At 35.9% G+C, this 59,590-nt stretch overlaps 5 protein-coding genes and 1 pseudogene across 5 annotated transcripts; 4 read left to right on the forward strand and 2 right to left on the reverse strand.

Moving 5' to 3' along the window:
* The first annotated feature begins 9,245 nt into the window (after window positions 1-9,245).
* Window positions 9,246-10,268, forward strand: LOC126708070 (uncharacterized). Its single transcript, XM_050407892.1, has 2 exons — window positions 9,246-9,406; window positions 9,533-10,268. The coding sequence occupies exons 1-2, from the start codon at window positions 9,246-9,248 to the stop codon at window positions 10,266-10,268; spliced, it is 897 nt and encodes a 298-aa protein (XP_050263849.1).
* A 234-nt stretch (window positions 10,269-10,502) lies between these two features.
* Window positions 10,503-15,015, forward strand: LOC126708071 (uncharacterized). Its single transcript, XM_050407893.1, has 8 exons — window positions 10,503-10,895; window positions 10,941-11,021; window positions 11,080-11,355; window positions 11,476-11,535; window positions 11,863-12,598; window positions 12,710-13,404; window positions 13,519-14,447; window positions 14,568-15,015. The coding sequence occupies exons 1-8, from the start codon at window positions 10,503-10,505 to the stop codon at window positions 15,013-15,015; spliced, it is 3,618 nt and encodes a 1,205-aa protein (XP_050263850.1).
* A 4,068-nt stretch (window positions 15,016-19,083) lies between these two features.
* LOC126710037 (MDIS1-interacting receptor like kinase 2-like) lies at window positions 19,084-21,526 on the reverse strand (annotated as a pseudogene).
* A 9,224-nt stretch (window positions 21,527-30,750) lies between these two features.
* On the forward strand, window positions 30,751-34,949 carry LOC126708072 (uncharacterized). The gene is made up of 3 exons (XM_050407894.1): window positions 30,751-31,897; window positions 33,763-33,875; window positions 34,878-34,949. Exons 1-3 carry the CDS (start codon window positions 30,751-30,753, stop codon window positions 34,947-34,949), a joined length of 1,332 nt encoding a protein of 443 aa, XP_050263851.1.
* Window positions 34,950-45,644: 10,695 nt separating this feature from the next.
* Window positions 45,645-49,995, forward strand: LOC126708073 (aldehyde dehydrogenase 1-like). Its single transcript, XM_050407895.1, has 6 exons — window positions 45,645-46,007; window positions 46,337-46,426; window positions 49,180-49,303; window positions 49,385-49,466; window positions 49,594-49,729; window positions 49,834-49,995. The coding sequence occupies exons 1-6, from the start codon at window positions 45,645-45,647 to the stop codon at window positions 49,993-49,995; spliced, it is 957 nt and encodes a 318-aa protein (XP_050263852.1).
* Window positions 49,996-51,570: 1,575 nt separating this feature from the next.
* On the reverse strand, window positions 51,571-56,162 carry LOC126708074 (probable leucine-rich repeat receptor-like protein kinase At1g35710). Its single transcript, XM_050407896.1, has 3 exons — window positions 55,479-56,162; window positions 53,027-55,406; window positions 51,571-51,938 (listed from the first exon to the last, which is right to left on the reverse strand). Exons 1-3 carry the CDS (start codon window positions 56,160-56,162, stop codon window positions 51,571-51,573), a joined length of 3,432 nt encoding a protein of 1,143 aa, XP_050263853.1.
* Window positions 56,163-59,590: the final 3,428 nt, after the last annotated feature.

Here is a 59,590-nt window from a genome sequence, read left to right on the forward strand (position 1 = left end):
GTTAGAGATATATTAGCCCATTAGTATAGGCCAAAGTCTAATTCTACTTTGTGTGCAAATCAAGTTTCCTACTTGTACTAGAAGTCTATTAGTCTAGGGTTTAGTTTACTATATATACACATGTTATGATTCATTGTAACACAGGATTTGTATTACACTATAATATATTATTGATGTAGCCCTTTAGGGTTTCCTCTGTGGATGTAGGCCGTTAGGCTGAACCACGTAACTTTCGTGTGTTATTATGTTTTATACTTTATGCTTTCGCTTCCGCATCCATACTAGCATATTCAACATAGTGTATCAATGCTAATATTTAACAGTTACACTCAACTTCAACCTGATATATGTTTAGTTTCGTAACTGTTCAAGACTCCCAAGACTACTGTGAATAGCTTTTTATCTAATAAAAATGATATTAGTTTAGTGGTTATAGACTTTAGAGAGATGTAATTGGTTTCTGGGTGGTTGAAGAATTTGGCTAAAAGCGCATGGAATTTATATAGGAAATGAAATCTTATGCTATGTGTCTCCTCCCGTGAAAACTGAAAACCTTTGGAATCTCTCTAAAACTTGCCCTTTCTTAGGGGTTGGAAAATTTCCAAAACTTGCCCTTCTTAGGGGTTTGACCCAAAACTTGCCCTTCTTAGGGGTTGGAAAATTTCCAAAACTTGCCCTTCTTAGGGGTTGGAAATTTTCCAAAACTTGCCCTTCTTAGGGGGTTGGAAATTTTCCAAAACTTGCCCTTCTTAGGGGTTTGACCCAAAACTTGCCCTTCTTAGGGGTTTGAAAATTGGGTACGTCATGGCACTATACTCACACCTTTCAAAATCTTTTTAAACCTTTCCCTTCCCATGGGTTGAGACTTCATTATGTCTATAAAGAAGGCCGCGGGCCTCACAATCCTTTTTTTTTTTTTTTTTATTTTATTAAATTAAAATAATAAAAAAATCGCATTAATTCAAACAAGGACGTTAGGTATAAAACATAATTTGTAATTTATTCTGAGATCTGTTTAATAAGTGATATTTGAATAAGTTGTACATTTAAAAATGTTTTTTTTTTTCAAAGAATTCAACTAAAAATATTTGGCTCCATTTATTTCAATGAAGAATCTTATGTAAAAATAGTTTTTTGTATTACTTATATTTTGGTAGTATCAAAGAAAAAAGGATGAGTTAAAAAAAAAAAAAAAGTATCTTTTAATAAAAAAAAAAGCCTTCATTCATCTCCTAATCCATCTTTTCTTTCAGCTACAAAACCGTTGGAAGTATCAATTCGAGTAATAAGTTGTTCTCCAAAAACTTCAGTTTGAATGGGACTTACGGTGATTTTGCAAATGGATAACGAGCCATCCATAGAAAGTAACCCAAGCCACTCTATCCTCCAAAAGTTCAATTTAGTGAGTGAGTTGTTTTAACATTTCCCTTCTCTGTAATGATCGTCCGATTGAATGCAAATGGCTAAAACTTGTTTTTTTGATGGCTAAACCCTTTTTTTTTTATAGGGCAAATGACTAATTACTAGTACTACCAAAAGAATTGTTGGAGAGTCAATTGAACACATCACGAAATGATAATTATCTGAACAGTTTAACTTTAAAGTCTTCGTAATGTTAAGACTTCGGAAAATTACTTGAGCACATCTCACTTAGGGCTGTCCAGATTGATCCGGTAACCCGATCCACCCGAAGAACCGAACAGACCCGACCCGAATCCGGCCGACCCGACTGCTCCAATGGGTCGGTGGTGGGTCTTCACCACCAGAAACCGATTCCGGCGGGTCGGTTTCGGTTTTCCTCCTCAAAAACCCGAAAAACCCGAGTCGACCGAAAGATTTCCAGATTCCGGCAAAAATTTCCAGATCCCAGCCAAAATTTCTAGAATCCGACGAAGAAACCCAGATTCTGGCGATATTTCCCTTAGATCCAGTGAGATTTTGATCGGATCTGGAGAAATCTCATCCAATCCGGTGAGATTTTTGCCGGATCTAAGGGAAATCTCGCCGGAATCTGGAAAACTATCGCTGGAATTTGCGTTTATTCATCGGATCTGTGTTTTTTCACCGTTTTCTCGCTGTCTTCTCAGATCTATGACTTTGACCGACCCGCCCGACACCTGTTGATGGTCTGAACCATCCAACCCGATTACTCCGGCGGGTCGGCGGTGGGTGTATTTTTTTCTCACCCGATTCCAACGGGTCGGTTTCGAGTTGGGCACAAACCCGACCTTGACCGACTCGTGGACAGCCCTAATCTCACTTTAGTCTTTAGCAACCAGCGGAATAATATATTATATGAATTCTTTGCAGTTCGTACTCGCAGTGGTTGAGCTTGACATCGGTCTTCCTCTAGCAAGCAGGATATTTAATAATGAGTCATTATTAATGACAAATAAATAAATACCAATAAACAGAAAAGAAAATGTTATTATTTTTCATTGCAAGTGTTTAGTTGGAAAGATTAAAAAAAAAAAAAAAGTAAATAGATGGTAAAAAAAAGTATTATTATTAAGTTTTAGAAAAGTACAAAAAATAATGTGAGGAAATAAAATAATTTTGTTAGAAGAAATAAAATTTTTATTATATTTACTATTATAATAGATATACAAATACAAATTAATAAATTTTTAGTTTATTCATTAATATGTTTTCTAATATTTATTTAAAAATTCAAGCTCATAATTCAGCAATTCATTTTAAATAAAATTATATTATTATCTCAAATAAATTAATCAACCATTTATGTAATTTAAATTATGTCAAGTTATTTGTATAAAAAAAAAAAAATTCAACTATATATAGTCTATCAAATTATCGAAAAATGAGATTTTTTTTTTTAATTTTTATTTTTTGCGTTGTTTTTTGAGAAATAAACACATATACACAAGGGAGATGGAAAAAAGTTCTAATTAACACAAAAACATACCACAACTCTACTCAAAAGCCATGGTAACTTTTAAGAGACGATGGGGCAAGTTATTTTTTGCTTGTTAAGGTGCAGAAACAAGCTAATAAGAGAAAAGAAAAGGTAAATAGGAATGCGAAACTTAAAGATTTTTTTTTTTTTTTTTTGAGATAAACTTACAAGACTTTTAATTTTTAATTAATCATTAGAGGTAAAAGTATTACTAATTTCTTCCCATTTTTCCCGTCAAGTAAATTAAGTAGGCCTTGTCTTGGCCCAGTCTCCTTTCTTGAGTCAAGCTGGACAAAAAACTCTATCTACTCACTTTTCTAATACGGACTTCCATCCTCCCGCTTTCCGTCAAACAAAAAGCAAAGTTAGGGTAAATGGCATTTTCTCCTTCACAATTTTATATTGGGTGATTGAAACTACCGGTTAAAATCTTGTTAGGTATTATAGTTCATTATCCACCAACTTAAAAAATTGCTTATGTTCAAGGTATGTTGATTCCTATTAAAAAAGAGAGAGAGAGAGAGAAGGTATGTTGATTAAATGAAGAGTGATGTTAAGGATGCTATAAATTTCATTACATAAATCTTATAAATTGATTTCTATCTTTTTGTTTTTCAAAAAAGTAATTGATATTTATATTGATTCTAAAAAAAAAAAAAAAATCTTATAAATTGATGTATCACCGTTCACATACATTATATTTAGGGGTTTGTAATGTAAATTAATGGAATGGATTGAATAGAAAATAATATAAAGGAATTAAATAATTATAATGGAAAGTAACATTATTTAGGAGTTTTTTTCTTTTTCTTTTCTCCTTCTAAGTAACATTATTTAGTAGTTGAATGGAACTAAATGAAAGTTAATTATTGTACAATAATATTACTATTATGTCCCCTTTTTCATTTTTTTTAAATAAAAATTGTGGTATAAGCATTTTAAAAATGAATCAAAAGAATATTTTTTTAAAACAAATTCATTCTAGATCCCTTGTATTTTCTCTCCCAAACAAGCTGGTAAAGGTAAATCACATATGGGTTCTTGTATGGATAAAATTTAGGTGTCTAGTGACAATGAATTTTAAATGTTTAGTGACATTGAATTTAATTGTCTTTAGAAAGAAAAAAAATAACACTATTTTATTGTATTAATCAATGCAATTAGATGTTTGACTTTAATTGGAAAACATGTAGTACATATAAGATACTGTACTTAAATTTTACCCTTCTTCTATATGGTCACATCTCAAACAAGCTTGTTACAAAAATCTGATAACATTTTCACAACAATTTAAGGTGTTAGTCTACCATAAGTCAAAAGAAAAAAAAAAAAAAAAAAAAAAATTATACCTAGGCCCACAATAACTCAAAACAAGATTGTTGTGAAAATATTGTGATATTTTGTTCTATCCATAAATTTCTCTACAAATATTTATTTATTAATTGTTCAAGTGACACCAATTATTACATTAATTTTTTTGGCACAAGTTTGTACGTTTTTGTATTAAAATTTGTAATTGTTTTAGCATTTTCTTTATTAAAAAAAAAAAAAAAAGACTTCTAGGCAAGTATAATTAAATGGATTAATTATTCAATATTTTTAAAATACAACGATATGGTACTATTCCCTCACATAAATTGTAGGTTCTACTAACTAAGCTCATACTCTCTCCAAAATAAAACTAAACTCATACTCGGATCCATCATTTATATGAAATATAGGAGCTAGCACGAAATCACTATATTCCAGGAACACTAGTATCCAAATGTATAATAATTTTAATATGATTTTGAGCTATAATAATTTCTATTTAATTTTTTTTAAGTAGTTAATATTCTAGAAAATGTTTAATTTCTGTGCAGATTTGCAGAAAATTCTAAGAAAAGCACATTTTATTTATTTATTTTATGTGTTGTGCTATGGCTGGAAAACGTTGAAGGCGTGATTATCACATCATATTCATGCATGTCCAACCAAGGAGAGAGATACTCTAAGTCAATGTACTTAAGTTAGGCCCTTTTGAATATACACTATTGTAAGTTTATTTAAAACTTTCTCCCTTCTCCCCATATGTGTGTGTTAAAAATACTTAGTATTCTCAAAAAAAAAAAAAAAAAGTAAGGTATTTTTAATAAATTTAGATATCAATTAAATAATATTTTATACTTTTCTATTTTATAAAATTCATTCTTCTTATTTTTTAGATGAAAACTTACTAATTAAGTTTTTGTATTCAAATTTTTCTAACACTTCCTTTTTCAATTGATAATATGATTATCCCCTTAATATTTTTGTGACAGTTGAATTTAGGTAGGGTTTTAGGAAGTTCAATTTAGAAAAACTTCTTCCACAAAAGTAATAGTTTTGTTAATAAAATTCTTACATGATTTTGGGGAAAAATCTAGTATTTTTATATAATTTACCATATCAATTGATTTGTAAATTTATTTTCAAACTTTTAATCCGTAAAATAAATCTAAACCATAAACTTCAATAAAAAAAAATATCTACAATAATAAATTATAATATGTGTCAATAAAATAAACTTTGAAGTATAGAACAATAAAGTCCAATTCATTAAAGTTGCTATATGTTGTAAATTTGTAATTTCACTTAACAATATAGAATCGCTCAGTACCCTTATTCTTTACAAGTATAAGGATATGTAGATTTACATATAATAAAATTAACAACAGAACACACACAAAAACTTGTTTAATTTAAATGTGGCCCATAAAATAAGTTTAGAAGTAAGAGAGGATGTAAGTGATTTAAATCCTATCATGCAAATATAGGGTTTTTATTTATTCATGTAGATTTTGGATTTCATGCATCTTATCGTATACTCATACATCTTTGGAAATTAAACATGTTTTAATTTCTTCTGCATCATATAAAATATGAAGAGCCAAAAAGATTTTTTGTTTAGTTTGATTAATTCATTCAAATAATTTAGATCTAGGGTGGGATTTTGATAGCGCATCTTTGAGTCAAGGATTTTCATGCATCACATAATACGTCAAGGATTTTCATACATCACCATGGTATATTTCCGAAGATCTTGTTGTTGGAGACTTTTAGGCTTGACAACTTATGCCACTTTCAAGCCCAAAAAAAAAAAAAAAAACCTTATGCCACTTTCCCCAATTTGATGACAGTTCACCATACAAGTTATTGTCACTCAGATGAATATAGTTCAAGTTTGGATAAAATTTAAATTCTTCAGTTATATTTCCTGTTAGTTGGTTTCCATAAAATAAAATCTAAATTCTTCACTTATATTTCCTGTTAGTTGGTTTCCATCAAACCTAACTTTGACTAGGCTAGTGCAGTTTTTCAAGCCTTTTGGGATAGGACCTGTAAAATGGTTATTTATGGCCCCCATATATTCAAGTGATCCAGCTTGGCATATATGTTGAGGTAAATGGCCAATAAAATTGTTATAGCCTAGTTGCTGACTTATGAAATTGGTAAGATTGTTTATTTCAAGTGGAAGGGAACTGGTTAGTTTGTTCATCAACAAGATTAATTCGGTGACGGTGAGCTTGGTTAAATTTCAAATAGAGGTTGAAATTGATCCCGAAAGTTGGTTGTCAGATAGATCAAGCATAGACAAGCTAGCCATCATTCCTATGGAAGAAGGGATTAATTGCACCACATAGATTATTAGATGCTAACTGAACAGTACTGAGATGTTTAAGCAATCCTAATACCTCTGGGAGGGAACCATTTAGTTTGTTCATCATCAAACTTAAATAGGTGAGTTTGGTCAAGTTTCCAATAGTGATTGGAATTGATCCAGAAACTTTGTTTTCGGTAAAAATGAGCCTAGACAAGTTGGCCATCTGTCCAATAATGGTTGGAATTGATCTAGAAAGTTTGTTTTCGTATAGCAAAAGTTCGGCCAAGTTGGACATATTTCCTATGGAAGCAGAGATGGGACCTGAGAGATTATTTTCAAAATTATTTTCATCTAAATCAAGGGAAACTACTAACTAGAGCCCTCAACGTTCCCATTTCGTAAGGGATGGAACCATTTAGAAGATTACCAGAAAACAGAAGGCTTTGAAGACTTGTCTGCAGGGCCGGCCCTAGGCCTAGGCCGTTTGGGCCATGGCCTAAGGCCGCCTAACATAGAGAGGCTCCAAATTAAATGGGGGCAGTAAGTTTTTTTTTTTTTTTTAATTAAAAAAAGAGTCAGTTATTTGCATTTTTTTTTTTATATCACATATATGTTTCATAAATTGATATGTCATTGATCATCACAAATAATTCAATACTCATTTATTCTTTTATTGAAATGTCACATTATTAGTATATAAGTTTTTTTATAATAAAATTAGTAGCAATTTTAGCATCTTGTCCGCACAAAAAAAATTTATAAATTAATAGAAATACAACACAATTACCAATTCACCATTAAGTGAATGAAAAATGCTAAAACTAATACAAATTTTATAACAAAAAACTTATAAACCGATATGGTAGGAATATAATTGGTGTCACTCAAACAATATAATAAATGATTGTTTTAAATAACTTTTTTTTTATTGGTGACACGTCAGTTTATAAAACCTACATAGTAAATATCATTAGCTCACTTTGGGTGAATTAATCTTATTAATCTATAAGAATTAATAATAGATTTGAAATATAAAAAATATAATATAAAAAACTAAATATTATTTAAGTGATATTTAGATATAAAAAGGCCCTTTAAAATTTTCGCCTTAGACCTCAAACTATCTTACGCCGTTTGTAAGTAGTCCTATTTCAGGTGGAATTCTTGGTGATCATCGGGTAAAACAATGATAGAAGAGTTTAGAAAGGTTAATGGTTGAAGTAGCAGTTCCAAAAAGATTATTGTAAGTCAAGTTGTGATGGGTGAGTTTGGAAATGTTACAAATCTAGTGGGGAATAGTTCCATAAAGCGATTTATGTGATAGATCAATAGTAAGGAGCTTGGGAAAGGATGAGAAACTTAAAGCGTACCTCTCAAACCAAGACTCGAAAGGTTTAGATGGGTAGACTTCCCAACTCATCACAAGTTCCAACCCAATTGCATGGTCGGCCTCCTCCGCCCCATGAAAATAGGAGAGATTGGCTTTCAACTTGAAATCTAACTCTTCTATCTCACTTTTTCTGTTCTACTCTATACTCCATTAATAAAAGCTTCTCACATGTCTGACCTTCTTCATTAATTAATAATTTTATTCTTTTCTTATTTTATTAACTAAAATAAAAAACTACATTGTTTTGTCCATATAAGAGAAAAACATAAATATTTAACAATTTTTTTCTTTTTTCCTTTTCTCTAGTAGTCAACGTCAAGCATTTCTTTTTTACATTAATCAAGCATAGTAGGGAAATTCATTTCTCAAAATCACATTAGCTAATTAAGCAAACCTCTCCAAAACCCATTTCCTTTGAGAGATATATATTTTCGTTTTATGGGAAGATCAACGTTTTCAATAATAGCCAATAAAAAACATTACAGCTCCCCAACTTTGAAGAGAAAAATCTATAGCCGTTTAAGTAGTGATTGATTTGTTTCTAAGAAAAGAAATCAGTCCAATTAGGTCCATTTTGGTCTACATTGGTTTATTCGATCCATTTTGGTTTGCTTCAGTCCATTTACGTCTAATTCGGTACACTTTGCTCTACTTCGATTCATTTTGGTCCATTCAGTCTATTTGGTCCATTTTGCCTTTCAGTTATTGAGCAGAAGCCAAATCCGTTGGAACTTTTTACTTTTTTGGAATAGATCCAGTCAATCCTCTTGAAATACCCCTTGCCTTGCACTTCTCCTCAACATTGAACCTAGCAAACCCAAGATCATTGTCTAAGGCTTCAGTTGGGGCAGCAAACTATTCTACTAGCGATGTTGCTACCCAACGATGACTATTTAAACGGTTAATTTGGGTTCACCCTTGCGAATCATAGGTTTTGGAGTTTAATCGGGAAGACAACACCATAATTTTACACCTTTAAGAAACACGCATATTTTTGGCCTACATATTGTTATTATTAGGGTTTAGGCCCATTAAAGTTTAAAAATAATTGTAATGGGATGAGTGACATACTGACATCATTGATTTGAGCTGTGGAAAACAGAAAATAATTGGGAAACAGAAAATAATTGGGAAAGAAAAAATAAATCCTTCTTTCCCATTTTTTTTAGTGGATGTGGATAGAAATGACAGAGAGGAAATCGAACAAGCATGACTGACCCCCTCGCTCTCTCTCGTGAAGAACAAGCTGAGCTTACGCACAGCAATAAGAAAGTAAAAACGTCAATCACACAGATTATGGTGAAGGACAGTACGCAATGCCACTGTCTCCTAATCATAGTTTTAGTCCTTGGAACTGGGCTACTTCCTTCAAAGATAAACTTATGGGGGAGATTCCTGGTGCCTTTTCTCAGGCCTTTAAGCTTGTGGATAATATGGAGGATGAGTCAGACTCAGAGGAAGGAGAGGTGGAAGCTTTGTGAGAAGGGCTTGCTACGGTGAGTTTCTCTAAGGAGTTTAAACGGCAAATCCGAAAGCCATGGGGTTGTGCATTCATAGTAAAGGTTTTTGGCCGCTCAGTGGGATTTACCTTTCTCCATAATAGACTGTTGTCACTTTGGAAACCAGTTGGAAGGTTGGAATGTGTCGACTTGGGTCATGGATTTTTCCTTACCCGATTCTCTTTGAGAGAAGATTATGATGCTATTCTCAAGAAAGGGCCTTGGTTCATCGGCGAGCATTTTCTTTCCATAAGACCCTGGGAGCTTGATTTTCGACCGGCGACGGCAAATGTTTCATCCATAGCTGTATGGATTAGGCTCAATGAGTTGCCAATTGAATATTACAATGAGGAGGCCCTAGTGCAGATTGGAAAATCCATTGGTACTGTGTTGAGAATTGACACACATACTGCGTCGGAAACCCGTGGAAGGTTTACGAGACTGTGTGTGCAAATTGATGTTACTAAGCCGCTCGTGACAGGTATTTCTATTGGGAAGTTTGAACAATCGGTTTCGTATGAAGGGATTCATAGGCTTTGTTTTGACTGTGGAAGAGTTGGACATCAAAAGGAAATCTGTCCTTTTACCATCCGGCGAGATATTCCTCCACAGGCGTCGGAGATGGAGGCTGAAGTCGACGTGGCAGCGAGCTCATGCAGAGTGCATGTTGCTGACGTGGGGAAAGATAAAGGAGGCCCCACAGGGAACGTGTTGGCTGCAGGGCATGAGGAGGAGTCTGCAGGGGCGTATGGTCCTTGGGTGGTTGTTACTCGCAAAAAAACAAAAAATCTCAGAAGTAGTGGAACGCATCCTCCCCAGGGATTTGTACCATCCCGCTAGGTGCAGGGGACGGTTGGGTTTGTGCCTAGGACTGCTGATGGGCCAGTAGCTGAGCTTAGCAAGGAAGGCTTGAGGGAGGCTAAGAGGAAGCACCCAGCGCGCAAGGTGATAAACGGGGCCCAGCTAAGTAATGTCTTGCAGGGCCTTAGGAATGTGTCAAACCACCAAGCCCAACACGCATTAGCAGATGGCCCATTCTAGACTGGGTTTAAGTCAGCCGACCCTCTTAAAGGAATGGATATAGGGGCTCCAAAGACTATTAGTAAAGTCTCTGTGAAAGGAAAAAAGGATTTTGTCCGGGCTAGGTTGCACAAAGCTCGGTCTACAGGCGCTGTTGATGGAGCTTCTTCGTCAGTCAGCTTGTTCGAAATTCTGCCACGAGAAGAAATCCCTGTGTTTAGCGCTGATGATGATCGGCATCAAGGAGCGCCTTCAGATTTTCTTTTCTCCGCCAAGGTGCAATCGGAGATGGATGCTGATTTTCAACAGTGTGGTCATGGAGTTGCGCATGGAGAGCCAAGTGAAATCACGTCTGGCTGTGGCTTGTCTCAATCGGTGGGTAGAGGTGGCTTGGAGATGGTTCAGGATGTGGATGTGAATGTCTGCAAGGATAGGAGAGGCAGCTCGGTGCGAGACATAAGCTCGGCGTGAAATGGGTCTCTCGGTGTGCAGGCTTGTGATGAAGGTGCTAAGAACAGGGCAGATGAGGGGATGGAAGATGCAGGTTGGATGGAGCTTGAGGGTGGAGGCGAGGCAAATGCCGCCTTTTAACGCTTGCCGGTTTTTTCCTGATCATTCTGTCATTATGAAGGTGTTAATTTGGAATTGCAGAGGGGCTTTGAAGCCCAATTTTCAAGATCATATTAGAGAATTTTTTCGCAGTCACAATCCAGCGATTCTAGTTGTGATGGAGACTCACATTGGTGGGATGAGAGCTAGGGAGATAACCGATAGGCTTCCGTTTGAGAATGCTATCCATACGGACACTATTGGTCTTGCTGGGGGCTTGTGGATGTTGTGGAATTCGGAAAGGGTGGATGTCACTCACTTGGCAAGTACAGAGCAAGAGATTCATGCTATTGTAAAGGTACCGAATTCTGACTCTAATTGGTTGCTCTCTGCTATTTATGCTAGTCCTAGGAGTGCTGAATGGGAAATTTTATGGAATAATTTAAATAAGACTGCTGATTTACATGATATGCCTTAGGTTATTGCGGGAGATTTCAATGAGCCGCTTACTGGGGAGGATAAGTTTGGTGGTAGGCCAGTGAGTGTGAGCAGATCCTTACTTTTTAAAGACTGTTTAGATAAGTGTAACATGATTGATATTGGGTTTACGGGGGCTCGCTTTACCTAGACTAATAAAAGACCTCTTCAAACTCTCATCCAAGAATGGATAGATAGGTTTTTTGTGAATCCTAGATGGTGCTTATTATTTCCTAACGCGAAAGTTACACACCTTACTCGATGCCACTCAGACCATTGCCCTGTTTTGCTTGATATGCAGCCAAAACCTTTTGTAGGGAGGAAGAGGCCTTTTAGGTTTCAATCTTGTTGGCTGTCTGACCCCTCTTTTCCAAGGGTTGTTTCTTAGGCGTGGCATCCAAATGCTTCGTTGTTGGAGGCAGTAAAGGTTTTCATTGAAGATGCAGCTAAGTGGAATAGATTGAACTTTGGAAATATTTTTGATAAAAAGAAAAGCATTATGTCTAGGTTAAATGGCATCCAGAAGGTTGTGTCGGTTAGGCCTTCAAATTTTCTCCTTAACTTAGAGAGTGAATTGCAAAGGAAGCTTGAAGTGGTGCTTACGCAAGAGGAGGAATTTTGGGCCTTGAAGTCTCGAGTGAATTGGATGATTCAGGGAGATCGAAATACAGCTTTTTATCATGTTTCGACCCTGGTGAGAAGGAAAAGAAATCAGATACTAGCCATAAAAGACCTTACTGGGGAATGGATTCATGAGGAGATGGGAGTTAGGGAGTTTATCAGAAGGGGTTTTGAGGGAGTGTATACCTCATCGCATTTGAGTAGCTCTCGGATTAACCCTCTAGTTTCTCATTGGCAAGCCAAGTTATCAGAGGAGGAGAAGATGAGTATTAGTGGGGCTGCTTCGGAGGAGGAGATTAAATCGGCCCTTTGGTCGCTCAAGCCTTTCAAAGCTCCTGGTCCAGATGGCCTCCATGCCGGCTTCTTCCAAAGATTTTGGCTGGTTGTGGGTAAATCGGTTTTGGAGGAAGTTGGGAGAATCTTTTCGAAAAGGAAAATTCCGGATTTCTTGAATAGGACCCACATTACCCTCATCCCTAAGATTCAAGGTCCTGAAACGTTGGGTAATTATCGTCCTATTAGTTTGTGTAACACTGTTTATAAGGTTGTCACAAAGATTATTGTTTCAAGGCTTAGACCCTTTTTGGATAAGCTCATCTCCCCTCTCTAATCAGCTTTCGTTTCGGGAAGGAAAAGTGTTGACAATGTTATCATTGTTCAAGAGATCATCCATTCTCTTAGCAAAAAGAGAGGTAATGTGGGGTATATGGCTTTGAAGATTGATTTGGAAAAGGCTTATGATAAACTTGAATGGAGTTTCATTAGAGATATGATGATTAGAGCTAATTTCGCAGAGGATCTAGTGGAGCTGATTATGAGCTGTGTATCTACTGTTTCAACAGAAATAATGGTCAATGGGGAAGCTTTGGAGCCAATATACCCGTCAAGGGGGATTAGGCAAGGCGACCCTCTTTCTCCGTACCTTTTCATCCTTTGTATGGAGTTTCTTGGTCAACTCATTCAAGAAAAATGCCATGCCAAGCTTTGGCAGCCGGTTAAGGTGTCCCAAAGTGGCCCGGCCTTTTCTCACATGTTCTTTGCGGATGACTTAGTTCTTTTTGCTAGAGCTGATGCAATCAATTGCTCCACAATTAGAGATGTGTTGGATTCTTTTTGCAAGATCTCGAGTCAAATTGTGAGTGAAGCCAAATCTAGAGTATTTTTCTCGCCAAACGTGGGTAGGGATAGCAGGGAATCTTTTTGTGATATTCTTGGGTTCCACTCTACTCCATCCCTTGGGAAATATCTTGGTTTTCCAATTAGACACACGGGATCTTCTTCTCAAGACTTCAATTACATTCTTGATAGGGTAAAGAACAAACTAGTGGGATGGAAAGCTAATTTGCTTTCTTTAGCTGGCCGTACGGTGCTCATCCAAGCTTCCTCTTCTGCCATTCCAGCTCATGTTATGTAGTGTGCTTAGTTGTCGGCTAGAGTTCTTGATGGTATTGATCGGGTAAACCGGAATTTTCTTTGGGGTCCATCAGAAGCCGCTAAGAAAGTCCATTGGGTTGGCTGGCATAAAGTTGTTATTGCCAAGGAGGAAGAGGGTCTTGGGCTGCAGGCTTCAAAAGGTAGAAACAAGGCCCTTCTTGCCAAGTTAAATTGGCATTTTCACACGGAAAAGGATGCTTTGTGGTCCCAAGTGTTAAGGCAGAAATATTGCAGCAGTAGAAGAGTGAATGCTCGAAATGGGAATAGGCTTCCAAGCTCTCCGATTTGGAGAGCGATGAGGAGAGGAATGGGCACTTTTGAGAAAGGTGCTATGTGGACGATTGGGAGAGATAGCAATCTAAACTTTTGGTTGGATTGCTGGATGGTTCAAGGGCCTTTGCGTAAACTGATTCAAGGTTCTTTAACCCAAGAGGCCAGTCATCTTAGAGTGAGAGACGTGTTGACAGATGCAAGGTGGCAATGGGGGCTGATTCCTTTTAAGCTTCCCTATGACTTGAAGGCTTTGATCCAGGCTGTTCCGTTTTCAACTATGACTAGGGGAAGTGATAAGTTGGCTTGGGCAAGCAACCCGAGGGGTTCTTTTGATCTAAAGAGTGCTTACTCTATGTCTTTGGCGGATGATAATAATCCTTGGCTCAAATTGGGGTGGGTTTGGAAGCTAGAAACTCTCCCTAGAATCAAATCTTTCATATGGCGTTGTGCCCATAATAGTATAGGGGTGAAAGGGTGTTTGGTGAGAAGGGGTATGGGGGAAGATGATATTTGTCCCATTTGTCGAGTGGATTCCGAGTCTATTCTGCATGCTATTAGGGACTGTGCAAGGGTTAAGGATGTGTGGATTCAGCTGGGCGTTGGGTGGCAAAACCGAGAGTTTTGGAATGAAGATATGCAGGATTGGTTAAGCTCCAATGGGAAGGATAACAGTAGCCGTGGGGGACTTCAATGGAGGATTTTATTTCCTATTGCTGTGTGATGCATCTAGAAGTGTAGAAATCAGTGTGTTTTCAACGGGAAAAGCTATAATCCAAGACTTGCTGCTTGCATTCGTGATCAAGCCTTTGAGTTTCTGTATTATGCTGTTCCGCCTAGACAAGTTGTGTGCAATGTGATTAAGAGGATTCGTTGGGAGAGGCCTCCAATTGGTTGGAAGAAACTTAACACTGATGGCTCTAGTTTGGGAAGCAATGGTCAAGCTGGTTGTGGTGGCACCGTGAGAGATGAGCATGGGAGGTGGCTAGCTGGTTTCTCTAAGTTTATCGGTTCAGCAAGCGCCTTTGTAGCTGAAATGTGGGGTCTTAGAGATGGTTTAGTGCTGTGCAGCAACCTTAATATCCAATGCCTTTTAGTTGAAGTTGATTCCAGTGCTCTTGTTCTTGCCTTGCTTAATCCCAAGTATGATAACTTGGTAGTTTCTCCTTTATTGGATGATTGCAGACATCTTTTGAGCTGTTTCCTTCAGGTTTAGATTAATCATTGTTTCCGACAAGCAAATCGTTGTGCTGACGTTATGGCTAGAATGGGTTCAGCCCAGTGTTTAGATTTTTCTGTTTTTCACAGTCCGCCTGTGGACGTTTTGGAAGCCTTTGAGGCTGATTTGAATGGTTTGTGTTTTGACAGGTCTTGTCCTGTTCGTGCTGTAGCTCCTTAGTTTTGTTTCTTGAATCGTCTTTTATACCAAAAAAAAAAAAAAAAAAAAAGACAGAGAGGAAATCTGGATTGTGAGCTCAAATTGCTACCCAGAAGATCCTGGGTTGATGAGGGATAAATATCTATTACGGTAGGCTACATATTGGAATTGTGAGATCGAGTTATGGAATCGGGTCAGTTTAGGCCACGGGTACAAAGCCAAGTCCTCCCTCACTCCTGAGCACAATGGAGGTGATGTGGCATGAACAGCCAAGGTCTTGACATGGCAGATGGCATGTTAGTTGACATGGCAATGATATGACACTACTATGAACAAGGCATTGTCAAAGGTTTTGTGTTGACGTGGTTGCTAATTAACATGGTAATCAGGCTAATGTGGCCTTATCAAGCAACGACATGTGAAAATCAATGTTGGTTGGTTGTATGGGAATGGGAGTGCTTAAAGACGACTAGCCTTATCAAGTAATGACACGAGAAAATCGGTGTTGGTGTATGTGAGTGCGTAAAGGTGAGTGACCAGTGCCACGATTCATGTGGAAAAATGCTATGATCACAAAAATTTATATAAATTTTGTCACAATTTGTTGTGTAAATTTTTATTGTCCTAATATTGTTTGTGCTTGTGAGCAAATGTAACGTGCCGATGGCATGTTAAGGCACATGATTTGACTTGCAAAAAGTTGTGGTAGTAGATGAGAGTGCATGAACCCTCGAATTGTGGTGTTGTTTAGATAGACCGACCAATTTGATGTTGTAAAACTGAGTTTGGTGATCATTTAGGACAAAAAAAAAATGATTGGTAGTGGTGTGTGAAGGGCTAGGACGAATCCATCCACCAAGGACATGTGGGGATGGTTTTAAAGAGCATTTGTTGTGTTGCTTAGGTAGAGAAAAACACCAAGAAGATTCTTAAGGGGTGTTTGGTTGTGTTGTTTAAACAACAGTTTTCGTTGTTAATTTAAATAACACAATATATATTTTTATAACACTTTTTCACCCATACGTATTTCCACAATACTTAAACAACGTTATTAGGACAACATTACCAAACTGTGGATTTAATAGCAAGAAAATAAAGGAGAAAGAAAAAAAAGTTATGAACAAAGTTTAATTATAAAATTGGTTGTAGCCTTAGGCTACAGTTTACTCAATAAAATAAAAATGACTACATATTTTGCAAATTTAACTGTTGAATTGCATATTCTTTACTCTCTTAATACACATGTCAAATTTTTTGTAAATCAGATATTATTTACTATATGATCTATAAATTTATATTTTATGAATAATTTTAAATTATAAAAAACTTGCAATTTAAACAGTTTATTGATGATATAGTTATTGATATTAATTTTCTAGAAATTTTGCAAGCATGATGGTTATAAGAAAAAGATGTAATCCAATGGTAAATTTGTCAAAATTTACCTCAAATAAAAAGATATTGAGTAAGGTTGTAGCTAAACTTTGTCTAAAAGTTATTGAATATAAAACCTCTATATTCAGTATGTATTGTTTGTACACAAGACATGAGCATATATACCAGGCACAAAGAGAATTACAATGGAAATTGTGAGCTAGAAGCTTCCTTTGTCTTAATCGAAATATTTTGGTCCCTACATTTTGGGATGACAGTCAATTTTGTCTCTATATTTTGGTGGCAGTCATCAGTCAATTTAGTCTCCATTATTTTTAACTCATAGTCAATTTGGTCCTTACCGTTAACTCATTAGTAGAAAATGACCATGTGACTAACGGATTACATAATTAGCACACTTGAGCTGATGTGGCTAATAAAAAAATCAACTACTATTTAAAAAAGCCAAGTCAGCATTTTAGCATTTGAATTAAAAACTTGAAAACAAAAAAAATTAATTTCTCAATTCTAAAAGGAAAAACAAAATGATTTAAAAAAAAATAAAAAATGAAACACTCTAGAACCGTGGAAGTTGGATCACTTTAGATCTACTTTAGAATTTGTATTTTGTACCTTTATATCTATTTATCTCTAGAACTATTTAGAGATCAGGTGCCTTTATAATTTACTTTAGAATTTGTAACTTTTTCATTTGTTATCATGTTTGATATCACGAAGGAAATGTAGGAGGTAGACGGAGAGATAAAAAAGTGGAGATTTGCAATGAAAGCTCGAGTCCCTGAGATCACAATCTGGCAATGATGAACCTCAAGAGTAAATCAGCGTGGATCTCAGGCATAATTGTAGCAGCTCGGTCTTATCTGCATAAGCTTCTCCTCAAGCACATCAAATCCACGACTACCATTAAATATTTACTGTTTCTTTCTAAATCTTTTTCTTTGGGATTCTATTTATGTGTGTAAATTATATTTTTCCATTTTGTGTTTTGAGTTTGGGAGATTCAAAAATTTTGTAGATCTGAGAAAAAAAAAGGGCTTGGTTTGACAACGGTGGCCCATGGCTAGGGTACCATCAACTATGTATAGATTTTGTAGTTTTCTCAGCAAAATTTTGAAGATCTATGTTTATTGTTGTGTTTGGTTTCCTAGAAAATGACATCTTCGTTGTTGTTAATGGTTTATATCCAGATTTGGTCCTTCGACCTTCTTGTGAATTTCTCTTTAATTTGCCAATACCATTCACTTAAGCAACTGTTTGGTTTCCAAGTCAAGGTGGTGGTGCTAGATCATTGGTGTAGGAAGAGAACAATGGTTTTAAACGTGTTTGACAGCCAAAAAAACTAAAAGAAAAAAAAATATAAGTTAACTTAATTTTTTTTATTAATTTTTTCTTTATAATTTTCTGATGTGGATCTGTTATTAAGCTGATGTGGCTTTTTAAAATAGTAATTAAAAATTTATTTTATTACTTTATTAGCCATGTTAGTTTCCATCAACCACATATGTATTTTCTATTAGTGAGTTAATGGTAAAGATCAAATTAACTACAAGTTGAAAATAAGAGGGACTAAATTGACTGCTACTAAATTAGTAAAATGTAGGCACTAAATTAACTGTTACTAAAATGTAGGGAGTAAATTGATTGAGACCCCATAATGTAAGGACTCAAATAGTATTTTTGCTATGGTCTTAAATTAAAGTAAGTTGATATACCTGATTAAGGAATAATTTAAGGTTTTTTTTTTTTTTTTTGAGAAAAAGGAAATAATTTAAGGTTGAATATATGTACATTAAATATAATAGATATGTAATAAATACAGTAGATATAATAACAAAAGAGTAATGTTATAGACACAAATTATTTTACAATATTTTTACAAACTAATGATGTGGCATTAGTAATTTTCAAAGAGTAATGCTACAAATACAAACTATTTTACAACATTTTTACAAATTGCAGATGTGACAAATTCTTATTAGTTGTAATATGAGCCCATTATCAATATCACATTTTTATTTACAATAACTATTTGGAAAGTGCTAAAGTCACATCAACAATTTATGAAAATATTGTAAAATAGTTTGTATCTATAGCATTACTCTTTTCTAAATAATTGTTGGTAAATAAAAATGTGATATTAGTGATGGGTCCAAATTAAAACTAAGAAGAATTTGCCACATCAATAATTTGTAAAAATATTGTAAAATAGTTTGTGGTTTTAGCATTACTCATAACAAAATTGATAAAACTAAAGAAAAATCAAAGGAGTTCACAAAAATTGTTGGTTAGGAAATCTTTGAAAATGTCGTATATTTGTTCTTCACTTCATCAGAAATCATGCGGCTTATATCTGCACCCTTATAGCGGCTCTCAAGCACCATAAATATTGACTACATATACTTGACAAGCGTAAAAAGAAATACCCTTTCTGATTTTTTATTGATGGAATTCTCAACTTTGCATTTTGATGTATACTATATTGTATTTAGAATCTTGCCAATTAGACACAATACAACAAAGCAAAGTACAGAGGAGAAAAGTAAAAGTGAAAAAGAAAAAAAAGAGGAGTCACAATTCATAATGCATAAACAAGAAGGTGAACATGAAGAAAACAAACAATTAGACAGTCGGGCCTCTGACATCAACTACTTCTCCTAAAGTGATCATTTGTAATGGCTTTGCGAGATGTGGTTTACGAGTTGACAGGTCTTGAGAAATTTGTTTCATTGTTGGACGAGATTTTGGAATGGTCTGTAAGCAAGCAATCACAATCTTTGCAATGGAGAGCACATCACTTGCAACTTTGTTGGTAGGGAGTGAAAGGCGTTGGTCCAACACATCGTTCAATGGCATATGAGTTGTGAATGTTGATGAGGATGGGAGTGATGATGATAGAGATGAAATGAGATCTCTAGGATGCTTTCCCATGATTATTTCTAATGCCAACACTCCAAAGCTATAAACATTGCACTTCTCAATAATTTCCATTGTGTATGCAAGTTCTGTTAGAAAAAAGAGATCAAGGTCATGGTGACATGATTATAGGAGATGAAGTTAGAACACTACTAGAAGTTGGTCCATGCCAAAAGCAAAGTATGAAAATTTGTGTTACGAATATATTAATGTTGACACTAGTATCTTATATTTTAAGTACTGCTCTTCGTTTGTTTATTATTTGTTCAATTCATTGGAGTTGGACAAACGATTATTCCTATTTACAATCTATAATTTTATGAACCGACTAAAAAAAAAGACAAAGTTTAGTTACAAAATTGATTGTAGCTTAAGGTAAGAACCTTATTTAATAAAATAAATATTATTACATATTTTAAAATTTTAACTTTTGAATTACGTGTTCTTTACGCTTTTAATATATATGTCAAATTTTGTGTTAATTGAATATTATTTACTATATAATCTATAAGCTTATATTTAATCCAAAATTTTAAACTACAAAAACTTGCAATTTGAATAATTTATTGATAACATAGCTATTAATATTTAATTTTCTAAAAATTTTGCTAGCCTAGAGAAAATAAGAAGAAGATATAATCCAATGATGCATTTGTCAAAATTCACCTTTAATAAAAAAATATTGAGTAAGGTTTTAGTCATATGTTACAACTAATTTTGTAGCTAAACTTTATTTAAAAAAAAAAAAAATTAACAAACTAGTTTGCTTTTGAATTTTATTTATAGAATCAAAGTTATTGCACTAAAATAAACTTTAAAACTGACCTTTTATATATATAAAAAGAAGAGAACCTTTTTTTTTGGGAGAGAATTTAAACACTAACTTGTCTGTTTGTGAGGGTGCCATTTAATATCTTCAACGTGAAACCTAAAGTGTAATTAGTTTCATGCTCTATGAACAAAATAAAAAGGAATGTGATATGATTTCTATTTCTAGATGTTTTTCTTGGTCAAGCTCGGAGAATTATTAATGGTATAAAATTAGACTTCTCCCCCTAATGGCTTTAACCATCGATCCTTAAAACTGACCCAACTTGGGATTTAACCATTTCTAGATGTTTTTGTTAAGTTTTCGGGTTGAATAGTTGTTAGTTAAAAGGGGTTTAAGGTTTTGGAAGGGAGGCAACTACAAAAATTATATATAAAATAAGTAAAAGCCCGGCCCCCTTGGCCCCCCACTTGGGTCCCTCCCTATATCTAGGCGATTTGGTTGCAAAAAAATTTGAAGAACATAGACTCAGACATGTGATTACCTGGTTACTTTCGATCATCCTCAAAGTACCAAAACTTCTATTCTTTTGGTTTTAATAATTTTTTTTTTTGCAGCCCAAAAAAAAAAAAAAAAAAAAAAAACACTACTACTACTAACGACTAAAAATTGTTACTTAATTACATAGACTATAGATTAAAAATAAAAATAGAAACTTACCTGAGGCCATGTACCCCATGGTGCTAGCAAGTGAAGTTCAATTGGATGAATCAGGCTTCCAAAGTCTTGCAGTGCCAAAGTCAAAAATGTGAGCCACACATTCGAGATCTAGTAACACATTCTAGCTTGATATATCTCGATGGATTATAGGAAGCGAGTAATCATGGTGCATGTAAGATAAAGCATTCGCCACATCTTTGACAACATTACCCCTCTTGATCCAGTCAAATGCTTTTGCTTTTTCCTCATTGTTTAATAAATGTACCAAGCTTCCTCCTTCCAAATATTCATAAATCAGAAGTAAGTGCCGGGGATGTGAACAAGAACCGTAAAGCTTCACAATGTTACGATGTCTTATTTCTGTTAAGGCATGAATCTCACTTATGAAGGTTTTTGATTGGATTTCTTGCCATTGGGTAATGGATGAAGTTTCTTCACAGCAACAACTTGACTTGTTGGCAACTCAGCTTTGTACACACTTCCATATCCTCCGCCAATGCAATATTTGGAATCGAATTCCTCTGTAGCTTCAATGATGTTCTCATATACCATTTTCCCATCAAAGCTCCATATTGCAAAAACATCGTCATTTTGTATTTCTCTCGGCTTGGCTTCTGTATTCCTCACTCTTTGGCAACTAATACGTAGAATTCCAACAATAATAAATATCAGAAATATACTGGCCAAAACAGGAATTAGAATTTTTAATACAAATTTTTTGCCCCTTTTACCCAAAGGATTTTGAATCGGTTTCGGGCAAGCCTTAAAACTAGTGGCATTACCACACAAGCCTTTATTATTTCGAAATGCTTCATCTGAAGCCTCACGAAAGGCTTTTTGGTTGGGAATAGGACCCTCTAACTCATTGTAGGATATATCAATGGATGTTAAGCTGGAAATATCATCAAAAGTGGATGGGATAGAACCAGAGAGATTATTGTGACTGATATGGTTTATTTTTTCCGATTTTTGCGCTCCTAGTGATGAAATGCTCTCATAAGTCGTAGGCATTCACATATTAGGATGTCACTTTCCAACAAGATTGAAAGAAAAATGAACCTAAAAAATATTAGTTACATAGTATTAATAAAAATAAAATAAAATAAAATAAACATTCATATACTTATTAAAAAAAATTTAATATAAACGTAAACTTTAATTTATTTTTTCATACTTGGTTTAATTTACTCAATAATATTTTTTTGAAATTGTAAGATGATTTTTTTTCATTCCCAATTTATCAATCATTTTTTTTTTTTTTATTACCAATGTTCTTGAATAAATCTTTCTCAATGTATATGACTAAGCAAATCAATTGAGAAAATAAAACACTTATCCAAAAAAAAAAAAATTTGAGAAAATAAAACAATGTAAAAGTGTAAGCACCAAGGCCGGCTCAAGGCCTAAGCCCAAGGCCCCACTTGTCCCCCTAAAGGGGTCTTAAGTCCCTCTATTGCATAAGCTAAAGACCCCAAAATTGTATAAAAATATCTTGAAATTGTAAAATGATAATGATTTTTTTAAAAAAAAAAAAAAAAAAAAGATAGATGTTGCATTTTTCTCCCAAGAAGGCTCTCAAAATATTGACCCAATAGAAATTTATTAAACATAATCTATATATATATATATATATAATATCAGAAGCTGAGAGAAAATGAGTTCCTAGAATTAAGGAGGTAATGACAAATAGAAAAAGTTTCTACTTAAAATTCAGACATATGTCACTTTAAAAAGCGATACATTATATTGTTTTCAAAATATTAACACCGTCTGGCTGTAATTTTTTATATTAACAAAAAAAAAAAAAAAACCTGTTAAAAGAAAAAAAAATGTAGAAATTTTAAAATATCTGCCGATCTCTTCAGACTACTTAACATTTTCTCTTTCTTAAAAAAAAAAAAAAAACTGCCAATATTGCGATACAGTGAAAGGGAAAAAGGGGAAAAACCTACTCTCTTCACATCAGTCTTCTTAACTTTTTTTCTCTCTAAAAAAAACCCTAGCCATACTACGATAGAGGCGATCTCTTCACATCAAACTCCGCTAGGAGAAAAGAAAAAAAAAAAAACTTGCGCCACACTGGAGATTCGATTGATCATCGCTATCCCCTTTTGAGTTTTCCATGTACGTTCTTCTCTCTCTCCCTCTCCCTCTACTTCTCTCTATGATTTTTTGTTGTTTTGATTCGGTTTTGAAACTTCTCTGTGATTTCGGGATAAGTTTCCCCTGTTTCTGTCAATTTACGGAATATTCTAGACTTGTTTTGTGATTAAAACCCTATCGATCTCCTCTTCAGACTCTGCGAACCAGTGGATATTTGTACGGCTGGCCACTGCCATACCTTCCCGGACTTAGACCATCACAATCGGCATCTGTCAAAGCTAAATACGATCGAACGCCCCATAGGTTTTGAGATACAGAGTTAGAGATCGGCGCTATTCTGACGAAAGGTACGCATCATTTCTGTGTGTTCATTCTACCTTTTTTGAGTGCTTTGTTGTGAAAATTGGACGAAATATACGCATCAATTCTCTGTGTTCATTTTTCCCCTTTTGGTGCTTTGTTGTGAGAATTGAAAGTTCAAGTTTCTGCAGGAATTTTCCTGCATAACTTCGTTTAAGAACTATTGTTCGATAAATCTGTGTGCTGTGATTGATGTATGTGATATATTAATTCAAGTTTCAGATACTGTGGCTTGCCATATATATAATTTTATATAGGTACAAACTTGATTCGTAAAACCTAAGGTGTTTGGGTTATAATTGATTTTGTTTTGGGGATTTGGTGTGAGATTCAATTCTGATGTATATTTGTGTTGTTGGTTAGATTGGATTGTAAGACTTTGAAATCTGAAAGTGTAATGTATTTTTGTTGTTGTAACTTTATGGTTGTTGGTAGGTGAATTTTCATTTATAAAACAATGAATGTAATTACTATTAAATTGACAGAAATTGTTTGTAATTCATTTAGTAGATCATGTTTGGTTGGAGCACACCTCTTTTTCTTTGAGTTTCATACTGTAGAATACTTACAAAGTTTGTATGTGCAGCAGCCAATGTGGCATGACCACAAAATTGAAGCTGCAAAGGGGTATCAAACATTTGATTAAAATTAAAATTGTTTGTTCAATGTTGTTCAAGATTATATTTCCTAAGAACTGAATCTGTTTTCACCAAAATGTATAAATATTGTCTAAATTTGTTGGATTCTTTTTCATATGCAAAGTTTATGGTTCTTTGTTTTGATGTATTAATGTTTTTGTTTCCTAATTGTTTAATTGCACATTTGTTAGTAGAATAGTGACTATATTTATCTGTAAGCTCATGGAATTAATTTAAAGCACTAAATACATACTAAAATTTAGAAGTTGGCAATTACAATTTACCTTAGGCTATTGGCTGTTTCTGTTATTTTGAATGGGTGTAAATATATACTAAGTTTACTTATTCATAAAAGTCACTGGTCATATGACATTGAACTATTATGTTTTATTTACAAAATATAGTGTAAATTTTGCTTTAAGTTTTACTGTTTGATGTGCTTTAAATATTTATTTATATATATCCTTGGCTAATGGAAGCCAAATTCTTTACCATCATCATATTGGAAATAGGCAATAGATTATTAAAAAGTAAAATAATCTTTCATATTTTTTGCAACTCAAACCATATTACAATGTTTGCGTCCGCTTCTTTTATAGTCTCTCTTCATCTTTCTTTGTTGCGGTTCTTAAAAACTTTTTTAGAAGAACCTTTTAATTTTAAAAAAGTATCATGCAAACGTTTTTTTTTTTTTTTTTTTTTTTTTTTTTAAATTCTTGGTTCCATCTGAATGACCAAAGAACAACAATATTTTGTGTCCTTATATTGATTCACTAATTCATTTATTCTTTAAATAATTTTTTACATTAGTCCATGAATCTTAATTATTATGTTTGCTCGGCTTTGCAATTAATTTTGGCTTATTTGTTTTTGTGAAATTTTACTATTCAGTGTAGCTCAATGATTACGTTATGTTGGTTTTGAAGGATTTGAATTTCTATTTGTGATGATTATGTAATCATTAATTTCAGTTCTTATTTCACATCTTCATCGCTATTTTTTGTTATTTGAATTTGAATTAAAATCCGGACATTTATTCTCTTTCTTTCAATGTTTTGGCCTGAATTTATAATCTTTAATTATTTACTGTTATTAGGGACAATCTAAGTCATTAGATGAAGTATATGATAGCTTTCTTAGAAGATTTTTGTTGTTGGCCTGTAATAATTTTCCCTAAGGGAATATTTGCCTATATATATATATATATACATACATACATACACATAATATTTAACAATGCTTTTACTTGATTCTTTTTTAGAATAGCATTTTGTTATTTCCTATTGGTTTTTCTTTTATATTTGGTTGTTAGAGCCATTTCTTGGGTTCTTCTTTTACAGATTTACGCAGTTCTCTACCAGATACGATGGTTTGGTATTTTGCAAGAAGAGATACCGAATCATATTGAAAGGTTTAGGTTAGCCTGACTTTCCTTTTGTCTCTCTCTTTTTTTTGGGTTACGTTTTTTTCATTTGATGTCTTCGGGTTTGAATTAGTTTTTTCCCTGCACAATATAGTCAGAATTGTTTTTGAAGTATTTGGTTTCAATTAAATTTTTTTTCTTCAGTAAATTGACCTGTAAAAGTATTGCCTATCTTATTTTTCTTAAAGTTTGGAACTTCACTTTTTAATTCCTTTGTACCTTTTCCTTTGTCTTGGTATTTTAAAAGTTTATATGTTTTCATTATAGATAAAAGTCTATGTTACAAAAAAAATATAACGAAAGCAGTTGATGAAGAAGAAATTAGTAAGCATGTATTTATATATATTTTTTGTGTCTTAGTAAATGGGTAACATTTGGTCAACGGGATTTGGACCTGAATTTAACTTGGTAGCTGTTCCTAATTGATAAACTCTCTTTTGAGTCCAGATTGTTTGATTAAAATTCCCGAAGGATCAAAATAAATTTTTGTTACTTGCCAAAACTTGCAAATCATCCAATCCTATTTCTTAAGATATGTGGATCAGTTTTTGGGTATTTTACTATTCAGTGTAGCTCAATGATTACATTATGTTGGTTTAGAAGGATTTGAATTTCTATTTGTGATGATTATGTAATCATTAATTTCAGTTCTTATTTCACATCCTCAACGCTATTTTTTGTTATTTGAAATTGAATTAAAATCCGGACATTTATTCTCTTTCATTCAATGTTTTGGCCTCAAGTTATAATATTTAATTATTTACACATAATATTTAACAATGCTTTTACTTGGTTCTTATTTAGAATAGCATTTTGTTATTTCCTATTGGCTTTTCTTTTATATATGGTTGTTAGAGCCATTTCTTGGGTTCTTCGTTTATCTCACTTTTCTTTTCTGATTGTCTTTACGTTTTGTAAGATGGATGGTTTAAGAACTGAATGTTTGAGGAGTAAAATTATTTTGTAATTTTTAGTAAGTAAAATTTTTTACTTTTAATGTTAATTACTGAGTTTTTAATGTAAATTTTATTGTTATTTCCTTATTGATATATGTCTTTAATTTACTAGAATGCTTATAAGTCTTTGTTTCTTTTAATTTTTGTACTGCTCAGACTATTACACTCAGTTTATTTGGAGGCTTTTTTAAATGTTGTTGTTAGCTTTATTTATTTTGTTTACCTATTTATTTTTATTGTGTGTATCTTAGTGTTTTGGATTGAGTACTTATAGATGCTTTAGTTTTATTTATTTATCTTATGAATAGAAGATTACATAATAGTGAGTGAAAAGTTTCATGAATTCCATTTATATAAAATACAAGAGGAAGGAATATTTGATTAAATAAAGGATTTGTAATATATTTCATTTAAATAAACCTGCCCTGTTTTCTGAAATTTAAATAATTATAAATAATTTTGTTGCAGCTCATTTCTGGCTTTAAAAAAAAATGGAAAATGCAAAACAAGCGCGATTAAAAAGACGGATGCTAATGATTGAAAGGCGATCCAGCAGAAAATGGAATGAAAGGAAAAATAGATTACAAAATAAGCTTACCCAGGTGAGGAAATCTAGGAAAATGGTCATTGCTGAAAAGAGGAAAAAAAACAAGAAGGATAGAACAACATTAACTCATGATTGCTCTATGTTGCATTCACCTGGTACAAATATGGATTTTTATGCATCAAGAGGTTCGTTTCTCTTTCTGCCACATTCTATTTATAAATTCTTTAAAACATTGCTTCATAAAAATTTGAAAATAATACTTTCAATTCACTTTTGATTATTAGATATTGATGTTGACATGGATCATTCCTATGAAGAAACTAGATTGAACATAAGTACAGATGATACTTTGGTAGAAGATGGATTCAATAATTATGATATACCTCATGAAATCCAAGAATCAGAAAATGAAAGTGATTGTGAAGAAATTCCAAGTAAATGCTTAACTTAAATTTAAAAGGAAAAAAATATTGATATTCATTTTTTTTTTACTTTATTATTGTTGTTCTTATATTTTAAAATTCATATAGGAAAATTTACTGAACCTTGGAATTTTGGCTCGCCTTCTTATTTATGCGTGCATTGCGGATCAATTTTATGGTATGAAGAGAGAACAGTCAAATCTAAGAGGCCTAGGAACCCAAAATTCTCTCTATGTTGTATGGAGGGTAAGGTTAAGTTACCTTTGCTTAGGAAAGCACCTCCTCTTATTGATGAGCTTTTAGATCCTCTTGGTAGTGAACGATCTAAAACGTTCAGAACTCTAATCAGAACTTATAATGCAATGTTCGCAATGACATCTATGGGTGGTAAAATAGATAGTAGAATCAATGATGGAAGACACCCTTACATTTTTAAACTTAATGGCCAAAACCATCATAGAATTGGAACTCTTCTTCCTAATGATGGTCAGGATCCAAAATTTGCACAATTATATTTCTACGATACTGAAAATGAAGTTCAACATAGAATGAACGTCTTTAGCAATGGTCAAATTAATAGTGACCTTGATCCATCTATTGTTGAAGCATTGGTCTAAATGTTTGATGAATCAAATACTTTGGTGAAGATATTTCGGATGTCTAGAGACCGTTTCATTAATACTGATGTTCACCATTTAAGATTACGCCTTATTGGCTCTCGAACTACAGATGGAAGAGAATATAACCTGCCTACATGTTTAGAGATTGCAGCAATTGTCGTTGGTGATATTGGTGTTGAAAATGCACATCGCGATATTATTGTTGAGTTAAAAGAAGGAGGGTTACAACGTATTAATGTGTTGCATCCTTCATACATGGCATTACAATATCCCCTTTTGTTCCCATATGGTGAGGATGGTTTTAGACTCGGCATTTTGTATAGTAATGTAGATGGAATCAGAACTGATACAACTAATTCTATTACAATGAGAGAATACTATGCATATAGATTGCAAGAACGTGAACATGAGGGACATACATTGATATATGGTAGTAGATTGTTTCAACAATTTGATGTAGATGCCTACACATGTATAGAAGAAATCCGGCTTATGTGGGTAAAAGAGAACCAAGACAAATTAAGGATAGAATTGTATAAAGGACTGAAAGATGCAGTTATGAGAGGGGATACCACCCCTGCATCTTCAGGCAAAAGATTTGTTCTACCTTCAAGTTTCACTGGAAGTCCAAGGTATATGATTGAAAACTATCAAGATGCAATGGTGATCTGTAGATGGGCAGGTTATCCGGACCTTTTTATTACCTTCACCTGCAACACAAAATGGCCAGAAATTGATCTTTTCCTATCTAGGAAAACTGGACAGAAAGTAGAAGATTGGCCTGATGTGGTTGCAAGATTGTTCAAGATAAAGCTTGATCAACTCTTAAATGATTTAAAGCATGACCAACACTTTGGGAAAGTAATTGCAGGTATTTTAAACTTTATATTTTAAATATTTTCCCCTTCTTTTTTACTTGGCTTAATAATTAATCTAAACAAATGTAACTAACTTACTGTTTTGTGCCAGTTGTGTACACAGTTGAATATCAAAAAAGAGGGTTACCGCATGCGCACATTCTACTTTTTCTACATCATGATGACAAGCATCCTACAGCAGCAGAAATTGATAGAATAATTTCAGCAGAAATTCCAGATTTCAATGAAGAACCTTTACTTTATGAAGCTGTCAAACAATATATGTTCCATGGTCCTTGCGGCTCTATTAATTAAAGGGCAAGCTTTATGATTGAAAACAGATGTACAAAGCACTTCCCTAAAAAATTTTGTTCGCAAACAACTGTTGATGAAGATGGTTTCCCAATATATAGAAGAAGGAATAATGGAAGATTCGTTGAAAGAAATGAGGTCAAACTTGATAATCGATTTATAGTTCCACACAATCTTGATTTATTGGTGAAATTTCAAGCACACATAAATGTCGAGTGGTGTAATCGTTCAAGATCTATAAAGTATTTATTTAAATATATAACAAAAGGACCTGATCGTGCAACTTTGATTCTTGAAGAAAATTTACGTATTGATTCTTCTACTGGAATGCTACATATGACAGATACTGATGAAGTGAAGACATATTTAAATTGTAGATATGTGTCTGCCATAGAGGCATGTTGGAGGATATTTGAATTTGCAATTCACCATCGAGAGCCTGCTGTTCAAAGACTCAGTTTTCACAATGAGGACGAACAACCAGTTGTTTTTGAAGATATTGATTATTTAAATAATGTTGTGGACAAGCCAGATATCGGAAAAAGCAAATTTACAGAGTGGATGAAAGCGAATGCATTGTATGAAGAAGTAAGGGAATTGAATTATTATGAATTTCCTACTAAATGGGTTTGGCATAGAAAAGACAAAGAATGGAAATTGAGAAAATCTGGAAGATGTATTGGGCGTATATATTATGCTCATCTTGCAAGTGGAGAACGGTTTTGTTTGCGGATGCTACTCAATGTTATTAAAGGAGCTAGATCATTCAAGGAAATACGAACTATAAATAATGTTGTATATCCAACTTTCAGATCAACATGTTATGCACTTGGTTTGCTTGATGATGATAAAGAGTGGCACGAAGCTTTGAATCATGCATCGTACTGGGCTTCAGGAAAACAACTACGAGAACTTTTTGTCACAATGTTGATTTTTTGTGAGGTTGCAGATCCATATAAATTATGGATTTCAAATTGGCAGTTGTTATCTGAGGACATTCTGCATCGTCAAAGAATAGTTTTACGATATGATAACCTACATCTTGATGACTCACAATTACAGAACTACGCACTATGTGAAATTGAACAGATTTTGGTAAAGAGTGGTAGGTCTTTGCATGAATTTGAGTCAATACCATATCCAAATACATTACTTCTCAGACAAAGTAACAATAGAGTATTACAAGAAGAATTGGATTATGATAGAAACTCTTTGGCAGCAAAACATATTAAACTTTTTCCTGTTCTTAATACTGATCAAAGAAAGGTATATGATGAAGTAATTTATTCTGTTTCAGAGAATAAAGTGGCTTCTTTTTTGTTTATGGACATGGAGCAATTGGAAAGACTTACCTTTGGAAAACCATTATATGCCGATTGCGCTCAGAAGGGAAGATAGTCATTGCAATTGCAACATCTGGAATTGCTGCATTATTGTTGCCTGGAGGGAGAACAGCTCATTAAAGATTTCAAATACCAATAAATGTAACAGATAGTTCAACTTGCGGTATTAAACAAGGTTCACAAATTGCAGAACTTATGACAAAAGCAAGTCTTATAATTTGGGATGAAGCTCCTATGGCACACCGAAATTGTTTTGAAGCTGTTGATCGGTCATTAAAAGATATATTACGTTTTTCTAACCCAAATAGTGAGGAAACACCTTTTGGAGGAAAAACTATTGTTTTTGGTGGTGATTTCAGACAAATATTACCAGTGGTATCAAAAGCACGAAGAGTACAAATAGTTGAAGCATCAATTAATAAGTCATCATTATGGAACAGTTGCAAAGTTTTCATTTTGACAATAAATATGAGGTTGAAACAAAACCCAGGTGATACTACAGCAAGGGAATTTGCTGAATGGATGATGAAAATTGGGGATGGTGAACTTAGTAATAGTGAAGGTGAAGCATTGATTGAAATACCGCATGATTTACTAATTCAGCCTGCTGCTCATCCTTTCGATGATATTGTAAAAGCTACCTATCCTGATTTCGATACAAAATTCAATGATTCTAAGTATTTAGAAGAGAGAGCAATTTTAGCTCCAACGAATGAAGTGGTAGAAGACATAAATGATTACATGATTGATCTTATTAATGTTGATGAAGAGACATATCTTAGTGCAGATTCATTATATAAAGCTTCAAGCAATATTCTAGACCAAGATGTCATGTATCCAATAGAGTTTCTCAATTCATTAAAGTTCCCTGGTATTCCAAACCATAAACTCAAATTGAAAGTAGGTCTGCCAATAATGTTACTTCGAAATTTAAACCCAAGTAATGGACTTTGTAATGGTACTAGACTTTTAGTCACTCAATTATCAAAATGGGTTTTGGAAGCTCAAATAATATCAGGAACTCATATTGGAGAAAAAGTGTGTATTCCAAGAATATTCTTAGCCCCTTCTGATTCCAAATGGCCCTTTGTACTGAAAAGAAGGCAGTTTCCAGTATCTGTTTGCTTTGCTATGAGAATTAATAAGAGCCAAGGTCAATTTCTGCAACGTGTTGGACTTTATTTAGATAGACCAATTTTCAGTCATGGACAATTATATGTTGCCGTATCCAGAGTTACAAGTAAAGATGGTCTTAGGATACTCATTGTAGAAAATGATAATGGTGATCATTTTCATACAAAAAATATTGTCTACAAAGAAATATTTGATAATTTGCCTAAAGGTAAAACATACTGTAGTTGCACGATTTTCCTGGCCCAACTTATGTTGATTAGGCCTTGGCCCAAAGCGCAACCCACAATAAATATTTGTAGAGGATGGGTCAAAGAACTTGGCCTCAGTCAACTTGTTTGGTTTTATGCATGGACAATATTGTTTGCCAAAGGAAAATAAAAACACTAGAATGGATCTTTCTCAAGCCTGATTTTATTTTATTTTTGTTCCTGATACAACTCTCCCGTCCCCTTCTTTGAGGGACTCCACTACATTATATATTTCTCTTCTTTTCATCTCAACCTTACACCTGTTAACCATCCAAGCATCCACTTGAGCACCTGTCCCATCAGACGCCCTCATCAGTCCCTTTGTGAGTTGCAGAGGCCAAGGCGGTACTGTTCAGGAGTCTTTTCCTCATTAATGCGGCCAAGAGGGTGGTTAGGGCGCAATTAATGTGGTGGTAGCCTTCCGTGAGATATTTTGGATTTAATTCATTTTATATGTTGGGAAGATGAGCTGAAATGGCTGGGAAAGTTCCTCGTCTGGGCTTCGTGATGTCCGAGGAGGAGTTACTCCTCGGACAGGTTTCCTTGGCGCTATTGGGGTTGAATAACGCTTCATATGAGGCTTCTCTTTGGACAGGACGCTCCTCGGACGGGCCTGAGTTTGGAATAGCCCATCATTTTTGGGCCGGGCCCCACAATAGCCCCTCAAAACTCCGGTTTTTACCTCCCTCCGAGGGGAAAAGCGGGGTTTTGATGTTTGCGAGTGGATGGAAATGAGGAGATTGTGGGGCGCGCGTGCGGACCGTTACTTTTGACGCGTTACAATTTACGAGGTGTGGCCATTAACTTTTGGAGGCGTTATGTTCCCTTCATCCAACGGCTTGGCGTGGATCGAACGGCCATCGTTTTTTCCCGTATTTTTAGGCAGGGATGATCTTTTCTCTCTCCTCCCGGCTATATAAGACGTCAGAGGGGTTCAGTTTCTTCTTTCATCTGCATTTCACAAACCTCAAAAGACTCCAGAGAACTCCATCGAATCCCAGAGATATACGAACACTTGCGTCCGTTACGCCGCCGTAGCCGTTTTTGTGAAGCGTTTCGTCCCAGAGAGATTTCCAGGCGTCCCCTTGAGCATTTTGTGAAGGTACTAGTACATTTCACTTTTCTCTCCGTTTCAATTCCCTCCTCGGACTTTACTTTTCTTCGTGGTCTCTACTTTCATTTCCCCCTTTCAGTTCAGATGGGTAGATTCGAAAAATTAGTAAAAACTCCAGCCGCTATGGAGGCCTTTAGGGCTAAATATCACATTCCCCCTGGGGTTAGGCTGCGGTACTATCCTCTGGAAGGAGTATTGACAGATAGAGTTGTGGGAGAAGTCGTTATCCCCATGATTGCTTTCATAGAGGGAGGGATGACACTTCCCATGCGTAGGATCACAAGGGAATACCTGTTCAACCATAGGTTGACGCCGTATCAATGTGCCCCGAACATGTTCAAGATACTAGGCTGTGTAGATGTCTTAAACGAGCGGATGAATCTAGGCCTTACTTGGCACGATGTGGCTTATCTGTACGAATGTCGCCGCCTCGGGGATGATGGGTATTATCTTAAATCCCGGAACGAGGACGTTAGGTTGATCTCTTGTCTTCCAGTTTCCAATAAGACCGTGAAGAATGACTTCCTCATTGCTTCTGGGGAGTGGTTCGACGGTATTCATTGTCCAACTCGGGCAGGAAACCCAGGTGCGGCGCTTTTAGGATTGATCCTTTTTGGGGAAAGGATTTAGTGTTGAGGGGTTATTTTTCTTGCTTTCTATGTAATTGGAAAATTTCATGGTCTAACCTCACTTTTCTTGGTTTATTTGCAGACAAAAGTCACGTTGCTCCTCGGATTAACTTTGTGAACGTGTCGACGTTGAACTATCTCCTTAGATCGGAGATTTACGTTGCCCAAGATGGACAGTTGCGTGCGGCCCATCTGGTTCTGGGTTACCAACCTCTGAGCAGCGCTTTTCAGGCAGTCGGTCACGCTATAAGGGCTGGCAGTCCGAGGTTGGCTAGAATTGACGTGTCCCAGGACGGATTCCTAGCTGACCACGATTTGCCACCAGTTGTGTTGCCAGGTGTCAGAAATCCCTACTTAGCAGAGCAGCTACCTCCGGTGAACGAGCTTGGCGCTGCTGCTTTGGTTGAAGAAGAGGCTGAATCATCTCGTCTTTCCCTTGAGGAAGAGATAGATAAGTTTTATTTCGAGGAGGAAATTCAGCAAAACCCCTTGGTGGAGCTTTCTAATCCCGAAGCAGAGCAGGACCAACATTCCGCAGTTGGTATTCCCTCAATCGTTATCTGCTCGGACGATACTTCAGACGAAGAGGTAGAGCCCATGGCAGGAAAGGGAAAGACTCTAAAGGAGCTGATGTCCTCCCGAGGGAAAGGTCAGTCCTCAAAGGTTCAGTCATCGAAGGGACCAAGTCCATCAAAGGTCAAAACCCTTCCCCCTGTGGTCCCTTTGGGCGTCTCGGACCCTGGCCTTAAGGTTAATCCGGACCTGAAGAAGAAGAGGCCGGTTGACACTCCTGAGGAAGGTGAGGTGACTGCCCAGCCGACCAAGCAGCAAAAGACTACGAGGGCGCCAAGGAGCAGAAGGGGTAACTCCTCGGAGAGCCGGGATGAGGAGAACCTTGCTGATGGTCGCACCTCCCCTCGTGCATGGAACCCCAAGCTGGAGCTGGATGGGGTTGCCATCTCCTACAATGCTTCGGTCCGAGAGTATAACCGAGGCCGGGCAGGGTACGTGGCAGATGCCTTAGAGCAACCCTTACTCCTTCCTCGGGACATGGAGGCCTATAGGCGATTCTCTCAGCCCGAGCTCTTCCTATCCCTAAAAAGGGATCTCGCGTTGGTAAGTAATCCTTTTACTGTTTTATCAATTTATTTACCCCCGTTAGATTTCTTTTTCAAAGCAACCTTGTTTCGTTCGCAGATTACTCAGCAGGTGTTCGTGGCTGATGAGTTTTGCCACGATAGCCGTAGTCGGGTTGAGGCTGAGACCTAGGCTCGGGCGGAAATGGAGAAAGCCTTGGAGTCCCTCAAGCACAAGCACCTTAAACTCACGGACGAGTTCAAGGTGTCGGAGAACCGGCGCAAAAGTGCAGAGGCTGGTTTAAAGAGTGCTGAAGCCCAGGCGGAGGACCAGCGCAAAGATCTGTACACGACGCAGCTTAACCTCGTTACCGAGAGGCAAGCAGTGCAGGATCTCAAGATTGCCCTGCAAAAAGTAGAGGATGAGCTGAGGCGGGTAAAGGAGAAGGCCCAGCTGATCCGAGAGGCTACGGAGGCCGAGAAGAATGCTGCTCGCCAGCTCGGGGCTGAAGAGACGGAGGCCAGGTTGTCTGAGGAGATTCCCGAGGTATGCAGGGAGTACTGCGGCATTTCATGGGCGCATGCTCTCGACGCTGCAGGAGTTCCTGCGGATTCGGAACTAAGACTACCCGAGAGCATCTTCTATCCTCGGGAGATCCGTGCGAATCGTGAAGACGCTCAAGTGGCTTCAGAGCAGGAACTGGCGGTGCTTGATGCCGTCATTGTGCCTGATATGGCGGAGGATCCCGCCGCAGACTCTACCATCGAGGTTCCTCCTCCTCAGCCCGAGCAGAAAGAAGATCCTCCTGCTCAAGCTTAGCCTTTTAGGCCTTCAATCCCTGTGAATAGTTTTTATTTTTTGTTTTACTTTATTTTATTTTATTTTATTTTATATATATTTTTTTTAAATGATAGTTATCCTACTTTTCCCTTTTTTGTAAGGACCTCTCTTTCTAATGTACTCGGAATATTAATATAAAATGTTCGTTTTGTTTACTACGGATGTGCGTTAGTAGTGCTCTTTTTTATTTCAAACATTTGCAACAATGTAGACACAGGTTATTAGTCAAAACAAAAATGGGTTTTTGGCGCTGCGCATTTGATGATTGCGATGGTACTAAACTGCGCGTACGCATTAAAATGATTTCCTTTAAGTAATAATCTTCCAATCTATCACAAGTAATAATTTCCCCAAAAGTCTGTGGTCCGAGGAGCCAGGCAGGACTTAGGTTCTGTTTAAAACTATGAACTGTCATGAGTAATAATTTCCCCAAAAGTCTGTGGTCCGAGAAGCCATGCAGGACTTAGGTTTTGTTTAAAACTTATAAATAGTTGGCTTAAGTATTAATTTCCCCTGAGTCTGTGGTCCGAGGAGCCATGCAGGACTTAGGTTCTGTTTAAAACTTATAAATAGTTGGCTTAAGTATTAATTTCCCCTGAGTCTATGGTCCGAGGAGCCATGCAGGACTTAGGTTCTGTTTAAAACTTATAAATAGTTGTAATGTAGACTGGCAAACGGCGAATAGTCATAAAAGAAAACGTATGCTAAGCCATTCTTATTAATAATAATACCTCCTGAGGTTATTTACATTCCAAGGTCGAGGTACAGCTTTTTCATCCAAATCTTCTAGGTAGTAGGCGCCTATTCCGGCCACGGATATGACACGGTATGGTCCCTCCCAATTGGGCCCCAACTTGCCCCAAGAGGGGTTCTTTGCGCTGCCAAGAATCTTCCTCATCACGAGATCACCTGGACCCAGAGGCCGCAATTTGACGTTAGCATCGTACCCTTGTCTCAGCTTCTGGTGATAGTAGGCCATGTGAATTGTAGCCTTTTCCCTTCTTTCCTCGGCTAAGTCCAGACTTCTTCCTAGCAACTCATCGTTATCGCTTGGTGTAAACGAGCTAGACCTCAACGTGGGGAAGTTGTTCTCGATCGGAAGCACGGTTTCAGCCCCATAAGTCATTGAGAAGGGGGTTTCACTGGTTGAACGCCGCGGCGTTGTCCGATAGGTCCACAAGACGTGCGGTAGTTCTTCTACCCATCTCCCCTTTGACTCATCCAGTCTTTTCTTCAATCCGTTCACTATGACCTTGTTTACGGCCTCGACTTGCCCATTTCCTTGGGGGTATGCAGGGGTGGAATATCGATTAATGATCCCGAATTCACGGCAATACTCCCTAAAATTCTTGCTGTCAAACTGAAGACCATTGTCGGAAATGAGTGTTCTCGGAGTTCCGAAGCGGGTGATAATGTTCTTCCAGATGAATTTCTGGGCGTCCACATCCCTGATGTTGGCCAAAGGTTCAGCCTCCACCCATTTAGTGAAGTAATCGGTTCCGACTATTATGTATCGCTTGTTCCCCGTAGCCTTGGGGAAAGGCCCGACAATATCAAGACCCCATTGCGCGAACGGCCATGGACTGGAGAGTGGGTTGAGAACCCCTCCGGGTTGGTGGATATTCGGGGCGAATCTTTGGCACTGATCGCACTTCTTAGCGTATTCCTGGGCCTGTCTCTGCATGTTCGGCCACCAGTAACCTTGGGTGAGTGCCCTGTGCGCCAGCGATCTTCCTCCGGTGTGACTTCCACATACTCCCTCATGCAACTCCTCAAGAAGAGACTCGGACTCTTCCGGATGTACGCAGAGTAAGTACGGTCCCGAGTAGGAGCGCCGATAAAGTTTGCGGTCCTCTGATAGCCAAAAACGAGGAGCATTTCTACGTATCTTCTCGGCTTCTAGTTTTTCTTCTGGTAGGATATCGTCTTGGAGGAAATTCCTTATGGGGTCCATCCAACTGGGGCTCTGTCTAATCTGATGGACTTGGGTCGGGTTTCCGCTGATGGGACTGGCCTTGACTAGATCTTCAACTAGGATCATTCGTGGCAAATTACGTGCCGAGGACGTGGCAAGAGTGGCCAGCGAGTCTGCATGAGTGTTTACGCTCCTGGAGATATGCGTTAGACTGAAGGATTCAAAACTCGACTGTAGCCGTCTGACTTGTCCCAGATACTCTTGCATCCTGGTATCTCGAGCTTCGAGCTCTCCCATCACTTGTCCGACCACTAATCTGGAGTCCGAGAAGGCTTCTATTACTCTTCCACCCAATCTTTGAACCATTGCCATTCCCTGAAGTAAGGCTTCGTATTCAACTTCATTGTTCGTAGCCGAGAACCCGAGTCTCAATGATTTTTCAATGACAGCGCCGTCTGGCGATATTAAAACTATCCCAACTCCTGATCCTCTCTAGTTGGCCACGCCATCCACGGAGACCTTCCAATGCATGGTCTCCCCGGCTGATACTGCGCCAACCAGCTTTCCACCCAGGTCTTTCTTCTCGGTCATCGTTTCTATAGAGGGCTCAGCAAACTCTGCTACTAAGTCTGCGAGGACCTGTCCTTTGACGGAGGGTCTGGGCATATATTTAATATCAAAAGCCCCCAATAGAGCACTCCACATGGCGATCCTTCCTGTGTAGTCAGCGCTTCGAAGCACGGCTCGAAGGGGAAGCTGAGTCAGAACGATGACCGTATGCGCCTGAAAGTAATGAGGAAGCTTCCGGGTTGCATGCACTATCACCAGAATTGCCTTTTCTAAAGGTAGGTATCGCACCTCGGCCTCATGCAGTGACTTGCTCACATAGTACACCGGTCGCTGCACCCCATTATCATCCCGTATCAGTACCAGGCTTACGGCGTGGGGAGCTATGGCGATGTAGGCAAACAGCAGCTCGTCTGCCTCCGGACTGGACATGATGGGTGGTCGGGACAGGTAGTCCTTAAGCTGCTGGAAAGCCTGAACGCAATCCTCCGACCATTTGAACTCTTTCCATTTGTTTATCAGGAGGTAAAAAGGCCGACATTGATCCGCTGATCGCGATATGAACCGGTTTAATGCCGCAATCATGCCAGTGAGCTTCTGCACCTCCTTCGGGTTCCGAGGAGTCTGTAGACTGTTAATGGCTTTGATTTGGTCGGGACTTACTTCTATTCCCCTATGGGTGACCATGTATCCTAGGAATTTCCCAGATCCGACCCCGAATGAACATTTGGAGGTATTCAGCCGCAACCGGTGCTCCCTCAAGATAGCGAAGACTGTTCCAAGGTCTTTTACGTGCTCGGACACCCTTTTACTCTTCACAACCATATCGTCTATATACACCTCAATGATCTTGCCCAGTTGTGGCTCGAACATCCGAGTCATCATCTTTTGGTAGGTTGAGCCCGCGTTCTTTAGCCCGAATGGCATCACCTTATAATGATAATTTCCGATGGGCGTCATGAAGGCCGTTTTCTCTTGGTCCTCTAGCACAAGGGGTATCTGATGATAGCCCTGGAAGGCGTCCAGGAAGCTCATTCGAGGGTGCCCCACGGTTGCATCCACCAATCGATCGATTTTAGGTAGAGGGAATGGGTCCTTGGGGCACGCCTTGTTCAGGTCCGTGAAGTCCACGCAGACCCTCCACTTCCCCGTCTTCTTCCTTACCACCACTGTGTTCGCCAACCATTCAGGATAAAAGACCTCTTTGATAGCCCCTACTCTTTTCAACTTTGCCACCTCGTCTCTTACGGCACTAGCGTGTTCCTTTGAAGGGCGTCGGGGTGGCTGCTTCCTCGGAGTGGAAGAGGGGTTGACGTTCAGGTGGTGACAGATGAGGCCGGGATCAACTCCTGGGGCATCGTAGGCGTCCCAAGCGAATACGTCGACATTTTCTCTGAGAAATCTGACCAGTTCCTCCTTTTCTTGAGAGGGCAATTCAGAGCCGACCTGAAAGAACTTCTCCGGGTCATTGCTGACAACAACCTTATCTAAACCTTCACACCTTATCTCCTCGGCCAGCCCCTCGTCTTGCTTTGCCGAGGAGGTTGGTTGCTATAAGCTCTTTGGGACCGAGGACTCGTCCAAGGGCCGATGTAAAATGGCGGCCACCACACACTTCCTGGCCAAGGCCTGGTCTCCTCGGATCTCTTCCACTCGTCCTCTAGATGGGTATTTTACTTTTTGGTGAAGTGTGGAGGTCACGGCCTCTAGGCTGTAGATCCATGGCCTTGCAACTATCGCGGTGTAGGGTGAATAAGCGTCGACCACGATAAAATTCACCTCCACCACTTCCGCCCCAGTCTGTACGGGCAGTCGGATTTGCCCCTTTGGCGTAACAATCTTCCCCTCGAAGCTGAGAAGGGGGGAGTCATAAGCTGTCAAATCTTCCGGCTTCAAGTTCAGCCCCTTGTATAGGTCGGGGTACATTATCTCCACCGCACTTCCAGAGTCTACTAACACCCTTTTCACATCGAAACCCCCAATCCGCAAGGTGACCACCAAGGCATCATCGTGAGGTTGGATTGTTCCTCTCTTATCCTCATCCGAGAATCCCAGTATCAAAGAGCTTCCCTTTTTTAACTTTTTGGGCTCCCTTTGCCTGCCCTCGGAGGGAAGGCGATCCATGGCTAATACCCTGGGGATGGGTGGCCCAGTTCTTCCCGGTGCAGCGAGGATGACATGTATCGTCCCGGTGGGGGGTTTTAAAGACACGTCCCTTCGAGGTTCTTGTGTCGCTTGGCCGGGATGGCCGCTCGATGGGTGCAGCAGGTGACGTAGCTTTCCTTCTCGGACCAATTGATCCAGGTGATTCCACAGATTCCTGCAGTCCTCAGTAGTATGCCCGTGGTCCTGATGATAGTGGCAATACAAGTTCTGATTACGTCTGGCAGGGTCTCCAGCCATCTTTCTCGGCCATCTGAAATAGGGTTCATCCCTTACTTTCTCCAGTACTTGTTGTACCGGCTCTCTGAATACGGCATTCACTGTTTGCGGGTTGCTCTGCCCAGCCTGTCGCGGGAAATCTCTCCTCGGTTGACCAGGATTGTGACGTTCCGTCCTGAAGTCATTTGCTTTAAGGGGGATAACCTTCTCCTTTCCCTTTCCTTGCAGCTGATCCTCCTCCACTCTTTTGTACTTGTCGATCCTATCCATTAGCTGTTGGACGTCAGTAACTGGTTTTCCGGTGAGGGATTTCCTTAAGCCATGCTCGGTGGGGAGGCCGCTTTTGAACGTGCTGATAGCAACATTATCATGGTTGTCATCTAAATCGTTATACACCTCCCAATACCTATCCGAGTATGCTTTCAGGGTTTCCCCTTCGTGCATGGATAAGGACAGTAGCGAACTGAGAGGTCGGGGGACTCCGGTGTTTGTAATAAAACGGGAGCAAAAAGCTTGAGTGAGCTGCTTGTAGGAGCCTACGGAGTTTGTCTTCAGGCTGTTGAACCATCTCATTGCCATTGATCCCAAGCTGGATGGGAAGATCTTGCACATTAGGGCTTCGTTTTGCGAATAGATCGCCATTTTTTGGTTGAACTGACTCACGTGCTCTACCGGGTCTGTTTTGCCGGTATAGATGGCGAATACCGGTTGGTTGAAGTGTCTTGGCAGCTTAGCCCCTTCGATTCTGTTCGTGAAGGGTGACCTTGAGACCTGATCCAACGCCTTCTTCATGGCGTCGCTCCCCGAACCTTTGCTGGATGGGCTCTCATACTTTCGTACTGGGCGTGGTTCCTTTTCGTAAGAAAAGGTCTCACTTGGGGGGTCCTTGACCTTCGTCTGTAACTCATGTCCTCCACATTAGAAGACTCGCCTGAGTCAGAGGGAGATCGTCTTCGCTGTACACGTCGTAACTTCCTTTTTAAGTCATCTATCTCTCGCTGCATGGCCTGGTGACTATTTCGCCTCTGAGACACATGACTTCCTGTCTGAGTGTGACTCTGGCTCGTCCGGATAGTATGCACACTTCCCTCACGATTCCCCCTGCCGCCTGGGTTGGTTGGGTTATTTTGCCTCTGGGACTCGGCGGGTCGTGTCCTTTGGGAGTTAGCTTGGTGAGGATCCTCCTGGTGCGGATCTAGTTCTGCCATGCTCGACCGTTGCACTAGCTGATGCCTTAGCTCTTCCCACAGACGGCGCCAATTGTAGTTGCACGATTTTCCTGGCCTAACTTATGTTGATTAGGCCTTAGCCCAAAACGCAACCCACAATAAATATTTGTAGAGGATGGGTCAAAGAACTTGGCCTCAGTCAACTTGTTTGGTTTTATGCATGGACAATATTGTTTGCCAAAGGAAAATAAAAACACCAGAATGGATCTTTCTCAAGCCTGATTTTATTTCTTTTTTGTTCCTGATACAACTCTTCCGTCCCCTTCTTTGAGGGACTCCACTACATTATATATTTCTTTTCTTTTCATCTCAACCTTACACCTGTTAACCATCCAAGCATCCACTTGAGCACCTGTCCCATCAGACGCCCTCACCAGTCCCTTTGTGAGTTGCAGAGGCCAAGGCGATACTGTTCAGGAGTCTTTTCCTCATTAATGCGGCCAAGAGGGTGGTTAGGGCGCAATTAATGTGGTGGTAGCCTTCCGTGAGATATTTTGGATTTAATTCATTTTATATGTTGGGAAGATGAGCTGAAATGGCTGGGAAAGTTCCTCGTCTGGGCTTCGTGATGTCCGAGGAGGAGTTACTCCTCGGACAGGTTTCCTTGGCGCTATTGGGGTTGAATAACGCTTCATATGAGGCTTCTCTTTGGACAGGACGCTCCTCGGACGGGCCTGAGTTTGGAATAGCCCATCATTTTTGGGCCGGGCCCCACACATACTATTTATTAATATTATTTCAAGTTTTTGATAATGTAAACTAGATTGTCACTTATATTGTAAACAGTAGGTTTTTCTCCACTGTTATATATAAACTTTACTAATGTTTAAAATGTTCTAATATTACAGATTCATATCGCAACGAAGTACAAAACTTTGAAGCAAATATCAGTGAATGTGAGATGCAGTTAACGTAGCAAACAACCATGATCTGACCAATATTGCTATGATCTTGGTTGACTGATAGGTAAGTTTTTAAATTTTTTTTAAACAAAAAATAATATTTTAAAAAAAATGGATACAGAAATCTAAATTTTTTTTTCATATCTGCATCTTCAACTTACAGAACTATTTTGTTTAATTAACTTATACATTCCTAACATTTTCTTTCACATAAGTATTTTTAATTGTTTCCAGGGAACATTATATGTTTATAATTCTTTCTTCGGTCTTATGTGGTTAAACATCAAGGGGAAATTGATCACATCTTATTGTAGATGAGAGTTAATGCTAGGAATATTACAATTCTGTATTGGCAAAAAACTGTGAATTTTGGTCAAACAAAATTTTTTTAGACTCTACAGTATGTTACTTCCCATTTAGCATCATAGTCTAAATGTAAAAAGGTATCCTTTGCAAGAAAAACTTATATCTGCTGTAATACAATGCTTGAAAGGATTATATTAAACATTTCAAATTTAATAAGAGATCTTAGATTTAGTAGTAACAAGAAGAGTACTGATAATGGAAAAATCTTAAGAGTAAAAGAAGAAAATGAACTAATTCATTTATTCTTACTTCATGCAGAACATGTTGGTTTATCTCTCTTCTATGTATTGCACCTAACTTCTATGCTTTTGGTTGGGAGGATAAAGGACTTCACAATATTGACCTTAGAGACTCCAGGTAACTGGCCTTCAACTAATTCTGTTTATATATAAGTGTCTATTTAAAGTTTTCATCTTAAGTCTCAAATTGTATTGAGATGACTCTGATAACCCCAAACAAAAACATACATGCTAAATAGCCACCATTTATTCCAAAGTGTTTGTCTAATAAAAACTCTCCTTATCGCTGCTTAGTTATCTAAAACAATTGATTGAATGAAATAATTATGCCAAGCCTTTGTAACACTAGCATGGTAGTATAGCCAAACACAATTTGAGTTCAATTCCTGCCATGTATAAGAAAGATAATTGATCAATTAATAACCCCACAAACGAAGTCATACATGCAAATTAGCCACCATTTATTCAAAATGCTTACCACCATACATATTTAACAAAAGCAAGTATTCATAGAAAGATATCCATGAATATTCTTAGGCTCATATGATCTGATTGTCACTGACCCTTATTATCAATAGAGAAACAGCTAATAACATTGTGCCAATCATTGTTTAGAATGTCTGAAATACCTTTCTTGGCCACTTAGCTAGCAAAGATAAGTGTAGTATATGCCTTTTTTATGTTTGGAATGGGGAGAAATGGATGAGAGAAGAGGAAAGGGAAGGGAGGGAAGGGCGGCTGACATATACTAATATTCCAAATATACATTAAAACACTTTAATTGGCACAAGGTTAAGAGCTGTTTTTTTATTAGTAGCAATGCCAGGACCAACTACCTCTTCCATGTTGATATCTTCCTCTTTCATCCCATAGGGTAGTTTCCAATGGAAACAATATAAAAGATTTGCAAGTGCAAGCTCAATTGCAGTTGTTGCCATGGCTAGAGTTTGGACTGTAATTTACTTCTTATCAATTATTATATTACTGTTTCAACTTAACAGAATTTGTATTGCTTTTTATATTTCTTTGGATTGATTGGGCAAAATAATTTGATACCATTTGATTTCCTGCTTATTACACTTTCCTTTTTTTTTTTTGGCATCCCATTGATCTTAAGGTTCATTTTTTTTTAATAGGAGACTCATTAACTGCCAGTTTGTACTTGCTGCCATCCTAGCAAAAATTGGAGTTTCAGCCCATTTTACTTATTAGTGAAAATGAACCAATGACTTACTGCTTACTATTGAAGGGGAGACGGAGCGCTAAAAAAAAAGAAAGCATTATCATTATTTCAAACTGTTTTTCATCCTACCTGATCTACTGTTTTTGAAGAGGGTTTAAAATTGTAAAACTTTGAAATCTGTAAGTGTAATGTATTTTTGTTGTTGTAACTTTATGGTTGCTGGTAGGTGAATTTTCATTTATAAAACAATGAATGTAATTACTATTAAATTGTCAGAAATTGTTTGTAATTCATTTAGTAGATCATGTTTGGTTGGAGCACACCTCTTTTTCTTTAAGTTTCATACTGTAAAATACTTTCAAAGATTGTATGTGCAGCAGCCAATGTGGCATGACCACAAAACTGAAGCTGCACAGGGGCATCAAACATTTGATTGTTTTATATATACTTCTTTTAATTTGCTAAAAATTCTACTGCACCAATAAAATAAATGAACCTGTAGGCCACGAGCATTTGCTTTGGCAACAAGATCTGTCACTTTCATTCAAATAGTGGTTATGCTACCTAATTAAATAAAAAATTGCCTAACATCTCTACTATAATACCAGTCCTGTACTTATGGCTAGCAACATGATTCACGCTTAAAAACTAAATGTTTTACAAGTTATTTGTCATGTTAAACAACAAATTATTGAAGTTAATCTGCTTGCCAACAACAAAGTAAATTGGATTTTCAGAACGAAATCAAAGAACAAACTTGATTGCTTTAGTCTTTCTTTTGACATATATATACTTTTTTTATCTATATTACAACCAACTATTGAAACCTTTTTCTTTTGCTGCAATTGTTTAAATCTCAGCTATGAAAACAAGCTTCAGTAAAAAGTGAAGAGAATAGAAGTAATATGATTCTTGAATGGATTAAATAATAAATAAACTTTCTATTAATCTACCAATCAAACCTAAAATACATGAAAATATAAACTAAGAATAGATGTTTAGCAACATGTGTTGTCACTAAAACTCACAATCGATCCCATTCTTCTTAAAGGGAATTATAAAGTTTCTTGTTCTAACGTACCAGCCTCTTATATCTTGGGGGTAAGAATTTCTTTTTGAAGTTGGCTTTGGTAAATGCAAGTTGAGTGCATATTTATATGAAATTATTTTTCTCCGTTTAGTAATCAAAAGAAACTCATAAAAACAAATGCTAATTGTTTCTTCTTCTTCCTTTGAGAGTGATTAGGATAGGGGAAGCATTATGATGAAATTTGCAGATTTGATTGATGAACATGCAGAAGAATTAGCGGCTTTAGATACCATTGATGCTGGGAAATTGTTTAGTGAAGGCAAGGCTGGTATTCCCCATTCAGCAAACATGCTACGATACTATGCTGGTGCAGCAGATAAAATTCATAGGGAGGTCTTGAAAATGTCACGAGAATTTCATGCCTATACATTGCGTGAGCCAATTGGTATTGTAGGACACATCATTCCCTGGAATTTCCCAACCTCTGTGTTCTTAACGAAGGTTAGCCCAGCCTTAGCCGCTGGCTGCACCATGGTCATCAAGCCCGCTGAGGAAACACCACTCTCGGCTCTCTATTATGCTCATCTTTCAAAGCTGGTATATGCTCCTATAAATTAATCACTTTTCATGGTTCTAAAGAATATGAACACAAAAAAGATAGTGTAACAAAACAATTCTTGAAAAATTAGGATACAACACTGTGAGCTATAACAATTAATAAATTAATATAATTAGGTATATTTTATTTATTTATAGGCCTATTTATGTTTATTTATAAACTTTTGAAATAAATAATAGATTATCAAAATCTTTAAAATGCGCCTAAAATCAATGAGACTACGGTAGTCTTTTATTTTCTTTCTTAACAAATAATAACAATTTTCTTCTCATTAAAAATAATAATAGTACTACCTTTCTTGGCTAAGGCTGGTATCCCTGATGGAGTACTAAATGTTGTAACGGGTTTTGGACCAACTGCTGGTGCAGCCATAAGCTCTCATATGGACATTGATGCGGTAATTTGAAATCACAAAAATTACATTCAATAAGGCCATTGTCTATTCCCAAATCAGATAACTGCCAAATACACATAAATCTCAGAATTAAAATTCCAAATAAATTCTTATTGTGGATATATAACAATACCCAATTTCTCATGTGGATAGGTCCATACCTTAACCTAAAAAAGCCCAACCCATTTTATCTAATAACCATGAGATCTATAAAGTTACATGGGACAATCATATACAATTAAAGCCAATCCCAAGCCCAGCCTCACTCAAGGGAAAAAAATGTTAATGATTGCATGATATACTTACTCTTACTGAAGTAAAATAAGCCTCAGATAAGAATTATATTTGGGCCCGTTCGGATAAATTGATCAAGCCCAAAGTAGAAGAATAACTCATTCAAGGTGCGACAACATAAAAATCTTCAACCAGTATACTTATTCGGCCAAATACAAATACACAAACACAAATAAAGAATCCCTCCCTCAATTATTTCAACCGCCATTCCTTCACTGCAATAGCAAACTATTCAGAAGACTTCTCTGTAACAACAAACGATTAAAAAGGTGAGCATGCTTTCTTTCTATTCAATTACTGTTCCAAATTGATTATAACTGTTCACAGATCATTTTCCCACTATTGAGTTTAATTTTCTAGGGTTCTTTTATTTCAATCAAAAAACATGAGTTCCAATTTTCTCCTTTTTTATTATTATTATTTTTTTCCATTTAAGAGTTTTTCCTTAAGATTTCATTTTTCTTTTCTCATTGTCTTTTCTTTTCTGTTTTGCTGCATTACTCAATAAATATTAGATTTGGATACCATTTTCGCTATTTTTCCATTTTTTTTTCAATCTCTTGAAATCTTTTTCTTCAATTGTTGTAATAATTAAATATTGTTTTTGTTTTAAAGATTTTTATTACGAATTTCAAACTGAAACATTTAAATAGCCTAAAAGTTAGATTGTCACTTATGTTGCAAATGACAGATTTTACTCCATAATTATATATAAATTTAACTGATGTTTAAATTATGCAGATAATACAAATTCAAAAGAATATGGAGAACAGAAATTTGTAGCAGATATTGAGAGACAAAGATAACTCAAAAGTGAAAGTTAGACTATGAAACACGGGTGCGTTTCGGGACTCAGGTGCGGGTGTGGGTACTGGTGTGAGACTTGGCAATTTTTGAAAAAGGTGGGTGCGGGTGCGGCAGGACTTGACGATTAAAAAATTATTAAAAATATTTTTATTTGTATTTTTTTACTAAGCATACTTTTTTATATAATAATAATAATAATAATAATAATAAAAAAGTTGTTGACACTTGAATTATTGGCAGAGGTATTAAAATAGATGAAGCTTCTCATAAATAATAAATAAATAAAAAGATGTGACTTAGCTCAAAAATAAAATAAATGATTTAAAAAAGAAAAAAAAAGTAAAAAGTAAGAAGAAAAGAAAAAAAAAAAAAGGTGTAGTTGTGGCTCTCATGTGTTTGGTCAGAGAGGCGTGAGAGCCACACTTTTTTATCTCCTGGGATAGTAATAAGAAACAGAGCTCTTCAAAAAGGAAAAGAAAAAAGGAAACAGAACAGTGAGTTATGAAGAAGAACGCAACGCTGCGAAAAAAAAGGAAGAAGAAGACAAAGAAGCAAAAAAGAAGAAGAAGAAGAAGAAGAAAGGGATTAAGCCAGTGAAGACGGTGTATCAAATCCACTGGTATTTTCAGTTTTAAAATTTTTTTTTTCTTCTTACCGGCCGATTTCCTTTTTCCGGCCGAAACACACCAATATTCGGCCGATACGGCCCGAGTCGGCCCGATTTGAGCCGCGTCGGCGCGAGTCGGAGAATCCACGTGGCAGGACGCGGCACGGATGCGCGGTCAGCGGCGTCCCTCCCGTGTCGCCGCGTCCTGCCAAGTCGGACGCGGGTGCGGCTCCTCTGGAGTCGCGTCCGTGCATTCCAGAAGTTAGAGTTTTACGAATGTGGGATGCAATTAATATAGCAAACAACAATGATCTGATTAGCCTCGATATGATATTGGTTGACAAAGGGGTAATTTCATAATTGAAACCCTTTTAGAATAATTTTTACTAATCTTTCTTCATTAAAACTTGAAACCAGTCAATGTAAATTGGTTGTTATGTACTATTGTTATTGATTAAAGGAGAATTCATTTGAAATGTTCGTAGGGAACATTGATACATGCAAGCATCAGAAAGAGTCTTGCTCAAAGTTTTCTTCCACAACTAATTGAAGGGAGTATATATACAATTACAAATTTCTTAGTAGAAGAATATAAAGGGAACTGTCGTCCAGTACATAACGATCTCAAAATACTTTTTAATTCAACAACTTCAGTCACAAAATTCAAAGGATTTAACCATTCAATACCTCAGTTCCAATTTGAATTTGCTGATTATGGAACAATAGCTTCCCGTTGTTATAACACAACTTACTAAACTGGTAATTTTAATTATTTTATAAGCCAAGCATCTACTTTTACAGAGCTAAAAAATAATGCAATTCATATCTTAATACTGACTTTTATTTTAAAAAAGAAAATGTGCTCTTACTAGATGTGATTGGCATATTGGACTACATTGGAGCCATTGAGGAGATCCAAACAAGAGGGCGTCCAACAAAGATAAGAAACATTCAACTGTTGTTAGAAGAGTAAGATATATATACATTTTTTTAAACTTATATGTTATAATTTTTAAATAACTCAAATTTACATATAAACAACTTCAAGAACAAATCTGTTCAAACAACTTTGTGGGGAAATACTGCACAACAAATAGATGATGATTTCTACAAAACAAATAAAGGGCCATTCATAGTAATAGTCACTTCAACTATAGTGAAAACTTTCAGAGGTAACAATTGATTAACTCATTTATCAAATATGTAATATTTATGTATCTATAATGCTTATAAATTTTATATCTTTTTTATAGGTCAATATCAGCTATCATCCACTTTTGCAACAAAGCTGTACATAAATTTAGACATTCCAGAAGTTGCAGAAATGAGAAACAAGTAAGTACTATTACACTTTTTCTTTACAAGAGTGTACCTACTTAGCGATATTCTTTAAACGATAGATATATACAAATAGAAACTGTTCTGTTACTGTTTTTATGAGTTATACATAATTTTTTATTAGATACAGCACAAAAGACATAAACATAAAAGATATACTGCCAAAGGGACTCCCTAAAATTCAAGATGCAGAAATGGCCTTACATAATAAAAAAACAGTTGCTGAAATAAAGAATTTGGAATGGAACTCAGAGACAAAGGTATCAAATATATTCTTACATCATGAATTTATCGTAATTAGTAACTGTCTATGTGTTTTATAATGAAATATAATTCTATAAACTGATTAATCTTTGTATTATAGAACTTGATGGTAACATGCAATGCCAAAATCATTAATATCAACAACAAATATGGATGGTATTATGTTGCATGTTTTATATGCAAGACGAAAGTGAAACAAGTCAAAGGAGTTCTATGGTGTGAACGTTGTAAAAATGAGCCAAAATTTGTGATCCCAAGGTAATTAAAAAAAAAAATTTTGATTTGTAAATTCTAAAACACACACAAATTATATATAACATTCTATTAACAACTTTGTATCTAAAACAGCTATAGAATACAAGTCCAAGTACAAGATGAAATCGGATCAACCACATTCATATTGTTTGACAAAGGAGCAGAGAAAATTATTTCTAAAACTGCAAAAGAACTTGCAGAGATGCAAGAAGAGGTAATTTCATATATAAATGTCAGCCCTATATATTTATTTTCTGAAAACTGAAGTTTTAATACTTTCTTACCAATGTTGCATGTATATTTATATATATTGCTAATTGAATGATACTTTGTTTATACAGATGTTGAAATTAGATGAGAATACTTTACCAAAAGAGATTCAAAAAATAATTGGCAATGAATATTTGTTCCAACTGCATCTTGATGAATATAATTTGAAGTATGGAAAAGAAAATTACACGGTCTCAAAAATTTTGGAGATGGAAGTTTTACATAAGCAAAAAGACTCAAGTAAAGTTGAAGAACATCAAGTGATTGAAACATACTTCAACTTGCTTACTATATGATTCAAACATTAGTCTACACATAATCTACTTTATATATCTAACTGATACATAACAATGCAAATTATTGCAGGAAACAATGGAGGAAATTGTAAGAAAATCAAGGAAGGACAAATGCATAGCCAATCAAAAAATAGAAATAGGAGAAACATCTGTTCAAAGACCTGAAAGAATGCCGCTCCAAATGCTTCAAAAACGTCAAAAAAGTACTAAGCAAATTGCTACAAAGAAGAAAAAAAACTGAACTCTATTATATATACTACCTTACTCTACGAGTCTTTATGTATTTCATAGTATTGTTAATTATTATTTTTTTTTGCCTTTAGAAGAGTAAACTGAATGTATTGAATAAAGCTGACAGATTACAACAGCGTTACTATAAAATGTAATTATATTTCACAATTTGGTATGTTAGACACTGTGATGGTCCCAAAATGGTTGATTTCAAAGTGTATAAGCTGAATGAAGAATGTTAAATAGATTTTCCCCTATTGTTCTGTTATTGTAAAGTAAAAAGTTATGTGTGTTCAGCTACTACATCTCTATCTTTTTGGTTACTTTAATTTTTCAACTAAGTCAATATAGTGTATATAATTGTACTGTGGCTGTTTGGATCAGTTATATATCTGCTTGAATACATCAAAATTTTCCTTATAATGTCAATTGTGCTATTTTTGCTTCTCAATTGCTTAATGGAACACTATGGAGTTTTACCTAAGAAATATAATAAGTTAAATAATTTCTCTTTCCATTTCTTTTCCTCTCTTCCTTTTTATTTTAAAAGAAATATAAAGATATCTAATTCTTACAAATTTATTACTTCTAATGAAACCATTTTTATAGCTATACACAGTAGAGTTGTAATGACTAAGAGTCTTAACAATGTATAATATATATTTAAAGCAATTACCTGTATTTTCTTATACGTATGAGATTTTAAATGATCCCGCGCATCGTGCGGGTTAAACACTAGTTCATATAAAAGAAGGAGAACATGAAGTAAACAAACTAATAAACAGTCAAACCTCTGACATCACTATTTCCCCTAAAGTGATCATGTGTAATGGCTTTGCCAAACGTGGTTTCCGAGTTGATAAGTCTTGAGAAACTTGTTTCATTGTTGGGCGAGATTGTGGAATGGTCTGTAAGCAAGCAATCGCAGTCTTTGCAATGGAGAGCACATCACTTGTAACTTGATTGGTAGGGAATGAAAGGCGTTGGTCCAACACATCGTTCAATGGAATATTATGGAATGTCAATGTCTCTGATGATGATGATAGAGATGAGATGAGATCTCCTGGATGCTTTCCCATGATTATTTCTAATGCCAACACTCCAAAGCTATACACATCGCACTTCTCACTAATTTCCATTGTGTATGCAAGCTCTGTTAGACAAAAAAAGATAAGAGGTCATAGTGATATGATTATATAGGTGATTAAGTCAAAACACTGCTTGAAGCAAATTATAAAAAGATATGTGTTATGAATATATTATGTTAGCACTAATATCTTATATTTTAAGTACTGCTCTTCATTTGTTAATTATTTGTTCAATTGATCATTGTAGTTGGACAAATGATTATTCCCATTTACAGTCTTTAATTTTACGAACGGGCTAAAAAAAATTAAGGACTAGTTTCCTTTATAATTTTATTATAGAATCAAAGTTATCCCACCAAGTAATTTTACATTTACTACATGATTCATTACAATCAACTTAAAAACTGACCTTTCTCTATAAATAAAAATAAAAAAAACACTGAATTGTCTGATTGTGAGGGTGCCATTTAATCATCTTCAGCATGAAACCTAAAGTGTGATTTTTTTTTTTTTAATTTTTTATTCGAGGGAATTAGGAATTTGAATAACCTTGAATGTCATGGATATACAAGAAGATACCAACTAGTTGAGTAACAAAACTCTTGACTATATATATACGATTTCTAAGACAAGATAAATTAGATCTTATGCCATTATAGAAAATGAAGCAAAATTTTATATGACATAAATTTGTATATAGTTCTATACATAATAAGTAAAAACAAAGGGTAGGGGAATGGAACAAACGGCCTTGGCAAAAAAGAAAAGAAAAGGCATAGATGTTATAATTTGGCAATTGGAAATTAGGTCTGGTGCCCCGGGTGGAAGTGTGTTACGTGACAGATGTCTTTTTAGGTCAAGCTTGGAAAATTGTTAATGGCATAAAATTTGACTTCTCCTTCTAATAGCTTTAACCATCCTCTAAGCTGAGCTAATTATATAACTTGGGATTTAAGCAGTTACTCGATTGACATTTTTAGTATCTAGGTGATTTGGTTACAAAAAAAATTTCAAAGAACATGGAATTCAGACATTTGACTACCCGGTTACTGTCGAACACCCCCGAAGTACCAATTTCTATGACATAGAAAACAACTAACTATAATTTGTTATTTTCATAGCCTGCAGATTAAAATGAAAAAAACAAACTTACCTGGGGCCATATACCCCATGGTGCCAGCAAGTGATGTCCAATTGGATGAATCAAGCTTCAAAAGTCTAGCAGTGCCAAAGTCAGAGATGTGAGCCACGCATTCCAGATCTAGCAAAACATTCTTGCTTGATATATCTCGATGAATTATAGGAAGCAAGCAATCATGATGCATATAAGATAAAGCATTTGCCACATCTTTGACAACACTGACCCTCTTGATCCAGTCAAATGCATTTGCTTGTTCTTCACTATTTAGTAACTGTATCAAGCTTCCTCCTTCCAAGTATTCATAAACCAAAAGTGAGTGTCGTGGATGTGAACAAAAACCGTATAGCTTCACAATGTTACGATGTCTTATTTCTGTTAAGGCATGAATCTCACTTGTGAAGGTTTTTTGATTTGATGTCTTGCCATTGGGTAGTGGGTGAAGTTTCTTCACAGCAACAACTTGACTTGTTGGCAACTCAGCTTTGTAAACACTTCCATGTCCTCCCACACCAATGCAATATTTGGAATCAAAATCCTCTGTAGCTTCAATGATGTTTTCATACACCATTTTCCCATCATAGCTCCATATTGCAAAAATATCATCATTTTGTATGCCTCCTGGCTTGTTTTTTGTTTTGCTCACTCTTTGGCGGCAAATATGTGTAGCTCCAAGAATGATAAATATTAGAAATAGACTAGCCAAAACAGGAATTAGAATTATTATCACAAATTTGTTGCGCCTTTTACCTGAAGGATTATGAATCATTTTTGGGCAAGCCTTCAAACTAGTAGCATTACCGCACAAGCCTTTATTATTTTGAAATGCTTTAAATGGAGCCTCGCGGAAGGCTTTAATATTGGGAATAGGACCTTCTAACTCATTGTAAGACATATCAATAGATGTCAAACTTGAACTATCATCAAAAGTGGATGGGATTGAACCAAAGAGATTATTGTGAGAGAGATTCAATGTTTCTAACCGTGGCAAGACTCCAAGTTGTTGTGGTATCTCTCCTATCAGCATATTCCAACTAAGATCAAGACTTTGAACAGATTGTATTCCACCTATTTCAGAAGGAATTCTTCCGTTGAGTGTATTTCTACTCAAATTGAGGAACACTAATTCTGAGCACTCTCCAAGTTGTTTAGGGATCAAACCACTTAGATTGTTTAATGCTAGGTTCAAAACTATGACATGGGATAACATTCCAATTTCCAAAGCAATGTTACCAGAAAGTTGGTTATTGCTCAATAGAAGTTTGAGCAATAACTTCAAACGCCCAAATTCCTTTGGAATCTTCCCTGTTAGATGATTTGATGACAGGTCAAGCTCATGTAGTTGACTTGCCTCACTGAGCTCAGGTGGTATACTACCAGAGATCTTATTGTTGGAGAGTTTCAGACTAGTCAAATTATGACACTGCCCCCAGTTTGATGAAAGCTCACCATATAGGTTATTGTCACTCAAATCAATATAGTTCAAGTTTGGGTAAATTCCAAAGTCTTCAGTTATATTTCCTATTAGTTGGTTTTCATCAAGCCTAACTCTGACTAGGCTAGTGCAGTTTTTCAAGCTTTTTGGGATAGTGCCTGTAAAATGGTTATTTGAGGCCCCAAATTTTTCAAGTGGTCCAGCTTGGCATACACGTTGAGGTAAATGGCCGGTAAAATTGTTATCGGCTAGTTGCAAATTTTTGATATTGGTGAGATTGTTTATTTCAAGTGGAAGGGAACCAATTAGGTTGTTATTTATCAAAACTAATGAGGTGAGCTTGGTCAAATTTCCAATTGTGGTTGGAATTGATCCAGAAAGCTCGTTGTTAAAAAGCTCGAGGCGAGACAAGCTGGCCATCTCTCCAATAGTGGTTGGAATTGATCCAGAAAGCTTATTATCAAAAAGATAAAGCATAGACAAGTTGGTCATATTTCCAATAGACGTTGGAATTGATCCAGAAAGCTTATTGTCTGGAAGATTAAGTATAGACAAGTTGGTCATATTTCCGATAGAGGTTGGAATTGTTCCAGAAAGCTTATTGGATAAAAGATTAAGTATAGACAAGTTGGTCATATTTCCAATAGAGGTTGGAATTGTTCCAGAAAGTTCGTTGTTGAAAAGGCTAAGCTGAGACAAGTTCGTCATCTTTCCTATGGAAGCAGGGATCTCTCCAGAGAGATTATTAAATAATAGTTGAACTATAATAAGATGCCTAAGCAATCCTATTTCCTCAGGAATGGAACCAGAAATATGATTGTCATAAAGGTAAAGATATTGTAAGTTGCTCAAGTTTCCTATTGAAGCAGGGATTGCACCAGTGAGAAAACTACTCGACAAATCAAGTTCAATGAGGGATGTCATCATTCCAATTTCCTGAGGTATGGAACCGGATAGAGCGTTTCCATGAAGGTATAGATGGACTACGTTGTGCAACTTCCCGATTTCATGAGGAAGAGATCCAGAAAAGATGTTGTTATATAGGTAAAGGCGGGATAAATTGCCCAAGTTTCCTATAGAAGTAGGTATGGAACCATTGAGATCATTTTCGTTTAAAGCAAAGACTTGAAGACTTGTCAACAAGCCTATCTCTGGTGGAATACTTCCAAAGAGTTGATTGCCAGAAAAATCTAGATAGGAGAGTCTGGAAAGGTTACAAACGCTTGAAGTAATAGTTCCAGAAAGAGCATTGTTAGCCAACTCAAGATGGGTGAGTTTGGAAAGGTTACCAATCAAGTCAGGAATAGTTCCATAAAGCGAGTTTTTTGATAGATTAATAGTGAGGATGTTGGGGAAGGATGAGAAACTGAGGTTGGAAAGCGTACCTATTAATCCAAAACTCGAAAGGTGTAGACCAGTGAGACTTCCCGACTCATCGCAGACAATTCCAACCCATTTGCATGGGTTGCCTCCACCACCCCAAGAAGATAGGAGAGATTGGCTTTGGTTGTCAAGACTGGCTTTCCATTTAAGAAGAGCTTCTGTTTCCTTCCATTCATTTCCTACTTCATCTCTAGCAGCAGCAGTTGCAGCCACAAAAGAAGTTGATGAGGAGGAAGCAAAAGCAGCAAAATGGAATAAGGAAATCAACACGACTGCAAGGCTAAACAAGACTCCGAAGACTGTGGATAGCTTTTTATCTAATAAGGTTGCCATTAGTTTAGTTGTTATAGACTTCAGAGAGACGTAATTGGTTTCTGGGTGGTTGAAGATTTTGGCTGAAAGCACATGGAATTTATATAGGAAATGAAATCTTATGCTTTGTATCCCCTCCCATGTGAAAACAGAAAATCTTTGGAATCTCCCTAAAATTTGCCCTTCTTAGGGGTTTGAAAATTGATAGGATATTGAGTACGTCATGGCATTTCTATGCTCACACCTTTCGAAATCTTTTTCAACCTTTCCCTTCCTATGGGTTGGGCCTCACAACCCCTTTTTTTATTAAATTAAAATAAAATAATAAAATCGCATCAATTCAAACAAGGACGTTCGGTATAAAACATAATTTGTAATTTATTCTTTTTGAAACTGAGATCTGTTTAATAAGTAATATTTGAATAAGTTGTACATTTAAAAAATACTTTTTTTTGGGTCAAAGAATTCAACTAAAAATATTAGGCTCCGCTTATTTTAATGAAAAATTTTATGTGAAAATAGTTTTCTATATTTCTAATATTTTGGTAGTATCATAAAGGAAAAATAAAATAAAATAAAGAAAAGAACAAAAGTAAAAGAAAACTATCTTTTAATTAAAAAAAAGAGTAATAAGTTGTTCTCCAAAAACTTCAGTTTGAATGGGACTTAGAGTGAATTTGCAAATGGATAACGAGCCATCCATAGAAAGTAACCCAAGCCACTCTATCCTCCAAAAGTTCTGTTTAGTGAGTGAGTTGTTTTAACATTCCCCCTTCTGAAATGATCATCCGATTGAATGCAAATGGCTAAAACTTTTTTTTTTTTTTTTTTGATAGGGCAAGTGGCTAATTACTAGTACTACGAAAAGAATTGTTGGAGAGTCAATTGAACACATCAAGAAATGATAATTATCTGAACAGTTTAATTAACTTTAAAGTCTTCGTAATGGTAAGACTTCGGAAAATTACTTGAGCACATCACACTTTAGTAAACATCGGAATAATATATTAGTATATGAATTCTTTGCAGTTCTTTTTTTTTTTTTTTTTTTCTCAAAAAAAAAAAAAAAAAAAGGAATTCTTTGCAGTTCGTAGTGGTTGACCTTGACATCGGTCTTTCACCGGCAAGCAGGATATTTAGTAATGAAAAATAAATAAATAACAATAAACAGAAAAGAAAATATTATTATTTTTCATTGCAATTGTTTAGTTGGAACTTGGAAAGATTAAAAAACAAGTAAATAGATGGTAAAAGTATTATTATTATTTTTTTATAAAAATACAAAAAATAATGTGAGGAAAGAAAATAATTTTTTTTTAGAAGAAATAAAATTTTTATTATATTTCCTATTATAATAGATACACAAATACAAGTTAATAAATTTTTAGTTTATTCATTAATACGTTTTCTAATATTTTTTTAAAATTTCAAGCTCATAATTCAGCGTTTCATTTTAAATAAAATTATATTATTATCTCAAATAAATTAATCAACCATTTATGTAATTTAAATTATATCAAATTAATTGTAAAAAATAATTCAACTATATAGTCTATCAAATTATCGAAAAATGAGATTTTTTTTTTTGGGGCGTTGCTAAGGTGCAAAAACAAGCTAATAAGAGAAAAGAAAAGGTAAATAGGAATACGAAACTTAAAGATTTTTTTGTTGCAGATGGTTTTGTGTTTTAAGTTTGGGCAAAAGCGCCTTGGGAGGTTGGTTTGGCAAAAACAATACACATCAACACTCCACCTTGTCACTTAACAGCTAAAACAAACTGAGGGTGAGGTTTTGCTAACGGAACTAAATTTCAGGGTGTAAAATCTATTTTTTCAAATATTAGGATGTATAATCCAAGCAACTCTAAACTTCAAGAATGTACTTTACAATTTACCCTTTAATTTTTAAATAATCATTAGCGGTAAGAGTGTTACTAATTTCTTCCCATTTTTCCCGTCAAGTAAATTAAGTGGGCCTTGTCTCGGTCCATTCTCCTTTCTTGAGTCAAGGCCGGTCAAAAAACTCAATCTACTCCCACTTTTAATACGGACTTCCATCCTCCCCGCTTTCCGTCAAACAAAAAGCAAAGTTAGGGTAAATGGCATTTTCTCCTTCACAATTTTATATTGGGTGATTGAAACTACCGGTTCAAATCTTGTTAGGTATTATAGTTCATTATCCACCAACTTAAAAAATTGTTTATGTTCAAGGTATGTTGATTCCTATTAAAAAAAAAAATTTAAAAGAGAGAGAGAGAAGTTATGTTGATTAAATGAAGAGTGATGTTAAGGATGCTATAAATTTCACTATATAAATTTTATAAATTTCTATCTGTCTTTTTGTTTTTAAAAAAAAGTAATTGATATTTATCTTGATTCTAAAAAAAAAAAAACTTATAAATTGATGTATCACCAATCACATACATTATGCTTAGGAGTTTGTAACAGAAATTAATGGAATGGATTGAATAGACAATAATATAAATGAATTAAATAATTATCTCTCTCTTATTTAAATATTTGAAAGGAATGGAAAGTAACATTATTTAGGAGTTTTTTTTTTTTTTTCTTCCTTTTCTCCTTCTAGGTAACATTATTTAGTAGTTGAATGGAACTAAATGAAAATTAATTATTGTACAATAATATTACTATTATGTCCCCTTTTTCATTTTTTTTTAAATAAAAATTGTGGTATAAGCATTTTAAAAATGAATCAAAAGAATTTTTTTTTTTTTTTTTTTTTTTTTAAAAATCATTCCATTCCCTCGTATTTTCTCCCCAAACAAGCTGGTAAAGGTAAATCACATATGGGTCCTTGTATGGATAAAATTTAGGTGTCTAGTGACATTGAATTTTAAATGCCTAGTGACATTGAATTTAATTGTCTTTAGGAAAAAAAAAACACTATTTTATTGTATTAGTCAATTCAACTAGATGTTTGACTTTAATTGGGAAACCTAATATATTACATTTAAGATACTGTATTTAAATTTTACCCTTCTTCTATGGTCACATCTCAAACAAGCTTTTTGTGAAAATCTTAAAACATTTTCACATCAATTTAATGTGTTAGTCTACCATAAGTCAAAAGATATTTTTTTTTTAAAAAAAATTATACCTAAGCCCACAATAACTCCAAACAAGATTATTATGAAAATATTGTGATATTTTGTTCTATCCATAAAATTTCTCTACAAATATTTATTTATTAATTGTTCAGGTGGCACCAATTACTACATTCATTTTTTTGGCACAAGTTTGTACGTTTTTGTATTAAAATTTGTAATCGTTTTAGCATTTTCTTTCTTTATTTTTTTAAAAAAAGACTTCTAGGGAAGTATAATTAAATGGATTAATTATTCAATATTTCTAAAATACAACGATATGATACTATTCCCTCACAGGAATTGTAGGTTCTACTAACTAAGCTCATACTAGAATCCATCACTT

The sequence above is a fragment of the Quercus robur genome, chromosome 12, assembly GCF_932294415.1.
Source record: "Quercus robur chromosome 12, dhQueRobu3.1, whole genome shotgun sequence".
Lineage (NCBI taxonomy): Eukaryota > Viridiplantae > Streptophyta > Magnoliopsida > Fagales > Fagaceae > Quercus > Quercus robur.

Excerpts from the sequence above, each read along its gene's own strand:
- LOC126708070 (XM_050407892.1), top strand. The coding sequence starts at position 9,246 with ATGCCACTGTCTCCTAATCATAGTTTTAGTCCTTGGAACTGGGCTACT. Across the intron at positions 9,407-9,532 it reads GAAGGAGAGGTGGAAGCTTT|ACTGTTGTCACTTTGGAAAC; the intron begins GTGAGAAGGGCT and ends TCTCCATAATAG.
- LOC126708071 (XM_050407893.1), top strand. The coding sequence starts at position 10,503 with ATGGATATAGGGGCTCCAAAGACTATTAGTAAAGTCTCTGTGAAAGGA. Across the intron at positions 11,022-11,079 it reads AGCTTGAGGGTGGAGGCGAG|GTGTTAATTTGGAATTGCAG; the intron begins GCAAATGCCGCC and ends GTCATTATGAAG. Across the intron at positions 14,448-14,567 it reads AATGAAGATATGCAGGATTG|CTATAATCCAAGACTTGCTG; the intron begins GTTAAGCTCCAA and ends CAACGGGAAAAG.
- LOC126708072 (XM_050407894.1), top strand. The coding sequence starts at position 30,751 with ATGACAAAAGCAAGTCTTATAATTTGGGATGAAGCTCCTATGGCACAC. Across the intron at positions 31,898-33,762 it reads ATTTGATAATTTGCCTAAAG|ACAAAAGTCACGTTGCTCCT; the intron begins GTAAAACATACT and ends GTTTATTTGCAG. Across the intron at positions 33,876-34,877 it reads AGTTGCGTGCGGCCCATCTG|ATTACTCAGCAGGTGTTCGT; the intron begins GTTCTGGGTTAC and ends TTTCGTTCGCAG.
- LOC126708073 (XM_050407895.1), top strand. The coding sequence starts at position 45,645 with ATGAAATTTGCAGATTTGATTGATGAACATGCAGAAGAATTAGCGGCT. Across the intron at positions 49,304-49,384 it reads TATAGTGAAAACTTTCAGAG|GTCAATATCAGCTATCATCC; the intron begins GTAACAATTGAT and ends TCTTTTTTATAG. Across the intron at positions 49,467-49,593 it reads GTTGCAGAAATGAGAAACAA|ATACAGCACAAAAGACATAA; the intron begins GTAAGTACTATT and ends ATTTTTTATTAG.
- LOC126708074 (XM_050407896.1), bottom strand. The coding sequence starts at position 56,162 with ATGGCAACCTTATTAGATAAAAAGCTATCCACAGTCTTCGGAGTCTTG. Across the intron at positions 55,407-55,478 it reads GCCTTTACCTATATAACAAC|GCTCTATCCGGTTCCATACC; the intron begins ATCTTTTCTGGA and ends CTTCATGGAAAC. Across the intron at positions 51,939-53,026 it reads CATGGGGTATATGGCCCCAG|AGCTTGCATACACAATGGAA; the intron begins GTAAGTTTGTTT and ends TTTGTCTAACAG.